This window comes from Thalia democratica, chromosome 5 (assembly GCF_965202585.1).
Source record: "Thalia democratica chromosome 5, ktThaDemo2.hap1.1, whole genome shotgun sequence".
NCBI classification, from domain to species: Eukaryota; Metazoa; Chordata; class Thaliacea; order Salpida; family Salpidae; genus Thalia; species Thalia democratica.
In genome coordinates this window covers 59,741,366-59,813,454 of record NC_139169.1, presented here as the reverse complement: position 1 = coordinate 59,813,454, position 72,089 = coordinate 59,741,366, and the positions used below count along the sequence as shown (strand labels likewise).

Here is a 72,089-nt window from a genome sequence, read left to right as displayed (position 1 = left end):
ATTAATCCTGACATGTTGAAATTTAATGTTTAAATTGCCATAACACTTATCGTTGGATAGCGTGTTAAATTGGAAATTTTTGAGAAGATAGTTTTCACTTATGCTCTTAATGGTAATGTTTTATTTTAATTTTCACTGTGAACGGTATTTTATTAAGATAGTTTATAGTAAAAATTGTTTTTTTATTGAAAGTGTAAAACAATCAGTCGTTTTTTAGTCTCAAGTTTGAATATTTAAAAACATATTTTTTAAGATTCAAAAATTTATATTTGATTCAAAAACTTTAAGATAAACAATCTTTATAACCCAGAACCTAAACGATTTTATAGCGCTAGTTTATAATTCTAACATTATTTACTGATTCGTTACCAAAATATAACAATGTTATAGCAGTAGATACTATCAAGTAAAAAAAGGTTGCAGTAAACTTAACTTACAATGAAGAAACGCATCAGGCTTGCGAACGGCGTTCAAGTGGATCCTTCGGATTTCAGTCACCCGCTCAAAGTGAACAGGTGCTGCCTGGACCCCTGCCAGACGGAACCCTACATCGAGAACGGCTACATGATACCAAAGATGCCGGTCAGGTTGGTCTGTTTGTTGTTGATATTATTAAATGTAAGAAAACATTACGCTTCAACAAATATTAATAATTAATGTTTTTCATACATATAATAAATTATAAAAACAAAAAATATTACAAAGAATGGTTGACAAATTTAAAGGACGGTTTAAGAAACTTGAGTTTAATATTCTTGTTTTTAATGTGTTTTGCTGTACTTGTTTATATTAGCAACTTGAAAACTATTGATTATATTTAGAATTTGATTATCGTCAGTTATTGTTGCCGAAAATGGGTAATACCAGTCTAAAAACATCCTTGTCTAAAGCATAACAGCCTTATGAGTTCTAAGTACTAATTTATATATTTTAGCAAGAAGTACCTTATATTGACTGATTTATTCTGAAAACTGAGTTTTAGATTCCTAGCATATATAATAAGAAAAAAACTGCCTCATAATATGTGTGTGTATTATTTTTTATAGCATTTCAAAACCAAAAGTAAAAAAAGTTTATTTACATCTCAATGGTTTGTGTAATTAGTTTAGTTTCTTTCATTGACTATTTAAAAGCTTTATTTCAAAATGTTGTTATAAAAACTAGTTGGGTAATAAACGAATTTAATATTTCAGCTACTACTGGAAAACTTTTTACACATTAAACTACAACCTGTGTAATGTTTGGACTCACACACTGCCGGCTATACTTGTAATATACAAAATTTTCGCTTTCCACAGTGTAAGTTATTTATTATCAATTCTCTTGTAAACAAATCGTTCTCAAAAATTTAGTATTGTTTTAACAATATTTTACTAGTCAGAAAAGTAAATGAGTTTGTATGTTTATTTCAAATTTGCTCTAAAATGTTGAAAACTTTTCAGATTTGAACCAAAAATATTCATAGATTTATCTTATAGTGTTCAATTTTAATAATACTTAGTGAAATCAATTGTCATTATGAAGCTAAAAATAAATATGATATAAAAAAAGATTTATAAAGGTTTTGTCCTTAAAAAGTACTCAAAATTATCTAAAATTATTTCTATTGTATTATTATTTTTCTATTATTAATTATAGTTATTTGTTTATTAGATTGATTTTTTTAATACGTTTGATAAAAAGGTTAAAGTTGCTTTTTCAGTATCTTATATTTTAAATTTATAACCTTGAAGTTAAAACTCCAAGTGCTTCTGTTTAGTTATACTAATTAAACCAATATCGTTATCAATATGATATAAGTTTGATACTTGTTTCTGGTAACAAATTTTAACAAATAATGCAACAATACTTTTAATTTTAGGAAGTGAACGTGATTGAAAACTGGCCGCTTCTTCTTGTTTCAGTCGGTGGATTAGTTACTTTCACACTCAGCACAATTGCACACACATTTCATTGCAGGTATTTTTAATTACTCTACACATGAAAATTAAATTTTATGTTGTTTTATAATTCTAATTGATTTTTAACGTTACGCTTTGAAAAAAATTTCGGTAAAAATAAAAAATAGTTTTTAGTATATACAATCGGTCACCGATAGTTTTATCTACTTTATCGTTCTAAACGTCTAGTTTTATTTTTAGTAACAACAATAAAAGTTCCTTAGGGACAATTAACATTGATAATTTATACTAAAGAAGACATACACCATTAGTTCAACGTATATAGGAGTTTGGTTGTAATTTTAACTTGTTGTGGAATCAAAAATATTCAATTTTATGTTTGTAAAAGCAGTAGATATATTTTTATTTTTAGATCCGGTGGATTTCATCGTTCTATTTTTACATGCGACTACTGTGGAATATCTTCTTTTATTCTCGGATCATTTTTTAGCCATTTTTATACGTACACTGATTTAGATTTTTTCGTCAGGTTTGTTTGATTTGATTTAAATGATCTCATAAAAAATATTAGTTTAATTAGTAATAATACAACTAGACTATACTAACACTTTCAAAAACTATCGGTTTGAAGATAAGTTTAAAAATTTAAATGAAAAGCTCATTATTATAAAAGCTGAATTGTTTTAGATGATTGATTTAAAAACAACAATTTAAACATTGAATAAATTTTTACTAATAAAACCCTTAGCTTTTGAAGTATTTAAGAAAATGCAGTAAGCGGAAATGTGATGTAAATTGAAAACCAATTAGTTCTAAGTCCCTGGATAATAATTGTGAACGTTTTCAAACTTCATTAAAACTTCATCAAAGCTGCATAAAAACTTAATTAAATAATACTTTACATTGCACAATAAATAATCAACTTTTAATCTGTTTAAATTGTAATATTTTTAATATCAAGTACAAGTTCCAAATTTCTGCTTAGTAAATATTTAAACAACTGTAAATTCAAATCATTCCATCGATCATTACAGTTATTGTTATATTTTCCAGATAGTCAATCACTAGCGTTTATTGTTGTTTATGAAAGTTATAAACAGCTTATAACGTTTTACTTTATAGTCATATTTCATTCTTTGGTTAACCAATAAACTAACCATCATTCATATTTTTTTATTTATTTATACTTTTTTTTTCTTATTTAAAGATAAAAAACTTTATGTTTAAACGTATTAATTTGAGCGCAAGTTGCTATTCAATGTTTAATTACAACAAATATCTCACACAGATACCAAACACTCGCACCTTGCTTTATAACCACCATAAGCTGCACGACCCTGTACTCGTCAGCCTTCTACCAGATGAACAGAAACAAACCTCGCCTGATGCTTGTCTACCTCACCATGCGGTACTTGTGCTTGATTGGCGCGTTTCTCTCCCAGTGCTTCATATTCTTTCACCGGTTCGTTTCATAGATATGAAAAAGTTGTTAAGTATAAAAATGTTGTTGATTATACTACATACATTGAAAAAAAAAAAAAAATTTAAGATTTATGTAAATGAGTTTTTATTGATTTGAAGTAGCTTTAAAAACATTTGAATAAATTTTACAAACTATAAAATTTGTTTTGTAATTTATTTACGTTTAAATGAATGTTTTAACTTTTAGTTCTAGATTTAATAACTTTGTAAAAGTCTTTATTGATATCCTTTTACTTATTTCCCTATTTTTAAATTTTTAATAAACTTATTAACAAATGTTAAGTTTTTAATAAGTTAGTTGTTAGATGGTTTTTAGCAAAACAAATGATGTTTTTTAAATCCTAGTAATATTATTTTGTAACTATATTATGTAAGTACTGAAACAATCTTTATTTTAACTCAACATGTTTATCGTACTAGTTCGTTTTTATTTTATGTGATTAAGTCGGTTTTATTTTTTGGAAAATTTCAATTCATCTAAAATAAAAGCTGTAAGTGTTTAGTAAAATATAACCTAAAAACTTGACATATTAAATTTTAGTTATTTTGTTTAAAAACTTCATTCGCGTTATAATACTGACACATGTTTATATGTAAATTAAAAATAAAATTTCGAATGATACACATTATTATAAGTGCTTATTATTAATCACTATCAGGTTCATCTACTTGTCGGAAAATTGCTTGAATTCCCACCTGCATTTAATACGGCAAGCTTTGTTAGTAGTGAGTTTTATATTGCTAGCTTTACCTTACCCTGAAAAACTATCACCCGGCTCCTTTGATGTGTTTGGTGAGTTTATTAAAGTTGAAATTAATAAAACATTTGTGTTTTTAATTTTACCAGACTATTAAAAACAATATAATATTTTACTTTTATAGCCTAGCTATAAAAAATCTTCAATTAACTCTGTAAAAAAAGTTTAAACAAATAACTTAAAGGTGTTGTAAATTAAAATTGGTAATAAAAGAAAAAGTAAAACAAAAATATACTAAATTCAAAAGAATATATATATCTGCAAAAATGAAATACCATTCGTCTCCTTATACGCAAATAAGCTGAGAAGTTTTCATTGTTTAATTTGAAGTAAACTACAATGTCATTAATAAAATGTGGCTATTTTTTGATATTTACAAATACATTGCAGGCCACTCGCACATGATCTTTCACACCCTGATAGCTGCTTCAGTGTTACTCGACATGGAAACCATATACTTTGAAATAACAAGCCCCCGTGGAAACTGGATCAAACTTAAAAGCCTGGTGAGTTTACGAAAGTTTAAAATTAAATTGAGTTAGCATTATGCACAACTTTACTTAAATTCACTTTTTTGTATTACAAAAGGCAATTCTATAAGCTCAAAGGTAACGGACAATCATTTTTATTAAAACTAGCATAGAAAATTACTGTAATATTGTTGCGCTAATATTTGCATAGCTATACAATTGTGCTTTTGTTTTTTTTTTAAATAAACATGTTGTTCAGAAGTTTTTATAACTGTCATTGTTGGTTTTAAATAAATTGATTAAATAATGTTTTCAAAACTTTGTTTCTAAAAACATTTATACAATTTATTTATTTATTTGAATTTAACTAGATTAATTCATTATTATTTTTCTTAATAGTAAAAAAAAACTTACATTTAAAGATAGTAAGCTTTTTCAGCAGTTTTATTGACCATCAAATTTAAACTGATAAATTGTTTAACTTTTCAGGAGTCCTACCCTGAAATCTCAAGTTTTTACGCAATTTTTATTTTTTACTCTGTCTTCAGTGTTTTTATCTTAGTATACACAGCATTTCAAGTTCAAATTGACGAAAGAAGACAGAAACTTTTGAAAAAAGATAAATAAATTTAGTTAGTTTAAGTTATTTTTAAAGTTTTGATATGCAATTTTTAAATCTTTGTAATGATATTTGAAAAGTTTGCTTATTTGAGAGATGTGTAATAACTTTTAATTTTAGCTCTTGAAATTAATAAATAGAATCTTCAATCTAAGTGAAACAATTTTCCACCTCTCTTTATTGTACTGTGAGTCAAAAATCAAAAATAAATCCAAATATTTTGTTTTTGAAGTCAAACATAAATAAGCTATTTATTTTTTCAACCGCCCGCCTGATTGTTTTATATTTTACCTTTGAAAGTCGCATACAAAACCATTTACTTTTTGTTCAACCATGACAAAGTCTAGCTTAATAAAAAATGTCAAAAATTTACCAGTATTCTGTACGTAAAGGAGTATAAAATTTATAAGTACTAAAAATATCTTCAGTTTTTGTTTCGTTTTTTCAATCATCAAAAGTAAAAAAATTGTACTGCTGCTTCATTTCATCAACTATATATTATTTTTTAAAGCATAGAAGTTTTAGTTTGACTAAATTATATTTGAACTACTATTGCTTTATAGACCAAGTTTGTCATACTTTATTGTATTTTTTACTAGCTTACCATTTAATATTATAGTTGTGAATAAAAAATATCCAGATATTGCTATGTAAACTTTTTTATGTAATGTCATAATTGCATTAATTTCTAAGTCGTATATATTCTCAGTGCAATAAATAAAAATGAACAGTTTTGATAAGAACTTATACTTAACTTTTGTATCAAAGTTTTATATTGGTTTACATTTTATAAAAAATCTAGTATTTTTCAAACTAAATGTATAGAAGTTGCGAACCTGTTAAACTTCCTTGTGAAGTTAAAATTGACCAGTTTAGTTATACGCATCTAAGGAAGTATTAAAAGTTTAAAACATCTTAATTTAGTTAACTGAAGAAATAAACAATACAAGTTTTATCAAAACATACGTTCAAATTTTTATACACATTAACTCTTCTAAACTAAACAAATGCTTTTTTACACCTAACTAGTTTATTTTTGATTTTTTTTCTTTAATTTTTTGCGAGCACTTACTTTAAACGTTTATTTTAAGTTTTATATCCTTCTTTAGTTTCTAAATGCTATTTATTTGCTGAAATCGGTGTTATTTTTTATTATTCTAATTGTACATTGTTTTTATTTATTTATATATGTATTCATCTTATGTTTTATAACTTGCAACCACATATATTAAAATCCATATGTTTATGTTTAATTTCGTTATATTTTTCAAAAGTTATTATCTCAAATATTTACTAATTGATGAATAGAAACTTTTTTTATTGGTTGCTTCTTGTAAAAGTTGTGAACAAATGATATTAACCGAAATAAAAACACGTTTTGCTATTTTTATTTATTAAAAAAATGTTTCATTAACTAAACACTTAGGTTGGTATTTTTGTTCCAAATGTATTAATAAACCTGTCGGTTTTGTTTGAAAGTTTGTAAATTAAGTTTATGTTAGTTTGAAAACGAATAATTTTCATATATAAGCTATAAACAATGAGTCGTGCATTTACAACTATTTCCTTTACAATTAATTGTGGTATACTAACTTTTAAGTTTTGCTGATGATTTATTCTAGTGAGGCTTTGTAACTAGTGCTTAAAGTTTCAAACAAAAGAACAAAAAATTTTATAAAAATGATGTTTGTTTTAAAATAAAAAAAAAGTTTAAACTGGTACTAGCGTTTTCAAATAAAAACTGTTTTTTTAATGTTTTTAGTATTTAAATATAAAAGTTTAGTGTCGTATTTATTTATGATTTTTGTGAAATAAAATAAAAACATTTTTGGGAAGTATTAAACAATTATTAAACAGAGGTGCAATATTAAAAAAATAAATATATTTTATGATTTAAACCGAATATTTCTGACCATATTAGTAAACATAAAAACTTGACCCGCCCCTACATCAAAATAATTGATAAAGTTTAGAATTACTTAATGACTCGAAGCTAAAAACTAAACACATAGAGTATTTTGAGAAATTTTTAAGAACAAAAACATAAAACCAGTAAACAAATTGTTAAACACTTAAACTAGTTTCAATAAGATTGACTTGACAAGCCAGTAGTTGGTAGTGGGCCGCATTAAAACACTAAATTGACAAAAATGAGGCCAGCTGATCTTATGTTGCAGATCCCTATACAACTTCTTATGAACTAATGTGGATTTATAATAGTTACAAAATCAAGTTGTTTTTAAAGTTAGAAAATTCATTGAAAAAAAAGAAAGTTATGATTATTTTAAGTATAATGATTATTAAACACAGTGTTCTTTCTATAAAACTGATACTAGATTATTATTAAAGAGAATATTCTAAGAACAAAAAATTATTTTAGAAATATACTAAAAGTAAAGTTTTAGTTTTTTAAATGATAGAAAAATACTAAAAATAAAAGCTATAACATTAAGTCAAATTATATAACACAGTACTGCGAACCTTTGATATCTGTTATGCTGTTAAACACAGATATCAAACTTACATCAAAATTTTTGATTAAAAATTCTCTTCTTACATTTATTTGTTTAAAGGTTTAGTACAATTGAAAATAAACAAAATACAAAAATTACTTGAAAGTAGTTACATAGCTAATACAATCTAATAGGATTACAAACTTCATTGATTTGAAATATCATTAATCTTTATCGTTTATACTTCTACCTTAGGTCGTAAAAACTCTACTATACTTCTACTGAAGAAATAACAAGTCAGTAAATAGCCCTAAATTATATTTTATTTTACTGGTTCTATGCATCAAAAATAACTAATTATCATCATTTCAAACATTGCCGAAAGGTTTTTTCGTACACTAGGTCCTAGGACTAAATACTTTAAGCGCTTTTTTTGTGTTCAATTTGGTTTTAACTACCTGATAATGTTGAAAAATCATTACTCTCATGAATGGAATACTTTTTCTTAACCTAAAATAATCCTAAGATAATTACTAAGTCTTGTTTAAGTCACAAAAAAAAAAAGAAATTTAGTTACAGTTTACATAAAGAAAATAACTATAAAAAGTATAGCTGAAACCTAGAACTGTCTTTAATGTAACACAAACAAAGTTATAAGAGTTTATGAAAAGTTTTATTGATATTCATTTTTTGTTGATTAGTAAGTTATTGTTTTTATTTTTGAGCTAATGAATTAGAGTATTATCAAATAACAAACTAATTTTTATAATACTAATTAATAAAAACATCACAAGCGTAACCTAATTATTATTTGAAATAGTTAAAAGAAATCAGTCTGTAAATATGTATAAAAAAACATGTAACTTTTTTTTTAAATCTTAGTTTTTTTTGTTAGCTGAAAGAAATATTTTATTTAACAAATTTTATGTTATGTTGTTTATTTGGTGTTTAGAACAAGTAGTACGTATTTTTGTACTGCAGTTTTTAAAAAATAATTATTTTGTTTCAACAGCTTTTTTAATACCTTAATGTTTATTAACATCTACATACTTAAAAGTTTTCAAATTCAACCAAAGTCTAAACACTTTTTTGCAAAACTAAATAATGTTCAAAAAGACCTTAATTTATTTGAACATTATTTAGTTTGAAACATACTCAAGTTAAAACTTTAATCGATATGTTTGGATTTTAACTACTTTAAAGTTCTTAGCTTACTTCTATACGAATTAGTTAATGCTACCAAAAATTAAAATCCTACAAGTTTTTTGAATTCTTTTAAAATTTTAATCTTATAAACTATTATTAAAAGGTTACTTGTTGATGTTTTAGTAAAACTAAATTAATAAAAACCGGTAATGATGTTAATTTAACAACTTCGTAAAATAGCAAATACTAAAAAAGTAATACTTCTTTCTTATAAGAAAAATAAAATACAGAACTTTGTTGACAGTGAATGCATGCCTAAAAACAGGGTTGCCACACACTCAGGGAAACTCAAGGAATTTTCAAGTTATAGAAAATCTCAGGGAAACTCAGGGAAATTTTTTTTTAAGCTCAGGGGAACTGAGGGCAGTTTTTTTTTTTCTAAAAATCTCAGGCAAAATTTAAGATTTTTTAAAAGGTCTAATGAATTTTTTTTTCTAGATCTAGAATGAGATTTACTTAATTCAGTTTCAAAATTTTGTTCAAAACAGTCAATTCTATTTATTTTCAAGTGGTTATTTAGAAATTTTTAAGCCTTGCGGCTAGTTCTTCGATATTCTTATAGTTGATATTGTAATTTTTTAATAATTTTTAAGGATTTGAAAAAGTTCAGGGAAACTCTGGGAGGTTTAAGGTTACTCAGGGAAGTTTTTAGTCACTCAGGAAAGATTTTTTGACTCAAAGAGGGGCAACTCTGTAAAAAGGTAAAAAGCTAGATACAAATCTATTGCAAGTTGAATTTTTTGTATAAAAAAGCTCGGCACGACAAAGTAAACCACGAAAGTGTTTCTGGCAAGACGATTAGGTATGTGGCTTGCAAAGATGTTAAAGCTTCAAAAAAGGACTGATGAAATTCACATTGTGAGTTTTCTGATGATTTCATTTCTATTGTTTCCCGTAGAATATTCAACTTTTATCAATAGTCAGAATTTTAAAATTACTATTTGTAGTACAAGTTACTTTTTGCGTAAAATATCGCTGTCTAAAAATTTTTTATGAAAAAGTTATAATGTTTGTGTTTTATATAAGGTTTGATCATACCTATTCAACCATCAGAACATAAGACTTCATTAGACTGACACCGGTTTCGTCCTTACTAGGACTCATCAGTCAGTCGAAACCAAAGAGCCTAAAGTCACTAATTTACAAACGGCTTTTCATAATAAAATATGAAGCAGACAGAATTATTAGGATAAAACAGAGTTGTGTTTTATATAATAAACTATTTCTCTAATTTATATACATATATATTGTTTTTCTCGATTGTTTAGAAATTAAATGTGACGTAACAACTAACTTGCAGTAACTGAAAGCAGTTTTACTAAATCTGTAAATATTGAAAATTTAGCATACTATTATTATAAAGCTATCGTAAAGTCACGTTTTTAACTGACAATAAAAAGTAAATTATTAAAATTTAGTTTATAGTGACTCAACTTCTTGTTGCAAAAATAATTACTTCTTAACTCTAATTTTAAATGATTAGACCGTAACTTAAGGTCAAGGGACGTCCTGCGGGCCGGATGCGGTCTGTGGAGAGAAAATACCGGCACATCAACGTTTTTAAAATTTGAGTGGAATCCGGCCCGCGAAAGGTAAAACTACGGCCCGTTAAACCAAATTTTTATAACCACACTATTTATTTTGGAGTTTGAGATGAAGAGCAAAAAATGTGCTATGTACAATTAACGACAAATTTAAACTTGTATTAAAAATAGTTAAGAAAGTTACACAGAATTAGTAATTTTTCGAAATAAGGTAGATTTTGAGTAATTTCCGTAAACTTGATTGCTCCGGCATTCTAGTACTAAATTTATCCACGTCTGGCCCGCAGACTAGAAATGTTGTCCAGTAGAGCAACAGCTTGTTTACATTTAAACCTACACCAATTTGTACTTTTTTTTATTTATTTTAGTTGCTATATACGTGGTTTAAAAACAAAAATCAGGACATATTAATTTGTTAAACAAGCCAGATTAGTCGCGATTTGTGTATTGCCAGGCTCTGACTCAAAAGTTAAAAGGGTTAAAATAATTGTAGTGATATACCAGATCCACTAAATAAGATTCGGTCAGACCAAAATCCGAATCTTTTATTAGTTTGGATCTAGCTACAAAGAAACTTGTTCTAGCTTCAAGATGTGATGAAGAAATAAAAGTTTTTGCCAATATTTGGAAATAGTCGATTTTGCTTTTGCTCGTACAAGTTACCAGCTTCAGAAAATAAACTTTTAGAATAAACAGAAAGATACTTAATTGAAAACCTAGCGTGATAAGGGTGTCTTTTCTTCTTTGACTTCAACCAAGATAATACTTCAGCTTCTTTAATTTTTAAAGTAAATTTTTTTCAGCAAAAAAAAAACCTTAATTTCAGTCTCAATATCTTCATTAATTGAATCTTGTTACTTGCTTTCGTGAGTGGCTGTACTTGTTTCTGTTTCAAACAAGAAGTGAACGATAAAAGTCATTAGGAACATCATTTTTAGGGGTAGGTGACACTTTTGCACGAAGGGGCCTTTTTTGCTTGAAGACACTTTTTAATAGGTTGAATTTTTTTTTACTTTTAGTGTTACCCAAAATCCTTACCCTCGGTCGGTAACTTTTTTTCTTCTTTTTTGTGTTTTATTAACACTTTTTTTAGTTGTTTTTTAATATTTTTTTCTACTCTAATGCAAAAATGACCCTTGGGCCAAAGTGTCTTCGTACAAAAAATTCCCTTTCTGCAAAAGTGTATTCGTGCATGTTTGACCCTTCGTGCAAAAATGACTTCGTGCATATTTGACCCATCCTTCTTTTTAGGTGCAGGTGTCAGAAAAGCACAGCGTCACTTTAGCACGAGTCATAACTTTAGCTCGGGCAGATACTGGTGTGCAGAGAGTCACACCAGCACGGCATCAATTTAGCACGGAGTGTAACTTTTGCAAGTAGCTTCACTTTAGCGCGATTGATGCTTTTGAGAAAATAAATTAAATACGAATTAAAAATGTGTTTAATAAAAAATTGAACTTTATTTATTTAGCATCAGTATAGGCATTTCAAAGTATGAACTAAAGGGGAAGAATACCTACAAAAGTTACTTTTATATAAAGTTATAATTAAGTAAGAAAGAAATTGTAAGACAAAGCTTAGCAGCTTAATTAAGTAAATTAAATTTACACAAATAGAAATTACTCGCAGGCAGCAATAAGTCAGAAAACATCTATGTAAGCTCTATTTTTAGAGAATAACTATACTTAATAAGAAAAATAAGTACTACAAAGCAAAAAGTGGTGAGATAAATGGTAATTTAACTTCTAAATACTTAATTAAGTATTTTCTAAGTTCTTTTGAAATGTCTGTCGGTATTTAGTGATATTAAATTTTTTAGAATGTAGATTAAAATTGTGTTCAGTTTTTAAATATTTTTATGCTATTACTAACACATGCAAAAACTGGTCTTAAAACTTTTAAAAGTATCGTCTTAAAATGATAAAAATAAAGTTTTACTAGTACGACTTTGAATTAAGATGTATCTTAAAATTTTCAACGAGTTAAAAAAGCTAAACATATTTATGATTAAGTTTATTTACGTTTGTTATAGTCGATATATATTTTTTATAAAAAACATACATACGTATTAAAAAAAATGGCGAGACACGTAAGAAATAAGAGGAACTTAACATCCTTTTGTATTAAGATAATTAGACTTATGATAATAACAAATTTAAACAGTACTCTTTCTTTATAAAAATAACCAGTATTTATTTCGGCCATCGTCAACAAGTTGAGATGTTTTATGCCATCGAATATAAACAATGAACTTCACTGCACGATCAACAACAACAGCATCCGAGACAATCCTACGACCGGTTTCGTCCTTAGTAGGACTCATCAGGCAGGAATAGTCGCGAGAAACAATTCAAAGAAAATTAACACAATTCAACGCAGCTCAGCAAAAAAAAATACTGTGAGGAAATAATAGAAGTTAAAGTAAGTGTATTTATATGTTTGTCCAAAATAAGAACAAATATTATAGATTATTATAGTTTAATGGTTAATGATAGTTACAATATATAATGTTAAATCCGACTGTTATAAAACTGTATGTTATTTGTAATTTTCAAACCTAAACTATGATACAGTAACAAATTAAAATATAAAGCACTCACATGAAATTTGAAGAAATACTAATTCATAAGACTAAACTGTTGTTAAGTGTTCGAAAAAAGATTTAACATTTACGTCACGATAGTGTTTTCCAATACATTAACATTAAAAAAAGCCATTTACCTTGCATTGCAAAATAGATAATTTATTTTTATGTCTAAAAGAATGAATAGGCACTTTAATATTAAAAACATTACAACTTAGGAATATATTATAAATATATTTTAAAACCAAATATTAATTACTGAAATAATAAATTAATTAACAAATTTTATTGTTTTGTTAAAATAGATTAATAAAATTTGTAAATTTAGTTTTATATTGTTATTAATTTTAAGTTAAGGTCTGTTTTTAAACAACTAGTAGTACAATTCAAACACGAAGTTTCAGTTAAAGTTTTAAGTTGTAACACATTTAAAGCTTCTCATCTTTTAGTTTACATGTTGCATAGTTTATTTTAGACTTTAGACATATTAGTAAAAACATTATGTAAGCATAAAAAATTGTGGTAAAAAGTCAATCCGTGCTAAAGTGTCACTCTGTGCCAAAATGACGCCGTGCTTTTTTGACCCGTTTTTTATTCTTATATAATTGAATTTTAGCATTATTAGGCGGTACTAGAGGAAAATGACTATTTTGATCAGTCTCTAGACAACTAAGCTTTTTTAACTATAAATACAACATCCTTTTAACTTTCTGATTAAGATTAGGAGAGAAAAAGGTAAGTCGATACCGTTAATCAACAGCTGTTGTGACTAAAAACAAGGTGACATCATGAAAGGTAAGTGTTAGCTGTTATTTGTAGTTTAAAATCTTCTTTCAAAAGCTTTTTTTTTATAACTTCTGCCAAAGTTGCTAAAGTTGTAGAAATGTCATGGTGTAATATTCACTTTAAAATAATACAGTACTTCTGCATAGAGAAATACACTTAACAGCAATGCGTTGTTTTTACTACACTGTTGCTTTACTATGTAAAAAAGTTAAATCAGTACAACAATGTGGCTAACAAGTTGCAAATTTTCAGCTGTACCAATTTATGTAGTAGAAATTAAATTTTTTGCAAACCACTTAGCACTGGACACTAAGGGCGTGTCTAGACTTTTTTCAGTTGGGTTCTTAAGTTTTGTTCAATAGTATAGTAGTTTTTGTTGTAGCTTTTAATTATACATTTTAGAAAATCACAAATTTCACTACTACATAAATTTTTTATATAATATTCTTTTAAAAGTTTAAATGATTTAAAAATATTATTAAAACAGAATGCAAAATCTTATTCTTTAACTTTTAGTAAAAAAAAATATAAAGCAAAGTCCTGTTATTATTGACAATGTAAAATTTTTGCCTAACATTGTGAAGCTAACATGAACAACAAAATATTCTATACAGAAGAAAATAAAACTGTCTTAATAAAAGAAAAGCATATTCATCGATATGTAATCTATTTTTTAGTCAATCAGTTTCAGTTAAAAAATTTTATTTAAAAATCAATCTTAAATCAAAAACTAACCATATTTTTGAAAACAAGCAAATAGCCGAAGTGAAATGAAAACTATTTTACAACTTGATGAAAAACATAAACTGCAAAAACTACGATTTTTCTTATAGTGTCTAAATAAATACAATATGAGATTTGTTCAAAAGTTTCCAAAGTTAAAACCGAAACCATCGTGTTGTAAAATCATTTAAACATAGCTTTTAGAAAAAAATTGATCGGCTGATTTTGAATGAAATATTTCCTTTTTTTAATTGTTAAATTTTTTAATTTTGAAGTTTTAAGATAATTTATACATTTTTTTATACAAAAAAAAACTTTTACTTTTTTTGACGTTTTTCTGTTAATGTTATGAAATAAATGTGACTTAATGTCCAAAAAACTAAGATATTCATATGAATATTTAGTGTAACTTTTTAAAACAGTACCTATCTCTTTTTTTTTATAGTTTTCAGGGGTCGCACAGAAAACAGGAAACCAGTAAAAACACGCTCCTGCTGGGTAATTTTTTTCTAGTCTTTTTTAAGCCAAAGTTTTCAGGCCAAAATAAATTTTAAAACTATAGATTTAAATGTTAAAATATTTCTTGTTGTTTTGTAAATAATAAAATCAGTGCTTAAAATATTAAAAAAAAATTCCCTTATTTGAAAACATTTATGTTTTGTTTAAAACACTTAAGTGCTGCAGAGCTTGTTGCAGCATGGATTTTCTTTAAAAAAATTATCAAACACAATGTAATTTTAAACATTTTTTTACATTTGTTTTTTACTATTTGCGTTAGATATATTAACAGCCAAATTTTTTATTAAGAGATAATTTTTATTTATTTGGTCATTAAAAAAAGAAAATAAGCAAATTCATATTTGTTCAACTGGTCCTGCAGGAATAAAGACCATTTGGTATCAAGCTCAAAACATAAAATTATCAAAAATTAAGATTTTATAATGCCTATGTGAATTTTTAATAGTAGAGAAATAATAGTCTCACTTTCCCTCTACAATAATAAATGTTAGATGAAAATGAAAATTCACATATGTAGTATTGAAGATTTTAAAAAATCACTTTCTAGTAATAAAATAATTTAGTAATTCCAAGTGTACAACAAATATTTGATTTTGTCTGAGAACTTTATTGTGTAGAGTTTTTCACACATACAGTTTAAAAAACTTTTTTGGCACTACTCAAGACTTTTTTTAAAGCTACTATATGATTTTAAACTGATCTTTTTAGTAAGTATGACCTGACAACAAAAACTAATTTTCAGTTTTATTTTTTGTTCTTAAAAAGATGAAATGGTCTTTAATAGTAAATATAAATTTTCTTAACTATGTGTTCAGTAATTTTGTCATAAATAACTTCTTAGCTGTAAACAAGTTTTTGCTGTAATTTATAAGTACTTAATGACTAAAATTTAGAAAGTGGCATACAAAGTTTTTTTAAATTCATAATTATATCTGCAATAAGTTAAACAAAACAAAATTCATATTCAAAACTGAACTCTACTGTACTTTAACTGTTCTCCAAAAGTAAAAGTATCAAGTTTTTGCCTTTGTTATTGCATCTATAGCTATGAAAGTTTGTGTACATATGGTTGATGACATTTTAAGAGATTTTTTTATTTCAAATCAATATATTTGTTAATTATGAAGGAGAACCAAAAAAAGTTAAAAAAACAACCAACCGATCATATTGACATGTTTACAGAACTTACTGCATAATTGTTCATGAAATTTTTTACACATGTTTTTAACAAACTTTATAAGAGAAATTTTAAACTAATCCTATCAGTGATTATGATTTCACATTAAAAAAGTTTAAAATGTAAAAATCTGCAGAATTTTAAAAATACTCTAATTTTAACTATTACCCTAACTCTTACACAACACTGCAAACTCCCTGGACAAATGCGCTCCGCATTTTTATACAAATTGAATGTGGCCCATGAAAGGTAAAACTGTGGCAAAAAAACTTTTAAATTAAGTCTGCAAAAAGTTCTAAAGTTACATTACATGTCCTGGGGTTTAAAATGGATGGTAAAAACTGCAACAATTGTGGCCCACAAATATTTTTGCTTTTAAAACTTGGCCCAGGATCACCAAATGCCTGGGGACCCCTGTCTTACCTTATCATTTTCACTAACCTATTGTTTAAAAAAATATTTAAGTTGATGAGTTTTTTTAAATTGTACTGTTATTGCAGCATGGAAAAAGCTTATAATAGCTTGTCTTATAGTTTAATTTTTTTGTTTGTTTTTAAAAAGTTATAGTAGGCGCTGTACATTTTTTTTCTAAAATAAATTTTCTTAGTTTAAAAAAAAATTTAAAGCCACTCATAAAAGCAGAGTAAGTATCCTGATAATAGATATAAGCGCTATTAATCTACAAGAAAAATAAAAGAGTATACACATAAAGGGTAGGAGGAGAAAAATTTAAAAGTCAAATGCAATGAGCTAAATAAAGCTAAAATAAACAATTAAGTCTAATAACAAAACAAGTTTTTATGTTTAGATAGTTAAAATTGGTCGTTATTGCTTGAGCTAAACAAATTTTTCCTGACTTAAAAAAGTCAAGCAAGTATTTAATTAAGTAGCCAACTAAATCAGAATTTACTGAAAAATAGAACAGAAGCATTGAAAATAAATAAATTATATATGCCTTGTACCCCAATTTTTAAAGGATAATTTTATTTTATCTTTTAAATATATTTCTTGTTGTTTTTCAATAACATAGCCTCTACTAAAAAAAGCTTATGCTAGAAGTGCTTGCATGCAAGTTTTTTGATTACAAAATTTTTATAAGTCTATAAAAGTCAAAATTATATTAAGGTTACTATATAGATAGCTCTTTTTTACATTAACATTTTTTGTGCTTATGATAGTTTGGTTGTTTACTTTTAATTAAATACTTCAAATTACAAATAATATATAAAGGAACTTAATGTTGTCAAAATTTTAATTACAAATAACAAGCAAGACATTATAGTTGTTACTATCAAAATTGCATATATTTGAATTTCTTTTTACACTCACTTGATAGTCAAACAAGTATTTTACATTGGTAGTACATTACAACAACTAATCTTAAACTAGAACAAACGATCTAGGTATGAGAAAACAGTTTAACATAACAAAGTTTAGTTAAATAAAATAAACTAGCTCAGCTTGATTTATAAAATTCATCGTCTTATTATTATATTTTTGCTAGTAGTAACAATAAAAGTTAGAAAAATATGAATGTTTTATTTAAACTTATATTTGAAATAAGTGTTTACAAAGTACTTAGACTAACTTTTAATGAAACAGTTTGTGCTTATTATTGCTTTATTTATAATTTCTGAATAGTATTTAGAAAGTATTTTGATTGTTAGATTTTTAAACTTTTCCTGAAACCTAGGATGATAGCTTAGTTAGGTGCTATAAAGGGTTTTTGAATATCATTAAAGAAAATTTTAATGTCAAATAACATCTGAATAAAAATGTCTGAAACAGCTAAATTTACAAGCAGCAAACTGCAGGTTTATTTGTATTATGAACAACACTACTTCAGTGGCATCACCAATAGATTCAGTGTGCCCCTCAGCTTACCATTGCTCCGACCAAGGGACTCTCTTGCCTCTCATAAATGAGTCAGAGTGGAGCGATGGGTTTCGGGCAACTATTTATTTTATTGGTCTTTTGTGGAGCTTCATGGCAGTCGCGCTGATTGCTGACATTTTCATGTGTGCCATTGAAGTGATAACCAGTCAGACTACAGAAGTAAGTTTTTAGCTCATACAGTTGTTTTTGTAAAAATTCAAGTATGTGTTTTTGTTATCTTTGTTTTTCTAAGTAAAACTTAATCTTTTGAAAAACAAATAGACTTTAATTAAAAAAATTTAATATTTGATATTTCTTTATCTTGGACACTTTAAATTATATTTTTCTTTTTTTAGAAACAAATTTCAGTGTAAATTTTAAAATTTGTTTTTATCAAAACTTAACTTAATTTTTTATAGAGAAAGTTTAATAAAAATTAGATAGATCATATAAACGTACTATATAGCTTTAGTTTTAAAGATTCATTTACTTTTGTAAAAGTCTACTAGTTGAAATATGTAAATAGTTTCTATACTTCAATCAGTACTTTATGCTACAATCATCCTACTAACTAGGTCAAAATAGCCAAGCCAGGAACAGAACAAGGATATGAAGTCGTGCATGTGAGAATATGGAATGACACTGTTGCTAATCTTACTTTGATGGCTCTTGGTTCATCTACCCCAGAAATATTGCTTTCTATCATTGAAGTTCTGGCAAATGATTTCAAAGCAGGAGAACTTGGTCCAGGTTAACTTAAATAGCAAGAAGCTTTGTACTTCATATTTTAATATTAATAGGCTTTTATGAAACTATATTTTTTATAAGTTCCACGTTTTAGCTAAAAAAGTCATAATAAAAATTGACAAAAATTATTTTAGTCATTATAAAAACTCTATAGAAAATTGTATAGATTTTATAAATGGATTTAGCATTTGTAGAAATATAAACCAGCTTAAATATGTATTGAGCAATGCAGCCTAAAATATTTTTTTAAATAGAAAGTTGTTCATAATGTTAAGTAATTTACAGAAAGTTTGATTTAAAATTTTTATTGATTCAAAAAAACTTTTTTAATCTTCTTCTAGGTTTTAGATTTTCAGATAAGAACAATAATCAAAATTTGACTTATAAATAAAACCATTTTGTTCTGAAAGTCTTGTTAACTTTTTTGCAGATAAATGATTGTTTTAAACAAACGTTTAACATTAGTTTTTGAAGATTATCTTCAAGATTAAAACTAATATAAAAATATTAGTTTATAGTTTTTAAAAAATTTGGTGTCTTTAAAATGTCTCTCAAAAACGGTTTTACTTTACACATGTCATTTTTCAGTACATATTTCGATTTCTTTATATTTTTAAAATCAGGTACTATTGTTGGATCTGCGGCATTCAATTTATTAGTGATTATAGCAGTGTGTGTGGTTGGTATCCCAGATGGGGAGACGAAGAAAATAAACAGCAGGAGAGTATTTGCAACCACTGCTGTTTTCTCACTGCTCGCTTACCTGTGGATAGTTGTAGTATTGAAGCTCGTTTCACCTAACGAAGTAAGATTTTTAACCTAAAGCAGTTATTAATGTATATATTTAAAAAAAAAAATTAAAAATATAGAGGTATATAAATTAAAAATAAAGGTAGTTGTTAAGTATAAAAACTTTTTGTAAAGTTTTTTTTCAATACACTTTCTTAAGAATTTGTTTATAAATCTGTTTTTACTAACTCGATAAGCTTTTAATTTATATGAAATTTCTGTCAGTTTTTTGAAACAACTTTAGAAGTTGTTGTAATTTTTAAATTTCGTTTCAGTATCATCCTGTTTTAAAAGACTAAGCTCACAAAAGTCTTAATATAAACAGTAATTCTGACTAATAAATTAAAATATTTATAAGCTAAGTGCTCTTATAAAAGTTAGCTACTTAAATATTAAGTAACGTTCTCACTTTTGGCCAGGATTGTTTTTGTACAATAAATTTATAAAACTTCTTTTTCAAAGCTCAAGCTTCATTCCAAATTTGACATTTTAGTTTATGAATATTTTAAACAAACATGTTTGTTTTTTAAATTTACTTATAAAATTATCAATATAGTTCTGGATAATTAATACATACTTTGTTCGATTTGCTTGTCTGTTTTTCAAAGTGTGAAATACTTTTAATTTAAAAATTAAGTTAACCCGCTAACTGTAGGTAAAAAAAAGTAGTTTTCAATGAAAAAAGTTTAAAAGTTTTTTTATTGAACCTTAACACTACTACTAAAAAGGTTATGTAATTACAAAGTATTAGATAGCTCTAATCAATTTTATTCTTAGTAAATGATAATTACTTTATAAGTACTGATTTTATATGAGTAAATGCATTGGTCTAGTCAGTGTAGTAGTTTATAAGCGCACCATTTATATGTGTTTTAAATTTACAAAATAAACAACTAGCCTAATGATAAAGAAAACTTTTGAAGTGTTTAAATATTTTATTTTAGTTAAAGTTAATAATATTTTAAGCTTCTAAACTTAATTCTTATTAATGTGTTAAAAACTCATTGTATGTTTAAATTAAAGTAATGATTTTTGTACTTTAGAATATTTATTAATATATCTAGTAAAAGAAACTATATACCTTACATACATATCAATATGAACATAATTTTAAGCAATATACTTTTATTGAATTTTATTTGTTACTTGTTGTCGTTGCAAAACAGCAAGTCATACAGAAAGCTTTAATAAACGTAATTTACAGTTATTAAAGCTTTTTGTACTGCATAATATATTGAAATGAACCAAGGCTACTAAAAAAGTTCGTTAAAGTTTTTATTCTTAAATTATTTTATCTTAACTAAGTAAATTTAGATTTGAATAAAATATTTGAAAAAAAAAGTGACTTTTTGAACTTGATTTTTTTATTATGTAATAAAAAATAATTTGCCAATCGAAAACTACGCTGAAGTTTTGTTTAGTCACAACAAGCAACTTTCGTCCCACAGGCTGAAAAGTTTCATCATTTTTTTCAGTATGTGGTGGCTTTAGCGGCTTTTCTTTAGTTTAATTCGCTTGTCAAGCCTCTACAACCAGGTGTATTGATTTGTGCGAAACTTCTTATTTGTTGGCTTCAGCGTTTTTAAGAGTTGTAAGTTTATTATTTTTATCGTTTTTTTTGCCACGCACAAGGCCAAAAAAACAACTTTGTTTTGAAATTTATTTGCAAAAAATGAAATAAACTGTTTTTTCAAAGCAATTTTCGGCTTCTTTTTTTATTCCCCATAGGTGTGACGGAGGTTTCATTTTGGTTTATTTCTCTCCGAAGATTTCGTTTGTAGTTATTTCATCTGTATTAACTTTAAATAAAGTAATTGTGACCTTACGACATATTGATTATAATTGTTCTTTGCTGTTTTTTATTAGCAAGTTAGGGCGTTTATCTGAATTATTGTGCGTTACCCTTCTCTGTTTTTTATCTAATTCTTAGAAATATTATTTTATAATATAATAACTTTAATTTACCTCGACAACTATCTTACATATATTTCTATCTTAAACAACGCCAAGTATGATATATATTTTTAATGTTTTTCTATACAATTAGTTTGTTTTTTTGTTACACTAGTTTGATCTATAAAACTTAAATTAAACTGTGTTATCATTGAAAAATAGTATGTGAATGGTGGGAAAATAGTTTCGAATAACTCTTTGAAAAATTCTGTGAGTAATTTCTAACAAAATAAATGTATATCTGAAAGTTTGTTAAAGATCATTTTATTATGTATTAGATATTTTATTTACATTTTGGTGGTATATTCTGACTATCCATTAAAATTTTCAACAACAATCAAAAGAAATGATATACTACTTGAACAATGTTTCAACTTAAGTTATAAGTTTATCTAAAAAACGAATGTAAAAAACTTCTAAACTAACAATGATCAAAAAAAAAAAGTATTTTTTATACAAATAAGATTGTTATTCATCGTTTTTAAAACTATAATTCCACGGCTTTAGACATACTATAATTTGACGAAATCTTAAAGTTGTAAGAGCTAATAACTTTTTTATTTTCGTAAAAACTACGATTTAATGCTAGTACTTTGAAAACAAAGGCGTTTTTGATAAGAGTTCATTGTTTGTCTGCTTTTATTTATTTGTACAAAGTTAAAGGTTTTCTAAAAATAACTAGAACACGACATAAATGCGATTTCCTTTTAAATGTTAAGCTTATTTTTGGTTATGGTATAAAAGTTTATTTAAGCTTGGTATCGTTTTTTTCACAACTTTTGTACATTTGATGCGTATACAATACTTATGCGAATTATTTTATAAAAAAATAAGTTAAATAATAAATGTATAAATAAAAGTTGTATATATTTGATAATATTGTAGTCTTTTTTTCTTTATTTCTAAGTTTTATACTGAATTCATAAAAGAAACTAAAAAAAAGGATTTAAGTAAATAATTGATAGTTTTATTGTTTTTTATCTACTAATCTTAATCTAACTGTTCACTTTTCTATTTTTAACATAATTTGACTAAAACAAACTGGTTTTTCTGTTTTCGTTTTGCTTAATTCTACATTATTTAGTTAGATTTTGCTGCCATATTTTAATTCATATAACTTTTTTCAACTTGCAAAGTCTAGATTTTAAGGACATAAGAGGAAGAGTCCTTAGTTTTTATGAGTTGGTATCTTTTTAGAGAATTTTATCTCAGCTTTCAGATAGTTTTTAAATCTTAACAAAGCTCAAAGTACTTTTAAAGTTATGAAGCTTTTAATGTGGTGAGTTCTATAAATTTCTAATAAGAGGTGCAAACTAAAAAAGTGATAAATAACTGTTTTATTTAAATTTATCATTTCGATCATTTTTAATCAGTTTTCTTCAAGTTTTAATACTCTTGAATAAACATTTTCTGAAATTTAAAGTCTCTAGCTCATAAAGCAGAAAAGTTGGTAGGCTTTTAGTAAGTTTATTTTATTTCCAAGGAAACTAACCATGAAAAGTTTGCGGTACAAACGTTATCCTGATTTATTTTTACAAAACTGGCTTTTTCTCAATAAATTTTTAGTTTCTTAATTATCTGTAAAAAATTACTTCTAGTTAATACTTCAAGCTTTCTTATAAGCGCCAATGCTCATTTTAGTAAAGATATGGCCTTAACCCTGTCTAAAAAAAGCGTAATTTTTGTTTATTTGTCAATAAAATACTTCGCCAGTTTGTAAGCTAATTATAAAATAATTATTTACATAGTTAGTCCGAATCTATAAAAAATAATTTTCAGCTGTTGAGTGCTTTTGTATTTCATTGATTAGTATTTTCATTGTTTTGTTTGTTTTTTGGTTTTTATTGTACTACACTTAACCTTTGGATTTTAATAAACTTGTTTTAAAATAAACTTATGAACGCCCAGTATACAAACATTTAAAAAAATGTTCAAAATAGCAATGGTTGTTAAGACTACATGGCCGTCCATTATTTATTTTACAAAAATTAACATTAATCTTTATTTGAAAGCTTGTTTATATCTTATAATATGTTTTTCTTAGAATATAAAAAAAAAGTCATTTTACGAGATATAGAAGGTTTGTAAAAAGTTACTAATGCAAATGTGTAGAACAGGATTTTTTATCTGACTATTGAGAACTTTAAAAAGCTACGAGAAATCTATCACCCCCTATATATTCAAATAACTATATTTCAAATTTCCAGGAGTTTTTCCTTGCAACATTTAAAAACATTTTTGGATTGATTTTTTTGATAATAATTTATTAAAGTTTTGAAAAGTATATTTTTTAAATGGTATAGCTTAAAAAGAAGACTTTTTTTTATTAGTAAGTGTAAAAATTTAATTTTTTTTAAAGTATTTAACTAACAAGCTTTCATACAAAGTATTAGTTATATATATTTTATGTGTCTTAATTTATTACATATGTAAAAAATAATAAAGACAGTTTTTTTTAATATAAAGTCTTTAAATATGTGAAACGAATTCTTGTGCATTAAATTAAAAAGTCAAACATTTTTAGTAGTGTTTTTGGTATGGTTTTCAAATATGAGGTTTCTTGTTTCTTAGGTTGACTGTAACGGAAATATTTAAAAGTAAGTAAATGTTTGCATAGCTTGTTTTTGACGTTATACTCAAGTATGTTGTAAAAGTTAAAATTTATCAAATATATCAAACTTTCTCAAAAGTATAAATGTTTGGCTAAGTCTAAAATTTATATTAAAATTGTTATTTAATAAATAAAATAAAATTTATTTTTATTTATATTCCAGTGAAGTTACTTTACTAGGATCTTTTGTTAGCAAACGATTAAAACTATATTTTGAACAGTTATTTAATAAATATAAATTTTTATGTAAACAATCTACAAGCTATAGTAAAATATTAAGTTTTATAATAAGTTTTCTCATGAAAACGTTATACTTTAAAAAGTATATTGTTTATTAAACAACTTATCACAGTTATATAGCGATAACCACAAAATAAATGATTTTTTTTAACAAAACATCCTTTTGTGTATATATGTTTGCCAGCATTTTCTTCTTTATCTTTTATAATTAATTTGCAGTATTTTTTATTAATAAGGTTTTAAAATTTCAAAAACTGTGAATTGAAAACCATTAGTTTTAATGCAACTTACTGTTAGTAATTAAATAATATCTTGGAAAACAAATTATAACAAGTTTTTTATTACAGTGATTTTTTATGATGATGTTGTCACAATTTTCTATTCTCTCATAATATAGCTTTATTGTTTTTATTTTCTTTTAGCAAATTTTTTCTCATGCAAAACTTCATCAAAGCTTGTTGTAACTTGAAGTTGACTTTGTAGTTTTGTGAGCAATTTCGCATCGAATATGCTGGGTTTATCGCGCAAAACAGGCAGGATATGCGGCGAAAGGTATAAATTTTTCAACAAGTTTCAACGCCGTGCTGTCATGAATGTTTCCATTAGCAATGTGTGATTGTGAACTTGATTGTAGTTGTTCCTTTCTAATGCTTAAGTTTTCATTTAGTTAAATTTTTGGTGAAAAAATACACACTTAAGGTAAAGCCAACTTAAAAATGAGAATATTGTTTTTGTAAAATTTGTTTCAATTATGTTAAAACTTTTAACACATAATTGAAAGGTTTTTAGAACTTTTGTGATTTAATAAAGTAGTTAAAGTACATTTAGTAGTTTTGTTGTCATTAAAATAATTTTATTGTTTGATTAATTTTCAAATAAGTTGTTTTATCAGTATATATTTTTAGGCAGTTAAAAATTAAAGTTGACAATTAAACAATTACTTACATTCTAATGAAACATTAAAAAATACATACTTGCTAAAAAGTATTTTTCTGAAATACAACAAAAATAAGTGTTTATTTTTTATTCACTTACAATTGATAGCTTGTTGTTTAGATTTAGACTATCAAGTTATTTTCTACTAGTGAAACGAAACTGTAATGATTACCTGTTAACAAGTGTAAGTTAAAATATGATGGTAGCAAGAGATAACACAGATATTGTTTCCGCCCAACCCTTAATAAAAAATATAATAGCTTTGCAAGAAATTCCTGGCGTTCTCTGAAAGTTTAAAGGGCACACCTCAACGTAGTATAACATTTCCACAACGTTTTGTAACAATGTTCTTAAATTTTTTTATTATGCAAGTGTAAAAAAAAAAACCTTAACTCTGTAAAATTAGAAAATATAACTCAAAACACTGAAAAATATTGATGTTAAGGAAAATTGTATTATCCCAACTTACAAAATTTTACAGAGTATTCTGTAAATCAAGTTAACTGATACACTTTTGTTAATCAATAACAATTTTCTCAGTTTAATAAATGAACAGTAGGAAATAAAAAGCGTTTATTGTTTTTATAAAGACAAAATGTTCTCCCTCAAAAACTTAAGTAAAATAACAAACAAAAGCTCCCTCAAGATTTAAATAAAAGTAACAACTTTATAGTATGAATTTAATTATTTTAGTTGAATTTACTTTCAAATAAATTATACACTTAACGTAGTTTGTTGTAAGAAAATTTGGTAGGAAAGTATGCTACTAATTATACAAAAGTTTTTGGATTGAGTTCAATAACTAAAATATTTTAATTAGATTATATGCTTTGTGTATTCAGAAAAACATTTTATGATATTAGTTGAATATTTAAAGTATAACTTTAGTTACTTAAAGAGTATTTATATGATTAACAAAATCTTGTGCATTTTAGATAAAAAGTTCATCACCTAATTTTCAGCACATTGACAAAAACACGACTTTATAATTTTACTTTTCATTAAGAATTACTAGACTAAATTAGCTGCTTAGTAATTTAATGTTTAAAATTTGTATAAAATTTAGCTTCATAAATTCCTATAAAATTTAACTTGCAAATTGATTTCCTTCGTAAATGATATTGTTCAAAAACTTAAGTCGAGATTGTAAATTTCTAACCACAATTATATTTTTTAGACAACCAGAATTTTTTATTAACTTATTTAATTTTATTGAAACAATTTCAATTCTTATTTGTTCACTACAGTGCCATCAGAAACAGTGCAAATTATTTTTGTTATATGATTATTTTATACTCAACTAAATTAATGTTCAGGTCGAATTGTGGGAGGCAGTGGTCACTTTCCTCTTTCTTCCAGTTCTCATCATGCTCGCATTCGTCGCTGACAAAAACTACTGCATGGGCCGGTCTGTTAAAAGCAACCAAATGGAAATCGGTTGGTCTTGTTTTTTGTTTTAAAAAATATTTTGTTTACCATTTAAAGCTGGTAAAAGTGTTGACAGTGAAAAAATATATTTGTTACTCATCGGTTATTTGGATACTTTTTTTCTTGGCATTTTGCTAATTGTACTTCTGTAAAATTTAACTGTCTGTTAAAGATTGACTGTATATTTTGTTTAAGTTTCCTTTAAACAAAAAACCATCAAAATAATTTCAAAAGTTATTATATACATTTATTTATTCAACGCAGCCTAGCTTTATAATTTTATAGACTTCAAAAAAAAGTGCTACCCTAGTAAAAGTAAAAGCAAGTTTAGCATTGGTCAATGCAAAGGCGTAAAAAAGTGAATGGGTAAATAATTATCTAGTAAGGGGGAAATTATTATTTCAATTTCTACAAAAAATGACGATTGCGTAGATGAGTTTAGGAAATTCTGTGGTGAACGATCTTCAGGAACCTAGCAAGACAAAAATGATGTGAATATTATTTTACAAACTAATAACATTCTATACAACATTATTGTTTGTTTTTTTCATTTTTCACAACTTCTTAGTTCAAAAACCATCACATAAGTTCCAACTCAGTTAAGGCTAACTTGGAACTTTTCATTGAAAATTAGTTTACGGTTCATTTCTTTTTGATCATGACAGAGTTGGGTGCAATGAACGAGAACAGTGCTCTGATGAAGCTGCCACCATCCGAGGAGACGAGGATGGCTGAGGTGGTGACGAAGTTCATGAAGTCGGTGGACCACCCGGAGAACATCAGTGAGGAGGAAGTTTCCGCAATCGCCGCCACCAAACTAGAGGTTTGATGGAAATTGTATAAATGTATGAGTAAACTAACACATTTAAAACAATATTTTGTTAACTCGAGGTTTGTTCGAGGTTGTAAAAAATGTATACGTGTATATCTTAAAAAAAAAACTTTTTTTTATAGTTTTTGTGTTGAGTGATTTAGATTATAGTGTGTCGTATATGTGTTCAAATCATTTGTTAAGTTATCGGAGTTTGAAATAATACTTTCTTTTAAATGCAGCCATCACAGCCACCAAACTCGAAGTTTGACCTTTGTCAGATATTTCTGCATTTTTTTTATAGTGTAACAAATTGCACAATAAACATAATAATACAAAAAAATTAATTAAAAAAAATTCCAAAATTTCTTCCGAGGACAATTGTGTTTGAAACCGGTTTGATAACTCACACGTTGCGTACGCTAGCTCATTGAATGTCAGTTGTGTTTTTTGATAATTTTTAAAGTTATTTGAGTACGAAGACAGCATATTTCAGTTTGAATGGTAGGATTGTCATTTATATAAATATTTTGTTCCCGAAATTCTGCCGAAGAACAAAATGTTGCTGAATTTCATACAATAATAATAACAATAATAATAATAAATTCGGTTTGATAACTTGTCGTATATTTTAAATAATAATTTTATAAATTTTCTCAAACTTAAATATAATATTTTATAGTTTCACAAGTATAGGTAGTTTTAAAATAGATAAATATCATGTTTTTAAACTTTAGTTGTCTATTAATTTTTTTTACTTTATGTGCATCATTAACAAGGTTTTATATATTAAGGAAAGATAAAAAAAAGTCTATGCGTAAATGTTAATTTCATATTAGTGTTAACTATTATGTTTTACATATAACTAAAAGTAATAATATTAATTCGTTTCATTCTAATAAAATGTTACATATAAATTAGTTATGATTTACATTTTATTATATTGCATAATAAAAAGTAATTTTTTTTTCAATTTCTGATAATGTTTTACACATCTTACTTCAGTATTTTTAATAATTAATTAGTCTATTAGAGTAACTTCTTCGAAAATTTTATAGCTAAAGTTCACAATAAAAAAATTTAATAGCCTGAGAAAATAAGTAGAAGTAAAAAGATAATAGCACAATTAAAAATTTACAATTTTTTATATTTTAAAAAGTCATATACTATAAAATTTTGTTTTTAAAAAAATTATCTCGAGCTGTTACTGTTAAATACTCAAAGTTTATTAAAAAGTGTTCTTAAAACCTCGTAAAACTAATTTTATTTAATTTATGCAAACCTCTCATATAAAGATTTAAGTATTTTCAAATACATTTATAATTTCAAGAAACTTTATAATGAGTATTTTAAAAGTGGGTGTTTAATAATTAAGTTTATAGTTAATTAAGTTCAAAGTTATACTTTGTAAACATATCAACCATTTCTATATAGTATTACATTAAACTTTTTCTTTATAGTTGTGTACCCCAATTGCTTTTTAATAGCATCTTAACCAAGTACAAGAAACAGATTTCAAAGAGATGGAAATTATAAACTGCCTAAGACTACTTTCAAACGTTGAGCAGTCAATAATTTGCCTAGCAAATTTAAACGGCTTATTAAAATTTTACGTAATGAAACGAAAATCGATGTTTGCCTTAATTTATTTTTCCTATTATATTTTTCCAATTTGCAATCGATTGTGTTCTGAAAATTTCAAACTAATGAGAGTATATTCTCAGCGAATGAGCGTAGCAACAACCTTGCCCTTTAATTAATACATTTGCAGTTACAAACCAAATCACTGTTCAGAACACAAAAGATTACTATGATAAGTTTATAAGCCTATTATTTTGATTTCTAATCGATTTTCCCGCCTTCCGTTAAATTGCCCCTCTCGGTATAAATTTGCGAAACTTTTAATTGGCAAACTTTACTATGAATCAATAAACTTCAGCCCGTCGATCTAACACAGTTCGTCTAATGGTGTGGAGAAACGACGGTGAAGGAAAAAATAAACTTTTATATAAGGTATTATTGCGACAATTAATTGATTGCCAAAATTTAATAAAACAAACAACAGAGCAGTGGCTCAGTGAACTTTAAAGTAAGCAAAGCATTGTTTTATAGTTTCGAGATAAGTTTTTTATTTGTGCCGAGTGTTTTGTAAACTGAGATTACACGGTGTAACACTTAAATGGACGTAAAAAGAAAACGAAAGTACACATTTGTGTTCGTTGTATTTTCCAATGTGCATTTGCGCTGTCTGCTAGACTTTGGTGCACTTTAAACTGCAAACAAAAATTATTTTAACGAAGTTTTTCAACATATGTCGTCTCAACCGTTCTAGCACTTTCTTCTTTCATGACTGCAGTCAGTGTAGTAAAAAGTAAATTTAAATTGATTTAAAAGATTTTAGTCTATGGTTTGTTTTTTTTGAAACTTCTGCTAGAATCCAAAAATAAATGTAAGAATTATTTTTATTTTAAAATGTATATTTAGTGTTAAAATATAAACTAGTTTGTGTAAAAGGATGCTGTTATCACCCTAAACAAGCTTTATGGTCTAAGCGGGCTGGGTAATTTTAACCATTTTAAATTTCATACTTAATATAATTTTATACGATTATCGTCAGCCTTGGTTTAGCTTAAATTTTATTTGAAAACCATATTTTGAACATAACATTTTAGTTTTCATAACTTCACACTATCAATAACAGGACCAGAAACACCACAGTAGGGCGTGGTACAGAGTTCAGGCTTCAAGGAGTTTGCTGGCCGGCAAGAAGGTCACGCCCCAGCTCAATGACGATCTGCTCAAGGTATGTTATAAATTTGAATATTTCAAATAACCTCAAAGTTTTAACTGCTTTATTTTTATGTTTTCAAGTTGTTAGAAGTTTTAGTAAAGTACAAAATCAGTGAAAATGTAAATTAGAACAGTTATAAAATAAAAGTATGCAAAAAAAATTGGAATACGTAGTTGAGTAAACTGTATTGAGTTTTTTTATTTTTTACATTTAACATTGAAACACTTCAAAGTTTTTTTACATTACTTCAAAGTTGTATGCAAAAGTTTACTACAACTTTAATCCCAAGAGCTTTGCTTATGATGAAATATTACTTTTTTTTCTAAACTTTCAAGTTTAAATCCAATCAGTAATGTGACTATCTGCCTAGTATAATTTCAAGTTCAGTGCCGTTTGCAATTGACAAATAAAATAGACCTATTTATAACCTTTAAGCATTTTATTTAAAAAAATTGAATGATAAAAAAAAGGCTAAGAAAAGAAAACCGTTAAACTTGGTTAAATTGTTTTGTTTATTGAAGGCCGTGGACGGGTGAACTATTTACCATCTATTATCTGACCATTACTCAGTGCTAAAATTTAAAAAGTTTTAAATCTGATATGAATGCCCTTCCAAAACTTTCTATATCTAAAAGATTATCTTTTTTAAAGTTTACTTTCAAAGTCTAAACTTCAAAAAAATAGTTGCTTAATTTGAAAATAACTTTTTAAGATTAAGTGAGTTGAATAATCTAAAATGCATTCAAATAAAAATATTTTAGGGGTCGTATACTTTTGAATACTTTTATCGGCTGAAAAAAGTTTTAATAATTGGTTTTATACTATACATTTATATCAAAAATAAAAGTTGTTATATAAATCAAGTATTACATAAAATTATTTTAAAGTTTTTTTTTTAAACTTAAGATTTTTAAAAATATTTTTTTCAAATAACTAATAAATGATATTAAGTAAGTTATTACCAGTATGAAATATTTGTCTAGAAATTTTTAAGTATGATCGTTTTGCCCTAAAAGTTTACAACATATTTAGTTTAATCTAAATATTTATGTACTGAAGCTAAACTTTAAACCTTTTAGTAAGAATTTGGTTGGTTACTCTACAAAGCACAATCTTTATGTTTTGCAGTTAATTATTTCAGTTAAAAGCAAAAAATATTTTTAATTTTCAAGAGTGAAACCGCTTTACATGCTAATAAGCTTGCGTCTAAACGCTCCATCTTCATTATATTCTAAAAGCTCAAACAAAACACAAATAACACAAATGCCCTCGAGACGATCTAGCAAAAGCAAATGACAAAGTATTCCACTTTTTTTTGTTCTTCGGGCAGTTTTGGGCATTGTTGTCTTTTAGTTTAATTTTTCATAGCAGTAATAAAACATTCTGCAGTAGCCTAATGAATTGTCATTTGAAAAACAGCGAAAACCTTTCAGCAAACAAAGAGCTCCTTCCGATGGCTGTAATTTAATTTTAATTTGCCGTTTAAAAGATTATAAAAAGCAATCTATCTCTAGTGTGATCAAATCTGTTTAGAAAAACGGTGTGAATAATTACGCGTGTAGGAAAATTCTTTTTTTTCACAGCAAAATACTATTACGAGCGGAATGCCTTGAACTACGTGCTTGTGCGAAGTTAAAAGCTTTTTTATCCATTACTGTTTATGCGTCAGCCTCTCAACAACTACCATTGTAAATGCATCATCTCATGATTTATTTAATAGATTCTCACCTTCCCATCCCAAACCAGCAGCAGCTTTGCATATTTGATTGTGAAGTTTAAAGGCAATTTTCACTTTATTTTGTTTGCAATTTAATTTTTGCGGGAAAACAAAGCTGGCAGTGAACTTTTTGGTGTTGTGTCGCAAAAGCAGCTACAAACAGAAACTTTTATTGAAACTATGCGTTGCTACTTGAGTAAAGTACAAAAGTCTGAAGTTTATTTTCCTAGTATATTTGTGTAAAGTGGTTTTCATTTTTTTAAATTCTTAAGTTAGCTGCTTATGAATAAGCTTTGTAAAACTAAAATAATAAGCCAGCGGTAAATCATTTCATTTTATTTCACACTTCGCCTTTAAACAATATTTAGATTTTAGTTCTGCATACATTGTACCAGTTATAGGAAACGAACTGGATAACTTAATTCTTGAAATTTTTAAGTTCAAACAAAACGTTTTACACCAAAAATAAATGTTTGCTTGTTTAAAAATGTTTATTTTTTGCGTAGTTTTAACACCATTGATAAACAGTCAAGAGTTTATTTTATAGGTTTATGTATTAAAGGCGTTGAGGTTTTTAAAAATAAAAAAAACAACCAATTAGTTTTGTAATGCCAAAGTACCATAAAATCGATCTGTTGTATTAGGAGTGTAGGTAAGTTTTTTTATTGTTATCCATTCATAAAATTGGAATTACAATTATGTGATAAATTATAAGGGTCAAATGCATAAAAAAAGTAAAATAGTTTGATGATTGTAAATTGTCCTATAAAACAGATAATTTCGCGTTATATGTATTGTTTAAATCTAAATACATGTCTAGACTTTTTCAAAGGTTATATATATATATTTTTGATAAGTAATCTATGTTTTAGAGTCTGTAAAAATATGGTAATTAAAAGCTAAAGTATATAAAAAGTTAGCTAAAACTTAGTACAAAAATGTTAAGCTTTTTTAACTTAGGCTTTTCTAAATCAAAAGACTTAAATTTTCTTAAATAATTTTTAATTAAAATTTTAAATTTACATTACTTAAAAATGTAATTACTATTTATTTCTCTGTAATCCAACTACATTTTGTGATAGTATAGTAAAGTATTTTTTATATCATTAACAAAAACCAATAATTGATTACACTACAATTTTAATAAATTTTGGTGTTGTTTGTATAAAACTATTATTAACAAAAGCTAATTAATTATTAATGTCTTGATCTTCATAAAAAAAAAAACTCTATGTGAAAAATATATTTATGCGACACTCTTAAACCTTGTGTCTCACACAGTTGCCAGTTAATTAGGTATTAAATAACACACACGTTTTTATGGTTAAGTTTACTGCTAGTATAAAATTTTTGAAGTTTTTTTAACATTATTTTACTAACTTTCAATGTAGTGTAATCACAAGTACGACTTATTTTTAACAAACATTATGACAAGAAATTTAAGCAACTACTAACAGTTTTGATATTACATTTTTACAATGTTATTTGAATGGAACCCACTGGTGTCAATCAAAAAATGCTGAACAACTTTATGGTAGTATTGGTTGGTGAATAATTACGTTAAAATTTAATACCTACTTATAATTTATGCCAAGAATCAATTTGACTCCTTCATTAAGACAAGCTTTGGAGGGTTTTGAAGTAGTAATTGTGTGGTTATCATTATGGTGTTAAATACATTAACTGAATATTTAAATTGCATGATGAAAGACTTGTTAAAATTTTTGAAAGAGGTTATTTGCAAATTAATCTGACATTTCACAGCTAAACTTTTGACTTGAAACTGACAAATCGAAGTAATTAAATTTGTATTTAAGGAACATAGATAATATTAAGCCGATGTTTTTTTAATTCTAACACAATTTGGTGGTTTTACCTTCAGGTTTAGTATGAAATAAATATTTATGTTCTGTTCCTTAAGAACTTAAAATACTTATAAAATAAATAATAAACTTAACAAAGCTTTATCGTTAATACTAAAAGTAAAGTAGAAAAATTAATACAAATTTATTACAAAAAATTGACAACAACAAGCATGAATTTAAAAATATACAACATTAATCTAGACCAGTCGTATCTAAATTTTTTTGAGTCACATAATTACGTTGCAATGATTTAAGATATTATGAAAAAAGAAAATAACATAATAAATGAAGTTTAGAATTCCTATGGTTGGTTTTATTTGTTAGTATTAGTTTATTGGAACTTTAAAACTAAGACAGAATAAAATAAAATATTAGATGAAGTTTTGCCTAAAAATAGTTTCATTTTAGTCCAGATTTTCAGTGCACACTGCCCAGTTTTCATATTCATGACAATAATTGAAACATGTTTCCCAGTTTGATTACTTAAACTTATTTAAATATAGTTGCTCTATAAGTAAATATTTTGTGACTAATAACTTTAAGCAAGCAATTTCGTAGGGTTACTATAATTTCTATCAAAACTTACCTTGTCTGTTTTTGAAATATTTGATAATAAGCTTATTATTTTATAGACTGATGTTACTAGTTTGACTCTTTTTTACAATTTTGAAAAACTTAATAAGTTATTAACTTGATGTAAACAAAAAATAAGTTGGCAAAAAAATTGTAATCAATATTTCATTAAAAGATTTACATCTACACTCTACAGTTGTAAAACCAAATATTGCTAAAAAGTTGCAGTATATTTTAATGTAAATAAAAGTTTTATTACGTCTAATTATTAGCTAACTTAAACACTTTATTTATTTAAAAGTTTTCAAAGTTTCCAAAAAGTTTTAATATTTTTAAGGAAAACAGTAAAACAAATAAATCTTATAAGTATTAGTCATGAATTCTAACAAAATCATTTACTATGTTTTACAAAAAATTAAAGTTTTTAGTATTACGAAGTGTAGTAACGAATGGAAATGTTAAAATAGTATGAATCAAATAAATGAATTAAAAGGTGTTGCTAAAATATTTTTTTTTATACAAAATCTACCTTATAAGTCTATTTGTTTCTTATGTTTTGTTTTGAATAACATTAAGTATGTTAGTTTTTTTTTTAACATAGTAATTTTTGCTTACCGACTTCGATTTCAGACACTGAGAAATACGGACGATTATGCCCAGGTTAGCTATTGTGACGTCATCATATTAACACTTCATAGAAAGTTGCGAATTTCGCACTTTAGATGAGTAGCTTGATTAACTATAACTTTTAGCATGACTAATCATTTGTTCTTTTACTTTTTGTGAGAGTTTTTATTTCCGGTTATTTTTGAAAAACCTTAGTTGATAGATCATTTTTAGTCCTGATTTTTCTTTTTTTTTACTTTTTTTTATTCATTCATGAATAAGCATGCTCGATAAGTATAAAAATATTAAACAATTCTAACATATATTGTTTAAAGTATCTAGTTTAAAACACGCATTTGATTAAAGTTTGCTACTTTTTAATATAAATGCGAAACATCTTGTATTTACTTAATCAATTGTTATGCTTTTTAGAAACATAGTACTAGTATCCACTAAAACCATGTTAACTTACATGCTTAATTCACATTGTTTATTTAAAGCCCACAGTACAAGAACTTTAAAAAATTTATTATAATTTCACCAAAGCATCCAACCTGGTAAGAAAACCAAAAACTGCATTTCAATATTTATCAGCATAAAAAAGCATATTTTATCAACCCTAACTGCTGACGTGTTTTTAATGATTTATTTTGAAATATATTCTACATTATAACTCAAGAGAATCAATTTATTTTCTATCGAACAAAAGTATACGCTTTGTTCTAATAGTGTATGTTATTTTACCAGATGAAATAAATAAACTTTATTTAATCTTTCATTAGGTAATTTTTAATATTAGATAAATAGTCTGCAAATGCTTATTTTTTAAATGGTTGCTTTTGTCCTAACTTGTCCAAACTTTTTTTTGGTTTCTATCTGCTGTATAACTGCCTCAATATTCTTATAAAGCCTAACGTATGTGGAAACAACATAAAGTAAAATTGTTAATAAGTTCGTTAGTTGTTTATGAGTCTTAACACTAATATAGCTGTATAAATGTTTTTTTTTAATTTTGATAGTTTATGTTAACTATAAATCATATAATTCAAAGAAAATAGCGGTTTTAAAACTAAAAAAATTTTAGTTTTATTTAAAACAAAAAAATCATTTACTTACTTTTTGAAAACAACTCAATCCACTCCAAATCTATTTCACGTAACACACAGTTTTAGTTTATTATATTTAGTTATCAACATGGTTTTGTTAATTGTTATGTAACATATAGCGTGAAAAATATGTATAAAAGTTTTACAATAAAAACTAAAAAGTCTATATATTTAGCATATTTTAGATAATAATCTCTTAAAAGAAATGTTTCAGCAATAACTGCTATATTTGTGATGTGAAAAATATATACAATTTAAACTATAGAATACATTTATTTTTGTAACAAAGTTTTTTGTTTATCAGTTTTAGTTTAAAAATTTTTAAACACTCTTAAAACTCTTAAATATTTTTTAAAAGTTGTCAAAAAGATTATAAACCTTTGAAACTCATAATACAAATCTGTAGATTTCTTTGTGTATTTGCAATTGATTTGTTTATTTGTTGTATACTAAAGAACTATAATGACTGCATGATGTTTGAAACAAAATTATTTGTGTTTAGATTTCTGTGTTGTGATAGTCGTTTTTAAGTGTGATTGGAAATATTTTTTAATGTTAACTGTTACAGTACATGAAAACCTGGATAAGAAAGCATTTTTATTATTGTTGGATGAAACTTAGTTAAATTAAACTAATTTATATAATTAGCTTCAGTTTATTTAAAACTTTAGTTTAAGACTGTTTTAAAGATTATATTTTTCGTTCCTTCTGCCAAGGGACCCAAATATTTTCTCAGATTTGCAAATCTGGGAATATATTTTCACCCATCAGCAGAGGGCAAAGAGTCTTGTCAAGCAATTTTCTTACAACAAATTTGAGCTAAACTTCAGCTAGTTTCACTAAAGTATTCAACACAAAAAAAATCACGAACTTTTTTAATATATTAGCTCAAGCTGAGTAAAACTTTTAGTACGACACAAAGTTGGAATTTTTTAAAGTGAAATATTAAACAAACAAAAGATCATGCAAGCGTCTGGATCGAGGACCGGACTGAAGGAGGTGTTGGACGAGAGGGACGGGATGAACAAGAAGACGGAGATAGAGTTCGACGCCGTCAGCTGCAGCGTCATGGAGAACTGCGGCACGGTGAGGGTGAACGTGGTGAGGAGGGGAGACCTTTCGAAACCCGCCACAGTCAGGTGCGTTTTGTTCATTTGTGATAACAAACGCTGGGTGTTTTGACGAGATCGTTTCTTCTGACGACGTCTAAAACACGTATTGCAATCAAAACTTAGTTGAATTTAAAGAAAGAGCAGAAGTTTGCTTGAAACCTCTTTTAAATGTCGTTTGTGTTTTTGATTGGAAGTTTTTGTTGAAGGTACGAAACCATCGATGGTACAGCCAACGGGGGTGAAGATTACGTTGAAGTCAAAGGAGAACTCGTTTTTAACGCTAAAGTTTGTTTTCATTAAAAAATAAGTCTTTTAACTTATTTACAGTAGTTTGTAATCTAAAACTTAACCAAATTCTTCTATTGAGTAGCTTCCTTATAGGATTATTACTTAGCAAATTTAAAAGAGTCGTAGAAAACGATTGAGTTTTATATTTTTAAAACATTTTCTATTATGCTTCCAATATTTTGAACTATATTTTGCCATTTAAAATTTATAAATAAGTGCATTCATAGACTAGCTTCCTTTTCAAAATACCTTTTAACAAACTCGCAGGAGTCGAAGAAGGCGATTGAGGTGGAGGTAATAGACGACGACGTTTGGGAGCCGGATGAGACGTTCTTCATCAAATTGTCTCTTCCCGATCAGGTGAAGACGGAAGATTACGTGAGACTCGGGAAGAAAACAATCAACCAGATCACTATCATCAATGACGACGGTTATTTTTTGCGTTTAATGTTTAGATATTTTTATAATTATAATTAGATATAACCCCTATTTTATTGACTATGATAGAACGATTTTTTATTAACTTTAATCAAGTAATTTTTTCGACCACAATGACTGGGAGTTATTTAAAATGAAAATATAGATAGGTTGGTTTTATAATGTTTGATTTTAACGTCTGGAAAAAGTTATTTATTAATTTTTCAATCTTCTTTTAGTAGTTGACATTTTTCGTGTTTGTTATTGACAATTTAAATTTATTATGTTATGAATTTTTTATTGTATTTTAATTCGCTTTATTTTAAAGTTGAGAATGAATATTTAATTTCCAAATTCTTCAACACAGTTGTATTAAATTATTTATATGCTCATAGATTAATATTTTAAGACAACTTTCAAATATTTCAGCTTTTAAATATGCTTGAAAACCTATAAAATATAAATGAGTGTCTGAATAATTTTTGAATGGAAATTGTCTTTAAAACTTGATTACTCAAAAACTACTTGGTTTTTTAGTAATTTAGTTGTTGCTTTTCAGTTTATACCTATTATAACTTATTTTTAACTGAAAAAATATACATACTTACTACATTTTTCACGTCAATTAGAATTTTTTATAGTGATGATATAATTTTCACAAAACATGAGTTTGTGCAAGTTTTTTATGTTATTAATTTTATGAAACAGATTATATATTTTCTTACTGTTTTAATTAAAAAGTTAAAATATTGAAGCTCTAATTAAAGTGTTTACTCTTTCAACTGCACTTAAAACAACGACTTTGAAAAAACTGAATTTTCATCACGTTGATCGAACATTAAAAGCTTGAATTAAGTAAGACTGCAAAAGTTGAAACTTGTTAACTTAACATGAAACTTAACACTGTTTTCGTGCAGAACCCGGAACAGTTGAGTTCACGAAACCCTCGTACCTGGTGAAAGAGAGCGTCGGAACTTCGCAGATCCCGCTTCAGAGGTTCAGCGGCGCAGACGGAATCGTAGAAGTTGTTTGGCAGTTAGTTGATCATTAAAGTATTTTGTATTTCTGTGCAGATAGTTTGTTACAGTATTTTTAGGTGACAATAGCTTTAATATGATATTTTTTGAAGTCATTTGGCAATGGGTGGCATATAAATAAGACAAAAGAATTCTATTCAACAATTGTGATACTTGAATCAGCTATACAGAGACTTTTCAAACTATTGTTAATGACAACAACTGCATTGAAAATATTTATTTTGTTTTCCGTTGAAACATCTAAATTAGTAAATATTCTACTTTTTTTTTTTGATTTTATAAAAAATTCATTGTTATTTGAGACTAATATCTATTCATTCAACATAAATTGTTAATTTACTAGATATTTTTCAAACATCATAATACTTATATTTAAAACAAAAAAAGAAAAAAAAAGGTTTATTTATTATGTAAGAACATAAAATTAAACATCTTTATACTAAAGATTGAATGACTTCTTTCAATCTTTCAAAAAATTTGTTACAAATATATTAAAGGACGGCTGATTTGAGCGGAAAGGAAGGTCAACACTACATTGGTAAGGAGGGCACCATAGTGTTTGCACATGGGGAATGCGAGAAAAATATTGAAATTCCCATCATCAACGACCATGCTACTATAAAGGAAGAAAATTTCCAGGTAGTTCTTTGAATTAAGTTTATCTTTTTGTTTTTGTTTGCTTGGAGTCACTTAGTTATAGTTGTGAAATAATTATTACAAATAAAAGTTTCTTTGTTTTGATTATCGACCATGCAACTAAACAGGCAGTTAGTTGATTTATTTAACTTTATGACTTAAAAGTTATTGCTTTGATCATTTTGTTGTAGTGTTGTGGAAAAAAAAACAATTAGTTAAGTCATAGCTTTGTGTAAACTTTTGATTAATTCCGCGGTAAAGTTAATTGGATGAGCACAAAATTTGTTGCAATTTTTACATTTTTTGAGTAATTATATTTCAGAATTATTCCGCAAAACCAGAATTTGTAAAACATCAAAGAAATTTTGCTATGAGTAGTTCAGAAAAGTTATTAGAAATTCCATAAAAACTCTTATATTTTTTAAGAACAAGTTTTTAAAGCGGTTATAGTAAAAAACTAAAATCTAATTATTTTTTATTAATTTACAAAGTATTACTTGAATTTGATTTTTTTCTTAGTAGTTAAAATCTTTTTAGAAAAAAAAAGGATTTTTTTTTTAGATATTTAGATTTTTATAAGTAAAGTTAAAATCGCACAGTAAGTATAAAAGATAGTTCAAAAGTTTATTTATAAAAATCTAAATATCTAAATAAAAAAATCCTTTTTTTTTCTAAAAAGATTTATCGTTAGAAATCGGTTTACAAAAAAAAAGTTTATGTTTAATACTGATACGGTCTAGTAAAATATATCTTTAATTATATTTGAAGTATTTTTAAGTGTTTCTAAAAGCGTTGTACTAACAGTTTTTAGCAAAAAAAACTTATAAAGTTTGTAAACCTACAAAAAAAACTTTAATAACATTTAATTTCTTTCAAAATTTTAGTAAAATAATGCTTTTTTTGAATTTTAAAAACAAGATTATATTAAGGAAAATGCTCTATATATATTAAAAAAGCTGCTGAAATTTGTACTTTTTAAGAATTGAAATTATAGTACAAATTCTCCATGCTTTCAAGCTGCATCTCAAATGTGGGTATTTATGCGCGCGTTTGAGCAAAAAGGGAAAAGCACTTTAATAATTAATAGGGCTCCTTTGTTAACTCGGCTGATGACAGCAAAGAAAGCTTTTAATTGTAATAATTTCAATTCTGTTAAACTGTGACGAGCGTAGTTCTGTATGCAGATGCACTATATATGCATTTTTGCCATTGAAAATTTTTAGTTTCATTAGTATCGATCTCCTTTCGCCACTCTAAAAAGCTCCACGCGTATTTTCCACTATGATTGAATTCATTTCGCTTTCTTGCGAGGCCTCTAAATAAACTTGCAGTTGACTTGGTAAACTTTAAAGCTGCCTCTTTGGCCTGGGATGATTGCTTGTTGTTAGATACTTAGTTGTTTTTAAGTATTTGTTTTATTTTACAAAAACTAAAAAAAAAAACTTTTCTTGTGTAAGTTTTCATTAATATTTTGTCAACTTGAACCGTAAAATAAACCTCATTTATTTTATTTTATTTTAAATTTTAATAAAATTGTCTTAGTTTTTTACATGTACAAACTATATTTTTGTCTTTCTAACAGATCAATCTGGTGTCAATCAGCGAGGGGGCGAAATTGGGAAAAACCCAAAAAACAATCGTGACTGTTGTTGGCGACGACGGTTAGTTCTTGTTACGTCACAATTGATCATTGATCTATGTCTGATTATTCTAAAACTTTATAAAGTTGGTAGAAAACTTATGCTATTTTAAATAATCCTCTTTAAAAGTGGTTTAAGTTGTTTTGTTAGTTTTTTGTCATTAAAACATATATAAGTTGGCTATGTGAAAACTTGTTCCTACTTTTCCCTACAAATTTGCGTTACTTACAGAAGTAAACACAAGATAAAGTTTTGCAATAAGATTTTACACTGCTATTTTCGTCTTTTCACTATTGATTTTTGTTGCCTTGTTTCAGTTTTATTTCGTACGAGTTCAATACACTTTTGTTTGCTTTGAAACTTGAAGCAAGTTGTTGCGTTATAGTTGTGTTAGAGAATATAAATTAAATTGGAGGAATTAATATTTTTCAATTCAGTTTTAACAACTATCAAAGTTGCTGTCTAGGTAGTTTTCTTTCATACATATTTTTTGTTTCAGTTTAGTACTTGTTTATGTTTTAAGTGTACACTAATCATACTTTTAAAAGTTGTTTAGTTCAAGTATTCCCATACAATTTCTTCATCTCTAAAAACAGCAAAAACAGCAGTGATTTTTTGTCATAAGAATTTTCAAACTAGTTTAACCTTGAAATGGAATTACAGCCAAAAAGAGATTTTCACTCTGAATTAACTTTAACAATTAAATTGATCACAGTTGTAAACTAAACACAATCAATACAAACGATTTTTGTTTAGCTATGCCCTTACTTTAAACGGAAGCTGGTAAGCTAATTATCTGTGTTAATTTTATAAACGCTGCTCTAAACGAATTTTTGCACTTTGAATAAGTTTTTTATTAAATCACAAGCTTAATTTTAGCAGTGTAATGTTTTAGTTTTTTTTAATTTTTTATAGCAACTTTGTAAAAGCTTTTATCTTGTAAAACAAGAAATAATTGATTGTAACACAATAGGGATTTCATTAAGGTACGCTTTTTAAACCAAGCAAAATTGCTTACCTTACGATAAATGCGTGCCTAACAGTTTTGAAAAAAAAAAATAATTTTACACCGAGTTACAACTAATATCTACTTATTTTCAATAAAATTAGGTTAAATTTTAGTTTACTTCTAAAAATAACTAAACTGTTAAACTTTTTCAGTTATTTTAGTTTCTCTGGTCATTTGTAACTTTATCATTTTAGGCAGTAATTTAATCAAGTAGTGATATTATATGTTTTTACTCTTTTGTAAAGTAAAAAGTTTATAACTTTTCATAAGAGGTAGATGAAAAATAAGTTAAGTATTGAATTAAAGTATCCAGAAATCAAAATAAGTTTAGTTTTTGTTTTATATTTTTAAGCATTAGTTGTATATGCAGTAAAGTTTTAGTAAAGACTCTACAATAAGAGTTAGTGAGTTGATATTTTTTTATTTTCAGAAAGATTAGTTGAATTTCAAGGATACAGAAAGTAATAGAGAATGTTGCAGACACCTTAGAACAGTTGAACTCTACATGAGCAATTGAAAGTGATTCTTGGGTGTTCTGGTTAATACAAGAAAGCACATGACCTTTTCAGCGCTAGTTAAAATATAGAAAAAAATAAGTGTGTTAAATTTGCATTAATTATGTTAAGATGTTGTTTTTGTTTGTTTAACTTTATAGATTTTATAATATATATTAAGGATTTTTACTAAATATAAACCTCTATTGTTTTCAAGATTTTTCAAAGTCACCACTGAATATAAACTTGTAATCTATATAATTTTTTTTTCCAAAAATTATTTCTATGACTTGTTTGTGTCAAAACAAAGTTTAGATTGAAAATCTTGACATGTCAATATAATAAGATATATGTCAAATACTAAACCATGCTAACCACAATTTCGTCGAACTAAAACAAATTTTTATTTCTAATTTATCTAGGTTAAGGTGTTTTAAGAAGTTTTTTCATTTAATTTATTACTTACTTGTACACATCGATATAAATTTAAAATAAATAGTTTATAAAAGATAATTTGTGCATACATATAATACACTAAAAACGACTTTTTTAAATAGTTTAGAAAAAAAGCAACAAAACTTGTAGAATTCGACGGTCTTGTGAAGCGGGTGATCGCGAAGACCCATTTGAAGCTGCAGGGCCTGAAACTGGGCAGCCAGTCGTGGGCGGACCAGTTCAAAAACGCCATGTGCGTCAACGGTGGCGACATTGAGAACGCCAAGTGGATCGACTACGTCATGCATTTTCTCACGTTCGGCTTCAAAGTACGTTGATTTGTTAGATCTTGTGTACAAAACATAATTTAGTAGCTTTCTATATGTACTTGAATTTTTGCTGGGCGTTTTTAATTAATATATAAAACCTTTTTTTTAGTTTTGTATAGTTTTTTTAATCATATTAATTACTTGTTAATTATTACGTCATGATTTTCCTCACCTTCGGATTCAAAGTCGATTGATTTGTTAGATCTGTTAGGCTGCTCAGTAGAAAAGATAACTTAGTATTTTTTAATACTATTTATGATTTTGTTTAGGCGTAACTAATAAATACTTAAAACTAGTTTTTATATCGCACTGTGTTAATTTTTAAATCATGAGTTGTTGATATATTTTATTAAATTTATTTTGTTGAAAATTATTACAATTGCTTCAAATCTTACGTTTGAGTTTATCACAAATAATATATTATGTTTTCCAAACTCGTTTTCAAAATCGCCCACTTGGCAGAAATTTGAAAACTCTCTGTCCCTTTTGTTATATATATATATATATCATCTTTACTAGTAAGTCACTCAATTGATTTTTTGTTAAGTAACAATTTTTTGCCCCCTTTGTAGCCTAAGGAATAAACTTATTTTTGGTAAACTCTGCTCCAAATACACAACATCTGAAAAATATCTAGTCTTAGTTTTAATCTCCTAGTTACTAACAAATTTTCCAGGTGATATTCGCGATAGTGCCCCCGCCGTCCATCTGGGGCGGGTGGGCGTGCTTCTGCTGCGCCCTGGGATTCATCACCATACTGACCGTCCTCATCAAGGACCTGGCCGGAATATTCGGCTGTCTCATCGGTCTCAGAGTTTGTTTGTTTTTATTTGCCGTTTTAGTTTGAAAATTACGAAGCAGGTTTTTGGAGCGGTCCTTGCGCTTTGTTTGTTGCGTTTGAGCTAGTGAGTATGTATTTTAGAATTTCTACGTATAAAAAACAAGCTCTAAAGTTAATATAAAATGGTTTTGTATAAAAACTTGTGTTTAAGTCAAGTCATAGAATAAGTTTTCATAAACACAATTTTATAGTTTAATGTTTTAAGTAAACCACTAATAAAGTTCAACATCTTTGTGACTTAAGAATATGACTTTTTAGAGTAATTTAAAAAAAAATTGTTATTGAGTTCATCAAAGATAATGTTTGAAAACAACAAATTATGGTTAAAACGTGAGTTTTGTTAAAACATAAATTTTCAAAATAAAATTTTATATGAAAAATAATACAGCTCATAAGTTACACATATTTAGTCATATAATATAGTAATCTATTTATAAACAACAAAAGTAATTTTTAAGCTTGAATACTGCCCGTATAAACTTGTTATACTTCAGACTTAAATTTTTTAAAAGTTATGTTTATGAGTTAAAAGAAAACTTATTTTTATTATTGTTTTATCAAATCTTAATAATTTAATAGCTAACAGTCTTACTATTAAACTATCACAAAGAGTTATTGTACAAAAACTATGCTGTTTAGTTCTTTGTTTTTTTCCTAGATATTTTTCAAAGTAATGATAAACAAAAACAAAACTGCAACTTTCTTCTTTGTTTTTTTTTTTTAATGAATTTGAACTATCTTGCAAACAAAGCATAAATAATTAAGTACAAAAAAGTAGTTTCCAAAAATTTTTGTCTACTAACTTTCTTATAACAAATTAAGAAACGTTTTAGTCGTTTTTTTAAACAGACTATATCTGTATTTATGTATGTTTAAGTTATGACAAAAATATTCTTTTCTAAATAAGTAGCTGATTAAACGACTTTTTGTGATGATTTAGTAACACTAATCTATGCAGTCATAAATTGGTCAATATTTAACTAAATTAGTAATATATATTTTAAATATTATTTTACTGCTAAACACTTGTTTGGTAAAAGACTACATAAAAGTCTATGTTAAACAGTAAGAATTTTGTAATAAGAAAACAATTTTAGAAATTTGCCATGAATTTAAATATCCTTATAAACAAATTTGGATTGTTTTCTTTAACTTCAAAGTATAATCAAATGAAAAATGATACTGAAAACTTTCCAGCTGACAAAATTAAATCAACCAAATTAAAAGCTTTTCATTGTGCCATTTTGCTAACACAATTCTACAGAGTCGTAAATTGGTCATCATTGAACTCTTTCTGTAAAATGTGTTCTTTATTTACGGCAATTTTCAAAAAATGTTTTTAAAATAATGACGCTATTACAAATTTGTTAAAAAGAAAAAATAATGATTTTTTTTTAATTTTAAATTTATCAAATAAATTATTTTATTAAAAACTTCCCAGGCGACAGTGGACACGATCACATTAGTTTTTAAATTAGTTTTTATTTAAACTATATATAACAAAAATTCAGAAGTTTTTTTATTTATTTTTCAAAAAAATTGTTACTTGAATAGTTCTATCTCACAAACTTTTCCCAACACCTGACTTTAAAAAAAAGTGGCGCGAACTTAAACTTCCCATAACCAGTGAAGCAAAAAAATTTTTTTAAGTTTTAAAACCAAATTAAGCAGTTTTGTATAAAACTGTGCAGCCGACGGTGAACGCGATCACGCTGGTGGCGCTCGGCACCTCCCTGCCCGACCTCTTCGCCAGCCGCACCGCCGCAGTGCAGGAGAAGTACGCGGACAACTGCATCGGCAACGTGACGGGAAGCAACTCGGTCAACGTGTTTCTGGGGCTGGGCCTGCCGTGGATGATTGCCGCCATCTACTGGAAAGTCATGGTTCGACCCTTTGTACATGTGTTTTTGTGATGAAAAAAAGTAAAATATGTGTAATAGAAAGTTTGATAAACTGAAAACAACTTTGTTACATTAGTTGAAAAAACTTCAGTAGAAAATTAAAATTGTTTAAACAAACAGCATGTTTTTATAATCCTTTAATTTAATACAGAAAAACGAAACGTTCAAAGTGGAGGCAGACTCTCTCGCCTTCAGCGTCACATTGTACTCGATAGCAGCCGTCATCTGTCTCTCCTTCCTGGTGGCCAGGAGGTGTTTCAAGGTGTTCGGCAATGCAGAGTTGGGCGGACCGAAGGCGGCGAAATGGGGCACGGGGGTTTTTTTCGTGGCCCTGTGGTTCTTCTACGTTGCGTTGTCGTCACTGCAAGCTTACGAGTTCATCGAAGGTTTCTAATTTTTTCTGTCGTGGCGTTGAATTTATCCTGTTTTTTTTATTTGTTATTTCGAAACTGCTCGCAAAGGCTGTAATACTTTTTACAAGAAACTATTCGAATATGCTGTCATCAAAAAATCAGAACACTTTACATTCTCTTTCAACGGAAATTATTTATAAGAAACAAACCTACCTCGTTTGTTAAAACAAATTCTAATAATTGTGTTCTCAGCCTTAAAATCATAAGTTTATCAGGATTAGAGGTTTTTTATAATTTTCTATTATCTGTAGCACTAAAGTTATGTAATTACTTAATTTGGATTACACAGTAAATTACTAACTATAACAATAATTTGTTTTACTTTTCTGCAATTTTTAATTCTATTATATTTTTGGTTATTTTTTAGCAATTTCCTTAAAATTAGAAGAAGCTTTTATAGCATTACAAATATTAAAAACCTGCTTTACTAAGTCCATCAGAAAGCCAGTGTATTAAGTTGTGTAAGCTAATAATTGCATTTTTTATCAAAAACAATTATGCATCTCAATGTAAAGGAAAAACTAGAAAAAGTTGAGAAATTTATGTGTGATGCGGTGTTTGTAAGTAAAAATCTAAAATTTTATTGAACAATTAAAATATAAAACAATTTCTAACAAACTTCTCACTTATAAATTATTTATTTTTAAATAGAAATTTTTTTGTGCGTTTTTAGTTGTAGCTAAAATAACTTTTTTAACTAGAATGTTTTTACACAAACACACGTTATACATAACCTTCTGTAGATTTTTTACGTTGTTGGTTTTTGTTTAGTTTTCTTTGTAAAACTATTTAAAAACTATATGTAGCAAAGTATGACATTTTGATTAGCTTTGCACTTTTTTTTGACATTGAACTCAAGTTCCTAATTTTCTTTACAATTATATTTTAGAATTTTTTAAATAGCTTGATTTTGAATTGTATCAATAAATTTATAATATTAGTTTCTTTGGTATTGTTTACACTTTTTATAAAGTTATATACAAAATTAATACCTCTAATACATCAGCTAATTTGTATTTTTATGTTAAAAAGTTACATTTTTAAATAACTTTGTTAAAACTCAATTTGTTTTAATGGTTTATTTAAGTGTCAGATACGAGTTATGACCAAAAGTAAATGCTGTAAGACCCATGAAGCTCAATGTTGTTTATTTAATGTGCATCACCTTGTTTTACAGTACAATCATGTAGAAGTTTATTAGCTATTCAGCGTGTTTACTGATAAATAAAGGTTTCTCTAAATTTTGAATTAAATATGTTAAATATAAGTGTTTTTCAAAGAACATTTTTATAATATAAACAAACAGCAAATTTCGATTACATCTTTCCTAAGCTTAGAATGAATTTATCAGTATGCACTTTCTGCTTATGCTCTCTTTAATTTGATCGAAGATAATTAAATGCAAACGTGTTTTTTGAAAAAACTGATCAACTAAATTTGTTAGTAACTTTTTTTTGTACTAATTCTTTTTACAGCTGTTGTTTATAATAACTTTTTGTCGCCTTAATTCCATTGTAGAGTGTTTTTTTGGTGCTGATAAATTTTTATGATGTGTTTCTAATTAAAACTATGAGTGTTTTTATTTTCTAACATGATTTTTTTACGCTTTAATTATTATTCTTCACTAATTAAATATTTCCAATAACTGAAGTAAAGAAAATAAATAATTGAAAAAAATAAAGTTCTTAAAACATTAATTGTAAAAAATTCATAAGTTTTTGAAAAAAAAAATTTATCTATAAAAAATGTGGTGCAAAAATTGTACTATATGGTATAAAATTTATTTCTTTATAAGTTACATAAATACGAAAAGTTTACATCTTTAATAATTTAACTTATGTTTTTTACTAAATACAACACAAGTAATTTCTAAAAGAACGCATTAACATTCAGTTTTACGTTAATTATTTCAAGTAGTTTCGTAAACTATAATATGTATGCATCTAACTATATTTTTGGAAAAAATAAGAAACATTTTCATTAGTGAAGTACATATTATAGTAGGGGGAGGTAATTTTTGCAGTCGGCGGACCTGATATACAACAAAAGGACCTTTTAGTGCCCCTTATAAGAAGTACTTTCTAATTATATTCTAATATAATGATCGTTTAATAAGCACTACAGTATACTTGAAATTCAAATTGGGAGCACATTGCTTAGTTTTAAAAAGTAAAGATTCATGATTAATGTAACATAATTTTATACTCAATTACGCTTGCTATGATAAAAAAAAAAGTATATTAATTTATAACAAAAATTTATCTAAATGACATTACTAGACTTATTATTAATATAATTTTGTAGCACAAAAACTTACACCTAATTAAAAATGTATTACACAAAATAATAAAGTACATATGCACATATTTGATACATAATGATTTTTTGTGTTTTAAGATCCATGTTTCATAAGTAAAAAATGCTTGATTGATTATTTTTTAGAAAATATACTAATCGTAATTTTAAAAATTTAGTCCCTTTAACATAGATTTTTTTTTGACGATAAATTTTACATTTGTTAAGTCTATGAATATTATTTTATGATTGTAAAATGGTTTTTAAATACTGTAAAGATGTTTAACTATTTTGATTTTATAAAAAGGTTTTAGAATTAAAAACAATTAAATTATCTTTAAAAGTGAGTTTAAATCGTTTTGAAAATAGTAAGGCTTCGTGATCAAATCGCATTTTTCCACCTAGCAAAATGTTTATCTTGCTTCTTTTTTGTAGCTAAATACCAAAAAAAAGGCGTATGATTATTAAAGTGTGAAAACTTTAACATACACAAGTACTCAACTATACATAACAGTTTCTATGCTTTTTTTTCTAATCAAATATTATAAAGTAAGCTCCGGTTTTAACTGATGAAACTTGTATGTTATGGATGAGTCGACAATCTTTATAATTGAATGTTATCAAAATGAAAAAAGCACACAAAATGCTAGGTTTAGGACCTGGTGTATGAGAAAACCTTTCGGGTATCGAGTCCCACACCACTGATACAGTTTAATGTCTTGTCCAGGACAATTTGGTTTTATGTACAGACTTTCAAGATACCCATTTTATATTTTGTTATTTACGAAGCTGTTCGAGATAATAAAATTCAGGTTGCAGTTCGATTTTTTAAATAAAATAATAAAAAAATCAATCTATGTTTAAATTTAAACGCATATTACAAATGGCTATTTAAAACCATTAAAATGCCTTGTTGTGGTTTGTAATTAAATATAAGCTCAGAAAGTGTTTTGCAAAGTTAAATGTATGTCTTTAGTTAATTTAAATGTAATTTCAGTATTTTGGATAACGTTTCGTATATAGTTGAACTAAAAGTTTAGAAACATAAGCATTTTAAACAAACATATTATCACTTAAATCAAGTGAACTTTCAGAAGTTGTCATAAAAGTTTACATCTAATTAAAAAAAAAATATTTACAAAGTTTGTAATATATTTTTTGAAATAGAAGTCAAAACTTATAACAGTTATTTTGATCTTACAAGAAGATTTTAACACACGATGTCTTATCAATTCTGGTCTAAGTTCATTTATGTAAATTTAAAAATAAGAAAGAGTTCTAAGGTACAACACTAATTATTTTAAACTTATACTAGATATAGTATAAAAAAAGTCACAAAGAAATAGCATTTTGTCGAAATGAATTGGATGATAATTGAGTTATTTTTGTTAATTAAATGAAATTAAAATGCTTCGGCATACCAAGGACTAAAATTTTTCTTATGTGGTTCGCCGACTGAAAACGATTCACATCTCTAAGTTAAGGTTACATAAATTTATCAATTTACGACAAATGTTTTCACACATACATGTTTTTCTATTTGAATTTATATTTCATTTACTATAGTCATAATAATATAAGTAACAATTTATTTGATTTAAAGTTAAACTGTTGTGTATATAGTTTATCAATAAGTTTCCGATAATTTTATCTTATTAGCAATAGTTCCAAAACTACTTATCTAAACTAATGCAACATACTTTCGTAACATATGTAGTTATTAATAATAAAGAAACGAACAACAAAGCAAATAAATTATTGCAAAAACTGAAGCTAGGATATTTAACTAAATAAAATACTAACAGTTTTTGAATGAGATATTTTACGCAAACATCTTAAAAAGTGTATAAAGCACATACGAAAGCTTTTTTAATTTTGTCTGCTGTTGAAAGTAAAATTTTCTCCGGGATGCAGCGCAGTCGGAGTCATTATAATTCAAAAATTGCACTGAAGCTGTGGATTTGCAAAGCTTCAGCATCTATGCAAGCTACATACCTAACACACTTGCTAGTATCATTTTCATGGTTTACTTTGTTGGACTTCTTTACTAAACATTTTTCGACTTTCAACAGAAGTTTATCTAATGGTATTTTGCTCTTCAACATGCATTCACGTTCAAAAAGTTTCCGTTTTTCATTAATTTTTTGCCAGGACATTGAAAGTAATGTTTCTTATTGTCTTTAATAGCATGATTTTTTTTCTGTTGTAACAGGTTCTGATTGAACTGGCAAAGAATCTTTGATAAAAGTGCTCTCTGGCTAATAAAATTTATAACTCAATTTTTTTATCCTTTTTACTGCACTATTTTTGTTATTATCTGTTGGATTATTAAGGGTTGAGTGAAGTTTAACTGACATTTTGTAATTTAAGAAAAATATGCTTTGATTTAAGATCATTGTAGACCTGACTAATTTCACAACAACACTCCTAACTTTCATTTGAGGACACAGAACTGTTAGAATTTTCAGATGCTTCAATAGCTGCAATGTAACTATCGTTTTGTTAGTCTGAACATTTTTCATGAGCTGTTAACTTTGTTAACCCTTTACTATCATCTTCATTATTTATCAAACTTGATTTATCTACACTACAGAATGTTTAACTTTAAAAGCTCAGAAACGCATTTTCGCTTTTTTTTCCAGCATTTTACACTTACTGTCAATTTTATTTTCATCAAGCTTTACATTTTGACATACCGATTCATTTGACTTATGTTCTACCACATTACATCCTACTGTACTGTTGTACTAGGTATTAGCTTTACAGATTCCGTTACAAAAGTGTTGTGTACAGTACTCTCTTGTTCTTCAACTTTAGAATTTTAGTTTTAAGTTTTCTACATTTTTTATGGCTGGCAGCTACTTTAGAATATCAACATATGCTTTGTAACACTTTTTTTTTTATTCAGTAGTTGCATGTACTTCATTGTTATCGGACAGTGTATCAGTTTTCACATTTATTTTAAGTAAAATCAATATTTTAAAGCTTTTGTTTTAAACATATAATGATATATTATATAGTAGGGGCGGGCAACGTTTAGCTATCGCGAGCCGTAGTTTGCTTGCAGTTTTTAAGTTTAGTTTACAGAATGAGCAAACTTATTATTATTTTACAAATATTTTCTAAAATAGTTTTTAATAATAAGCCTTGTCAATACTAATAAAATGCATTTTACTTTTTTTATTTCCATAATCAGGTAAATGCAATTTTAAAACATTTGAAATAAATTTAAACTAAAAATAAGAATAGTTTTGTCATGTTAGTATGTTTTTAGTATTTTACATATTTTTAAGCAACTGAAACTAATTTAAGTTTTAGAATAATTGAAGAAGATTTAATATCATTATTAGAAACAGCGGCCTTTTTAAAACGTGATAAAAGCAAAGAAACTAAATTATCAATACACGTATAATAGTTTGATTTTGAAAAATTGTTTCATTACCAAATTTTAAACCAAAAAAGCGAACCAAATTTTATCACTTGAAAAGTTTGTTAATTTTTTTTGCACCAACATATTTTAAGTGAGAATGTTTCAATACTAAAAAAATAAGAAGATTTATATTTAATATTTTATTGCAATGAACTGCAAAAAAGTTGGAACTTTTCAATGCACCAGTCGATTGGATAAATCATAATAAGACTGAACGAAGTAAGCACATGGAGTAGTTTCTATAATTAATAAGACTTCCTTTGTTGACAAATGAAACGCTAACTAAAATTACAAAAAAAAATTAAATCTACAAAGACTATATGACGTGTTAAGATATAGTTATATAAGCTATTAAAATGAAAACCAAGTATAATAAAAAAGTCTAACTTACAATTTTAAAATTTCTTTCACAGTTGAGAATTTGATAATAATAGATTTATGTTTGTAGCTGAGAATGATTAAAAGAGTTTTTTTTCAAACTGCTAATGAATTTGAATTTGTTAAAACTTATTTCCAAGAAAGTTGGTACAGTTAGTAAGATGATAGAACGGAAATCATTATAAAACTGCTGTTATTAGTTTAAAAGTTTAGTGATTTAGTGGTTATGACTCTGACAATGAACCATTGAGATCTTATGAATAATAATGTATGAAATCAGACAAATAATTGTCAATAGATTCACTACCAATCATGTTTACTTCTGGTATTTGTCTATGTTGTTTAATGAACTGAATTTACTTTTCAAGGTATTCATTTCAACAGCTGGGTTTATGATATATCGTTAAATAGTTTGGAGAAAATATCAAAAATGAATCTGAAAAGAGATTATCTATATTTTAAGTTTTCCAAGGTCAATGCGTGTTTTAGGAGGTTAACATTTTGAAACATTAAAGTTTTTAAAACTGTTGAGTCTTATGACCATAACCTCAACAAATGTTTATTTCTCTCGAACGTGCAACTTGTAAGGCCATGTCTTGGAATTGTTACAAAATAAAACAAGATACTTGTTATTTCTGGATAAAATAGCTGATACACGTCAATAAAGCCTTACGCAGTCTATCTATGCTTCAATATCATTAAATAATCACTTTCATTTCTTGTAATCGAAGACTGTATTGGTCACTTAAAAGTTTTTATTCTCATTAAAGTGTATAGATCCTTTCTAGTATTGATAAATACGAATACTGTATTTTTGATATAAAGAGCAACGAATGGTCAGAAGTTTTCAATACAAGTACACAGGTTTAAAAGATTGTTCAAGTGTGAAATTAAATAAGTTTGTTTGCTAAATAAAGCTAATTTGTATTAGATTTTTTTTTGGTCAACAAAAATCCATTGATTTTCGGAATTTTAAATAATACGAAAACTTTTGTTTTTAAACCTTTTTCTGTTTTTTATTTTAAAAAGTAAATTGAATATTATTTTTTTATAATGACGATGTTGTAAGTTATTAAGATAGTTTAACATTATTTGTAAACACTAACTAATAAATATCAAGTTTTCTCTTAATTATATAATTTTCTTAAATTGTTTGTTTCGTTATAAACTTAATTGATACCCAATATTAAAATTTCTGATTTTACTGGATTAAGTATATCTAAAACAAGTTGTTTAATTTCATTGGTAAACTTTAGATATTATATTTTTTGCACGTTCAAAAATTTAATAAAAGTAAAAACAGAATTAGTATATAAAAAGTTGACCTTTAAACTACACTTACGTTAATATTTGATATAGAAACATAACTGTTTAGACTTGTTTTTAATTCATTAATGTACAATTATGTAAAATTTTAAGCTTAGATGGAAATTTTAAATCAAGTTAACACTTAGTAGGCATTACAGTGTACAAAATCTAAATAAACTTTGTAAGAAAGCAGAGATTAAGTTCAACTCTCAATTAAAACAAGTTATTTACATTACCTATATAAACCTTATTTTTTTTATTAATAGTTGAAAGCCAACTTGAGACTAAAGAATTTTTTTTAAATCTTTGTAAAAATTCATTAATTACTACATAACTTACTATAATATTATGCATCCATATACAAAAGCTTGATTAAGCTTTCAACTTTAAATAATCAACAGTGGTACAATAGATCTCTAATTAATTTTGGCCCAAAAACTGTAAATTGTTTAAATTTATTATCGATTTTGTTATCTCCTAATAGATTTTATATAAAATTTACATGGTTCTTACAATTATATTTTAAAACAACTTGATCTAATACTCATTGAAATTATTTAACAAAAAAAAGTGTCAACTAACAGTTTAAGTTTTAGTTATTTTAAAGACTGCAAGTCTTTTTTTTAATCCACAGCAATCCTAAGGTCAAGTCGTAGTTTAATTCTTACGTAAATAAATAAGGTTTCTTATTTATAAAAAAATGTTGTACCTAAAAAGAATAAAGTTCAATTGAAAAGAACAATAGTTTTCTTCAGAAACTTAACAAATTAAGCCAGCGAGACGGACCTTTCTGAGTTGTTTTTTAAATTAGATGGTGCAAGAACTAGCTTAATTTGAATATAATTAAAATAATTCTTACATAACTAAAGCTTTAAAAGTCCTCTATATAAATATTCAATTTATCCACTAGAGATTTGAGAATAGATGGTTTTGTTTAAATTATTTAACTTTTGAAAAATTTTATAAGTCTTAAAACTTTTGTATTTAATCGCTCTAGTCCAACGGGTTATAGCCTTTTTTTGCATATTTTAATGAAGGTATTTGATAAATAGTAGTCTAAGACAAACATTTTTTATATCTGCAACATTTTTTCCATTTTACAGTATTGTTGTATAACTACCACCACTTTTGTTTATTTATTTTGGTCCTCAAATTCTGAATTTCTTACTATGAGTTATCTACCGTACCACTGATAACTGGATCTTATAATTTAAAATGACGCAAGCAGTCTCCAATATAAAAAAGAGTATACTTCAAGCTATTAAGTGACTAGAGTCCTGGACAAGATATTAAAAGGTATCCGTGGTGTGCGACTCTAAAATCGAAAGGTTCTTTGTGCACCAGGTCCTAAGACCAAATATTTTTAGCGTCTTTCATGTGGTTCAATAAACTATAACATTTTATTTGGTGATATAATGTTAGAGTTAATTTAAACATATATTTTTCATATACGGGAATAAAAATACAAAAGTATGTTTTTTAGCCAACGCTTGATTTTATTAATTGCTGATTTAGATATTTTCTTATTAAGAGTTCTTCTAAATATAATATTTTTTTTCATAAAAATAATAAAATTGTTTTGCAGTACTTAATTTCAGTAAATTTAAAAAATAATGTGTTTGGTGCCAAACTGTATAATTTTAGTCAATAATTACTAGTCGTTGCAAAAAATTACTTTTATTTAACATAAAATAAGGACTTCAACATTTCAAATGTTGTGAAAAGGCTCAACAAAATTTTAGAACTTTATAAAATGTGGATTTTGTATGAACTTTTTGGAAATGTTCTACTACAAACTTATAAGACTATCTATATGAACACTTTTTAGTTTCTTAAAACTACATAGATTTTGAAGATCTGACCCATTTAATCAATTTCAAACTTTAACAGAACAAACGAATGTCATGTGTCCAAATTTTTCAAAGCTCGCGAGACAATTCTAGTATATCTTTTTAACCAACTTAATATGTAAACCGTTGTAAAGAAACTAACAATTCATTTTAAAGCTCGTGAATAAATATGTAATTTTTTGTAACAATAAAAGCTTTTCCAAAACATTTTTCATTATTCTCAAAAAAAACTTTTCCAAATTTATTTAAAAGCGGATGTTGTATACTGTTTTACGCAGATTTCGTGACGTGCTTCCAGTATTAAAAACAAAAATTTTTATTATTTCAAGGAGTTAATTTCAATGCGTATATATTTGCGTTTGTCTTTCAAATACGCGTTAGTTGCTTAGTTATTCCGCGTTACGATCAAGTTCAACGTTTTATTCACAAATTTCGAGAATCAAGAAAACGTCTACATCGCGGAGTTGATGTTAGTATTTATTATTTTACGATTGTTGATACTTTTTATAGATTTTATTTGTGTCGTGATTTAATAGTTTCTTTCTTCAGAACTAAGAATTATTATTGAAAATAAAGTAAATTGCATTCATTCAAAGTGTGTTTTATTCATAACTTAGGAAATAGTTGTGTAACTTATACTGTTAGCATACTATTTACTACTCGTAAGTATAGCAGTCAGTAAGTTAATGGAGACCACGTAGTTAAGACATAAACATAACCAACAGTAATATAACCTAATTGGTTAAACCGTTATTTGAAAAAGAAATTTAGTTTAGTTTCACCTTTTCGTACCAGATTAAAAAACTTGGCCGGGTCTTGATTTAATGATTTTGTAGATGTCTATTTATAACGTGTCTTAATTTGTGCTGGAACTTAAAACCTCGCTGTAAGAATATCTGTAATTTACAAACCCGTACTAAAGCTTTTCACTATTTAAACAACATAGTTATTAAAATATTTAGGAAAGTTATGCATATTCATAAGATTGTGAAGTACATATAAATAAACTAATTTATTATTGAAGATTTTGTGATTTGTATTTTAAAATTACTCTCTATCGTGTGTATAGTTTGCATTTAGTAGAATATTTTTCCAATCTAAATTTTCATATACACCTTAATTATACTTACAAAAAGCTCAATTAAACAAATATGAGTAACCTTTATTAATACCCAAAATTAATATCAACAAATTTACCTAATCTAACTCTGGGCTTTCTTTCAAGATAACATTTGAGCTACATACCCTCAGAACTAATAAAATCGCAACGTTATTTTAAATAAAAAGACGTAAGATTTCATCGCAGGACTTCTTAAAACTTATATATTTTGTAAATGGCCCACTCATTAAAACAACTGCTAAATCGTAAGATAAATTAACTGACATAATATTTAATTTTTAGCAGATAAGTTTCAAAACTATTAACTTACCCTAAACCACACAAACTAACAAGTATAATTATAAACGAAAAAAATAAAAGCAAAAACACACCAAGTCGAAATAGAAAACAAATAATGATTGAATGTTTACAGCAAGAAACTTTTTGTATAATGTTCATCAACAAAGTACCATTTAAACATTTTTACTTATCATTTATAAGTTTTTTTATTTATTAGTTTGGCCTTTTTTTAAGAAAACAATTTTAAAAGTTGCAAATTAGATTGCCACAACTTACACCTCAAGTAATACTTGAGATATAAAATCAATACTCAGAATATTGTGGCAAGTTTTAACAAAACTATTACTACTTTTGTAATAAATTCACTTTAAAATTTAGTCGCTTAACATGTTTGTTAAAATATTTAAATGGTTTCTGAATTTGATACCAAATGATGATCACCTCAAAATAAAAACAAACTTACCTAATATTTACAAAACGAGTGTTTAATTATTATCAGATACAGAACATTTAATTTATCATCAATCTTATAAGTAATTGGGTCAGAAAGTAAACTTTTTAACTTTGTGTTAAAAATAGTGGTAGTATTGTGAAAGATAATAATTATAAATTTAAAGTACATGAATCGTTCTTATATATAATCAAGAAGTCCTTAATTAGAATCACAAATAATTAATTACAAAATAGAAAAAAAACCAATAAATTTCAATCATTTTAAAGAAAGTTTGTTAGGACATTTATGTCTAACTTATTGCAAGCTAGTTCAAACAACAACTCTGCTTATAAAAAAACTTGAGTACAACTTAAACTGCAATAGTCAGTGAAAAAATTAATTTGATGCCAAGTTATCTTTGTAAAATTTTCAAGTAAACTTTACAGTTTCAGGAGATTTTGTTCCATTGCATTACTAAAAGTTTAATTATTTGTAAATATCTGACTCAATTTGCAAAAAAAAAGGTACAGTAACCAATTTTTGAATGATAATTTAAATTATTAAAGCTTAAATAAGTTACATTATAACTGACAAAGATATATGTACACAGTAAAAAAATATTTGGTCAGTTTACTTCATAAACAAAATCGGCGAAAGTCTGCAGAACAAGTCCGGACTTTCGTTTGCCGTGAGACAAGCTCAAATTTAACAAAAGGGTTGATCATGCCAATTCGATCATCAGACCACAAGTTTCGGTAGACTGAGACCATGCGAAAGCATGATATACCGTTTGTAGATTGACGACTACAAGTTTTTCGGTTGTGACTGACTGATGAGTCCTAATAAGGACGAAACCGGTCTCAGTCTACCGAAACTTGTGGTCTGATGATCGAATTGGCATGATCAACCCTTTTGTTAAATTTGAGCTTGTCTCACGGCAAACGAAAGTCCGGACTTGTTCTGCAGACTTTCGCCGATTTTGTTGATTGTACTTAAACGAGCGTACCAGATGTCTTGCCTAGTGGACAATGTTTTAAACGTTGCACGGCAAAGACAATGCTGACGTCACTAATCATTGCCAGCAAATGGTTGCTTCATGCGAAAGCATGATATACCGTTTGTAGATTGACGACTACAAGTTTTTCGGTTGTGACTGACTGATGAGTCCTAATAAGGACGAAACCGGTCTCAGTCTACCGAAACTTGTGGTCTGATGATCGAATTGGCATGATCAACCCTTTTTTTACTTCATAAAATCAAATTTCTTAGCTTTCTGACTCAGCAATAATGAAGACTAATTTGTAGGTGACGATTAATAAAAAAACATCAAGATTAAATGACTTGTAATAATAGCATTGCAACAGATGATTAATAAAAATAATTATTATAAGAAATGTTAGTGAAAATGATTATACTAAAACTTAATCGATCGTTATGTAAGCTTCTTGAAGAAACAAACTTTTGTTTTATCTATTTACTTAAAAGACTGATATTTATACTGTTTAAACTATTAAGCCATCTTATATGTGTAGTTATTTAGATGTAGCATGTATAATAACTAAGTTGTCAAAAAATATCTACAATATTTTAATAACTTTTAGTGTTTCTCAAAGTTTCCAAAGTAGTTTACATAATTAGTTTTTATGTACAGTAATACTAGTAGTAGGAAAATTACTTTCAAAATAGTCTTTTATATACTTTATAATTTGTTTTTAAAAGCTAATTTCTAGTAGTTAGTGTGTTATAAACATAACTAAACTATATTAAGCTGGATGTTAATTATATATATTTTATTTTCTTGAATGGACAAACATTCTTTTTAAATAACTTAATGTGTTGTATTTAGAAAATTGAGAACCACTAAAGATATTTTTAGACAATATTGTACTAAAAACTTGTTGCTACGGATATAAGTAAAATTAAAAAGTAATAATTTTGAAGTGATAATACTTGTTAGCAGTGGCGTCGCGTGGTATATTTTTTAGGTGGTGCAGAATTTAAAAAAAAATCCCCTACTTTAAATCTTTTTTTTATCTTAAATAAAGACTTTTTTCTATAACAATTACATTAAATTGCTATAAATTTAAAAGACTCAAAAAATGTTAACTTACTTATGAGTATTAATTTTTAAGAAGGCTTTAAAGTTTTAACTAACAGTAGAAAAAATTTAGACAAAACAAATTTTTATTATATTGAAAAATACAGCAACTTTATTAGTTCTTTTTTTGCCTCAACTTTATTTAAAAAATATTTGATTAAACATCATACTAAGAATGGTTATGTTACTAATGTTTGATTTAACAAAATAATAAATGTCTTATTAGACTTGGCAAGAAAATTAAAAAGTCTACAAACAAAACAAAAAAAGGTTTTGTACAAACTGCAAATTTATTTTAAGTAAAATTTATTTTACTAAGTAGAAAATAATTGCTTATTTATTGCTAAATATTGAAAAAAATAAACGAGTATCAACTTATAACTAATTAAAACTGTTGATGTTTGAAAAAAAAACAGCTTGACTACTAAGTTAAAAACACAAAAGTAAAATAAGCAAGCTCATAAATATCAAATTTTACGAAGTCTCTAACTTACAAGTCAGAATTTAGATTAAACAGACTAATATTATAATAAGAAAATACAGCAAATGCAATAATATTTCTCTTAGCCTCAACTTTAGTTAAAAAAATTTGGATTAATTAAATATCAAACTATTTATATTTATTTTACTAATATTTAATTAAAAAAAACCTATTTATACTTGGCAAGTAAATTAAAAAGTCTACAAACAAATAAAACGTTGTGTACAAATTGAAATTTTTTTAAAGAATAACTTACATTACTTAGTAAAGAAATTTTAAAGAATTTAAAAATACAATTAAGATAAAAAAAAAAGTTTGACTAAGTAAAAAACTCAGAAGTAAAACAAGCAAACTAAATAATATTAAGTTTTACAAAGGCTCTAAAGTTAAAACTTAAAGAAGCTTACAGTTTAGATATAACAAACTTATATTTTAATAGAAAACACAGCAAGTATAATAATATTTCATTTTAGCTTCAACTTTACTTGAAAAATATTGGATTAAATACCAAACTAAAAATAATATTTTTACCTATTTTTAACTAAACAAAAAAGGAATGCATAATGAAGCTTGGCAAGTAAATTAAAAAGTCTACAAACAAAGAAAATCTTATGTAGAAATTATAACTTTTTAAAGAAAAACTAAACTTGCTTAGTACAGAAAATGGTTACTACTGAATAAAAACCTAAAAAATAAATCTGAAGTTCTAACTTTGTAAACATAAATACTTAAACTCTTACTTTTCACCTTTGTAACTATATTTCATTCTTCTTTCCTTTTGGTTGATAAACTTCTCCATCACCTCTTCCTTGAAACTAGTACAGTTTTTAAGAAGTCCCTACCAATTGAAATTACACTTAAAGAATTTAACCTTGACTGACCCATGGTGTTTCTCAAAAATGTTTTGATCCTTTTCAAAGATGAAAATGTTCTTTCAGCTTCTACACTAGTCATGGGAATAGTTATCAAAATTCTAAGAAGCTTTGCAGTCTAGTTAAATATTTTAGTCAGGTTATGTTCTTCAAGATATAACAATATTTTCACTAAAACATCCTGATGCGTTTCTGTACGTGAATAAATATTTTCAGTTCTCGTTCTAACTGTTTACATTCAACTACAGGATAACACTTCTTCACTGTTTCTATAAACTTTAAAGGAAAACAAGATTTATAAACAGTAAAATATTTTGCCAAAAATAACTGCGAAATTCTTAAATGGCCTGAAAACTTGAACCTTTCAGTGATGTTGAAGCTGACACTATCACAGACTTCTTTTGCTGAAGAAGAAAGGCTTTTTTTTAACATTCTCTGTACTACTTGAATTTCTTATACTATTGACTGCAGCTTGAAATGTTTCCAAATTTTGTTTAACTTTTTGAACAGTTAAGTCTGTGCATTGCATGATGTTATACAAAATTTCAACTGCAGGCATAATTTCCTCTGTTAACTCTGACAATTGGCATGATTTAAGCTTAGAAACTGTCCAATTTACTTGACTAGTATTTTTCTGCATTTTCCTAGTTATAAAATCTATAAAAATAGCATTTACCTTGTTCAACAAAAATTCGTTTTAGCTATACAGAGTAAACTAATAAACAGTTTAAATATTAAAAAAAAAAAGCAAGGTTGTCACTCTAAAAACAAGGTTGCCACTCTTTGAGTCAAAAAACTGTCCTGAGTGACCTTGAGTTGGGATGAAACACTTTTTTCACAACTTGATCTTATTTTATGTAGTTTTTACTAAGCTACAAGATGTTTTTTACAGATTTAAAAAATTTAAAATATTTTTTTAGATGGTCAAAGTCGAAGGCAACAAAAGGTTCCTTATGGGAGGCACAAATTAAAACAGGGTTAAAAATGCTTCTTTTATAAAACAAAACAATTTGCTAAAATAGAAATCCAAAACACTACAAAAAAAAAGTTATAATAAAAGTAATTTTTTTTTTGTATATATAAAAATATATATTGATACTTTAAAATTTAAAACTTCTCTTCAACAAAAGTATAAAATTTTATAAAAAGTAGGATGAAAAAGTTTGATAAAAATTGCTTTAAAAATTATGGAGAATATAGGTTTTCAGTAAAACTGTATTTTTTTGCTGTTTTGGTTTGCTCCTTGTATAATAAATCATTGTACTCTCTGGCTTTGACCGGTTGTATCTAAAAGTTTAATTGGAAATTTCAAGTTTATTAAAGAGTAACTATTAGCTTTCTGAAAAAGTTAAAATAAGAACAACATAAAAAAAAAGAGCCTTTACACCCCCCCCCCCCCCCTTACCCCTTACTATTTTGCACAATTTTTTTTTACAAACATTAAGATTTTTATTTATCTTTTTTCTAAATTTAATATTTTTTTGTTGGAGGTTAAAAATTCAATAGTTCTTTAAGGGTATGTTTTCTTTATTTAAATTTAACTTGTTTTTCATTTTGATGACAGTATTTTTATCAGGAGCTCAACTTTTTTAAGTTTGGTTGGTGAGGCTGTTGACTTTTCAATAAATTTAAAGATAAATTATAAATATGTAACCATTATAGCAGTAAAAAAAATGATTAGTTAGTTTTCATGTGGCCATAGGGTAAAACACTTATTTTTTAATTCTAAATAAGATTGTTATTTTCAGAGTAAAAAACTAAAACTGCTTTAGTCAGCCTGAATATTTTTCTAATTTGGCCTGTTTTAATTTATATTTGGTCATCTTGAGTTTTTTTTTAATTTCTAAGTAATTCTGATTATGAGGCAAGGCAACCATGTTTCAACAATTTTATCTAAAATTTTTGCTTTGTTTATGAAAAAATTAAACCAAAAGTCATATAAAGTAGACTAAATTTTCCTAAAATGTTAAACTACTCTAAGTAATCAAAGTTTCTAAGTTAGGTCTATTTACTTTATTTAAATATGTGACTGTTTCAATAATACTCATTTTTATTTAATATAAATCTATATTATTTTTCTGTATGAGTAAACTAGAAGTTTATAATAAACTTCTTAACATTTTTTTTCAGAACTCAAATTTTACATTTAAATATAATTTAATTAAATATTTTATTAACTTTATGATAACAATAATCAGTTATAGTTAAGGTTATGTATGCAGATTAAAATAAAAAATAAAATTTTAAAGACTTTGGTGATTTAGGTTTTTTATCTATTTTTTTCAAAATATGTAATTTATGACAAGTTTTGTTCTTTTATTGTTTCGTTTTAATAGAAGTGATCTCTTAAATTTAAAATATCATGTGGGTATATAAACTTAAGTTTAATCCTTTGCACTTTGCAGTAGCTTAGCTTTGTTTTTAATTTATGTTTACAATAGCTTGTAGAATGTAGATGATACTTAAGCAAGTTCTATTTTAGGGAATTTTCAACTTAACTTACTTACCGCAAGATATTGATTTTGCGGTAATTCTTGAAGAAATTTTGCTTTTTTGAGTTCATTTGCGGCAGTCAGCTAAGAGTTTGCGGCAGTGAAGTGGGCAAAATGGTCGTTTTCAAAATTGGAGTTTTAAAAGAGATTTCGTTCTAAAAAATAACGAAAACGTTATAGATACTTATTTTTTTTCTTACAAAATTTCAAGGTGGTGCAGTTGCGGCAGTGCAACACCCCACGCGACGCCCCTGCTTGTTAGTAATAAAAATTACAAGGTAAAAAGTTATATAAACCAATATCAGGGTTCGTGCGCGAAATTTTTTTAATTTAGCCTGACTGAGACCAATTTAGCCTGACATTTTTTTTAAGTAAGGAAAATTTCCTTTAGAAGTCAATTTAGGTATTGGGGGGTCTTGATTAGTACTATTATAGTTACTGACTTCAACCAGCTTTATCTCAAAATTATTTTAAGCTATAAAATCTGCAAAAAGCAACTCATAGCTTAGTTACAACTCAATAAAATAAGACTAAATTGTGAAAAAGGTAATTGACCCCCCTATGCCCTTAACATAAAAAATTCAGTGATAAGTTTTAAAATAATTTCTATATCTAATCTATTACCTGTGTAAAAATTTAATATTACTAAACACAATTGTTCAATTTAATTAAGTACTAAATAAAAACATTATAACCAGAAGATTTATAACAAAACGACGTGCATTGTCATGTTTTATTAAAATTTAAAATAAAACGCTTACATGAGTATTAAAATAAGTAAAAAATGTTCATTATAGTATTTTGACTCTTACTTGAAATTGATACATATTCATAAATCCTAAACTCTAAATAAATAAGTCATATCAGATTTAAAAAGCTTACACTTAAATAAAAAAAACCTTATATATTAGTTCTTGCAAAGAAATTTGAGTTGTACCTAAAATTTGTACTCCCACAAAACTTAGTACTTATATCTTAAAGCTAAGTTTTAGTGTTGTGAATATCTCTAATAACTTTAAACAAACAGTAAAATATATGAATAAACTGCTAAGAGTTTTAATTTAAAAAGTATTTGGTATAAAGCCTTTAAATTAGAAATTAAATCAGTTCAACCAACTAAGCTCTAAAAGCATAGCTGATGTAAACAAATTAAAACAAACAGCTAAGTAGTTGAACTAAACTGTAATGTTTAAACTGTATTTTTCTAATGAATTTTCAAAATTATGACGTATATAATTTACTCAAAACAAAATAATGAAGGTTCCTTAATTTTTTTTTAGAGATTCAACAAAAGGTTTTAAGCATATATTTTTACAAATACTGACCGATTTTGTCTATAATCACTAAATCTTTTTTTAGAAATAAATTCACATCTCAATTTGATCTTAAAAAGATTTCTCAATTTTTTTAATCAGAAATTTTCAATCGTTTGAACTAAGAAAAACTGAGATTCTCAAATTTTTAAATAAAAAAACTGATTTAGCCTGACGTTTTTCAACTTTTTTCAAAAAAACTGATTTAGCCTGAATTAGCCTGATTTAGCATGACGCGCACGAACCCTGAATACTGATCATTCCTATTTTAAAATGTATCGTTTTTACATACATTAAGAAAATTATCATGAACATTATATGAACGAGCAAATCAAAACCTACTCTTAATTCATTCTACTTACAAATTTTAACAACATGTAAAATTAGATAAAAGCTTGTTGCTGCAAACAATCAAAGTACACAAACAAAATTATGCTGCAACTTTGTCATCACTCCATTTGTCCTTCCTTGTCACTGCTGGAATTTTGTCATTTCAGTGATTGTAAGGCATGCTCCAAGATTGGCACATATCTCACATGTCCTATGGACGAACTCTTTATGGTGTACTCAGTTCTGAAAAAAAAATTTATTTACAATGTAGACACCAACGTTCAGGTTAAGTTTTAAACTGCATACATAATTTCAAATAAATTTAATACATAAATGTTTAAAATACATAATTTTAAACATAATTATCAAACTTGCTTTTTATTATAAATATGTTAAAATATGAGAGATATTTTTTTAATAAATCGTTTCTAACTACTAGTAAGTTTAATAATATTGCTTGTTGAATCTTATTACTTTGATTTTATTAAATTAATTTTATCAATTTTTAATTTTTTTCAAATTGATAGTAGAAATATTAATTTTATAAATTGAAAAACAAAGACAACATTATTTTATCGACTTTTATAGTCAATAAATAGTTTTTGTTGACCAGCTATGAAAAACTTTTTAACTACATCTATTTTTGTTTATTCTGTTGTTATCAAATCTAACTTACAAAATAAATCATAAATGTTTACTACCACCAATCTTATTATTTAAAAGTTACTAAATCAATTTAAATCTGGAAGTAGACAACGTAAGCATCTATTTTTTTAACCATGAATATCTAGCCTGAAGTCCTTTATTCACTTTTTAATTTTATAATGACAATATTTTAAAAACTTTATTTGCTTAATTTTTCATATAGTAAGAAGTTTTACACTCTCTATTTAAAAATATAGATTTAATTTGTATGTTTTTTTTACTCAACAGCTTATTGACAGTAAGCAAACAGTTTATATTTCCTGTTTAAAAATATTGTTTATTTAGCTTTTTCCTGGTTGCTTTTATAATTAAAAAGACAGTTTAATTTTAATGTAAAAGAGAACGGGATTGGAAATTCAAAATGTAACAAAAAAATGGTATCTACGTTAGTCTACAAATGGTTGATATTAGAAGTTGTGGAAAGAGAGTGCAGTGCTTACAACTTATTATTATATTACAACTTCAAAATTTTAAATACAGTTATAAACTTATATTTTATTTTATAACATTTAACAATACTTACAATGCTTTATATATTTTGTTCATTAGTTTTTGTTCCTTATCTTAAGCTTTTATTAGATGAAATTAGATGTGTGTCCCAATTGAACAATGATGTTTGAAATGTGGCGCAGCTAATAAAAATAGTTGGACACATCTGCATCAAACTTATTACGAATAGTAAATACTTTATAATGTGTTTTTTTATGTTTTAACTGGGTTCGTTTCAAATTTTCATAAGCAAACAAAATTGCACAAGAAGACAAAATTGCACGGAGATACTTATGCATGAAAACACTTGTTTTGTTTATTTTACTATCACTGTTACCCCTAACCTTTACCCTCGATCAGTAACTTTTTTTTTTTTTTCTTTTATTTATTTATCTTTTAGTCTTTTTTAATATTTTTTTTCTGTTTTTTTTTTCAACTCTCGTGCAAAAATGATCCTCCGTGCAAAATTGTAACTCGTGCAAAATTGACCCTTGGTGCAAAATAGTTTTCGTGCAATTTTGTCTTCTTGTGCAAATTTGTCTCGTGCATATTTGTACCCTCATGCAAATTTGTCTTTGTGCAATTTTGTGCCCTTGTACAAATTTGTCTTCGTGCAATTTTGACCCGTTCCCGTTTTAACTTTTTACAGATAAACATTTAAATTATTAACATTATTTTCTTTTAGTACAATAGCTAAATACTTAGTCAAAATTGTAAAAAAATTGAACAGTGTTTAAGATGATCAATTTATTTTTTAAAATTAAATAGTAAAGATTTATTTAAATCTGTAAATAATACAAGTCAGATTTGCACGGGGTAATTTTGCACCAAGGGTCAATTTTGCACGAGTTACAATTTTGCACGGAGGGTCATTTTTGCACAAGAATTGAAAAAACCGAAAAAAAATATTAAAAAAAAAATAAAATATAAATTAATAAGAGAGTAAAAGAAAAAATAAAGTTACTGATCGAGGGTAAAGGTTAGGGGTAACAGTGATAGTAAAATTAAAAAAACGAGTGTCTTCATGCATAAGTATCTTCGTGCAATTTAGTCTTCTTGTGCAATTTTGTTTGCTTATGAAAATTTGAAATGAACCCAGTTAAAACATGAAAAACCACATTATAAAGTATTTTGTCTTCGTTTTAAGTTTGATGCAGATGTGTCCAACTATTTTTATTAGCTGCGCCACATTTCAAACATCATTGTTCAATTGGGACACACAACCAGTAATTTCATTTAATTAAAGCTTAAGATAAGGAGTAGAAACTGATGAACAAAATATATATAAAGCATTGTAAGTTTTGCAATTTCAATTTTAAATTTTCACCCCAAACCCAGAGTTTGGCCAGTGGCGTATAAGTAAAACTTTAAACCAACTAACTCCAAAAACCTTTGTATACTTTATAAATACACTTACCTAAATAAACACCTTAAGCCAATAAATTTTTAAATTGAAACTTATTTACAGTAATTATTTAAACTATGTAATTCTATTAGTAAAAGCTGTTTAGTTACAAAAAAAAGTAAATTTTTCAATACATTTAATTAATCAAGTTTCAAACACTTAAAACTAGATTTAAATAAGTCCAGTAAACCAAGTAAAACTCGTATAAATTTACAGCTACAAAAACTTTCAAATTCTCGTTTTTTATTTTGTTGTAGACTTAATCTAAAATTCAAATTAAGTTAGTTTTTATTTTAAGGGAGACAAGAAGTTAACTAACTCATTAGTTATAATACTTATATATGTTTTCTGTTATATATGTTCTTGTTCTAGACTTAAAATATATGTTCTTTACCAAAAGCTATACCAAATATCTTTATTAAAGAGGCTCTAGGTTGTGAGATTGCTCTTTAACTTAGTAAATATCTTAGAATATACAAAATTTTCTTCAACATTTTTGAAAGAAACATGCTTTTTGGTCTATTTTTAGCTTAAAGTTAAGTTTAAGGTTAAGTACCATAACAATACTGAAATATATACTGTAAAGCAACTTTAAATGTGCTTTTAATAAATGAAAAATCTACATGCTAGAATTTTCGTGTCAAATCAAAACTTTACTAATTATAGTGTAAAAATTGTTTAAAATTTCAAGTTTATCAGGTTTTTCAGTGATTTTGTTCAAAATTCAAGTTTTTTTTTGAAAGTTTTCAAGTTCCAGGTCTTTCCAGGTTTTTTTAGACTAAATTCCAGGTTTTTCCAGGATTCAAGGTGTTGTGGCAGCCCTGTATATAAGTTTATAAGCAGCTTTTAAAAACTTATATAATAAAATTACAAGATATTTAATAATGTATTATTGAAATAGTTATTCTTTATAAAATTTATTAAAGGGTTCAGGGTTGCCACAAAGTCAGGAAAGTCAGGAAATTTGATATAAACATGCTCTTAATAAGAAAGTTTATCATTACTATAAACTGCATTTTGCTAATGTTATTTTCAAAAAAAAAGCTTTTGCAATTTACTTTTTTTCAGGGTCCAATTGAATTTTGGAAATAATTTAAACATTCTATGATCTAACGTGTGTATTTACTATATGGTAAAGATACAAGTATTGTCACTTATTGTGTATACATTGATTATACACAGACAGTGCAATGGAAGTTATATGATTTAATCAAGTAAAAAAAACTGTTGTTTTATCCTCTTAGATTAAAAACTTACATAGTTTTAAGTCCATTTTTAAAATCGGTTTTAGTTAAAAATTTGTTCAACAATTCAGGAAAAGTCAGAAATTTTTTTTCAGCTCGATCTGTAGCAACCCTCAGGGTTGCAGTAATTTAAGTAAAATAACTAGCAATAGCACTTTATCATTCAAACGATGAGTCTAAATTGTTAAAGTAAAGAAAAATATTGGATGTTGCATCCTATATTTTACTTCATAAATTGTTAACATATTATTACTCTATGAAATTAATTTGGATTTTAAGCTATGTTGGCCATATTTGAAAGTAAAAAATTACCCTCTTCTTTAATCAAAAACTAACTTGAGTAGCAATTAGCAGTAGTTTAATTTTAAAAGTTGAAATTTGAAAAGTTTTATAGCTTGCTTATATAAGGCACAAACTAAAAAAACCTTAAAAAAAGTGATTAATTAGAAGTTTTCTCATTCATTCTAAACCAATAATTCTCAAAAAAAATTAAGTTAGTAGTTTTATACATATTCAAATCTTTCAGTTTAAAACTGAATATAATTTTACGCATAAATGTTTTTTATTATTTTAAATACCTTAATTTAAAAAATTATCTGATCTAAATTTCATAGTTTTACATATACAATCTGTTTATAATTCTAGGTTTCTCCAAATGTTTAATGGTTTTTGATTCAAAAATCTAGGCTTTTATTTCAGCTAATTTATCAAATTCCAGGTTATTGCAAGTTTTTTCAGGGTATCAAGTTAAATCGCCACTCTGTAGTAAAGCTTTTAAATAAGGACCAATGTTACTTTTTGTATAAAAAAAGGTTGGGATTTTTTATGAAATTAATTTAGATGTTGTTTGCTTAGTGCAGGGTTGCCACTCTTTGAGCCAAAAAATCTTCCCTGAGTGACCAAAAATTTCCCTGAGTAACCTTAAATTTCCCTGAGTTTCCCTGAGTATTTTTAAATCTTAAAAAAAAAAATTTCTCTTCTAACACAAATTATTAATACCTCATTCTCATTTTTCTTCTTTAATAATAAAAGGAAGGTTGTATGTGTATGCTTCTGCATTAAATTTATGAAAAAAACTGTTTTCAAAAACTCAATCTTAAAAAGTTTAAACCAATTAAAAATTAAAAACTAAATTTTTGCACAACTTTGTGTAAACTTGTTAGTTAACTTTCTACATAAAAGAATTAAGTTTAATTTGTTTGACATTTTAATTGACAAAATTTAATTATACTATAATAATAATTTCACATGAAGAAGTCACTTAAATGCATACATAATAACTTCATTATGACTTGTATGTCTTTCCTAGCAACTGTTCTGAATGCAGTAAATAAAACTTAAAAGCTTAACATTATTGTAAAAAAACCTGCAAAAAGAAATATCTCATATCAAAATACAACTTAATACCTAACAACTGATACAAAATAATCTAAAATTAAAATTTTTTTATGTCTTTTAGATGTTCATACACAATCTATTTTAAATAACTGAAAACATAATTTTGATTTTAAAACAATTTCACATTACCTAATAAAAAAATCTTTATCTGTTTTTTTAAATATGCAATTTCTAAATCAATAGTTTTAATTTTATTTTCAAGTTTATTTGCGTTGTCCTTAGCAGCTATTCCTCTTGCTAATAATTCTGTCATTGCTTCTAAATCAGACTGTTTGTTGGCATCTGCAGTATATTTGTCATAGTCTTCATTCAAACATTTGATTTGCTTTGTAAGTTTACTTTTTTGTTCTCCTAACTTGCTCAAAGCATCACCTTTATTTGGAACATTTTTAGCAAAGCGCTGTTGCTCAAGATATGCCAAATATTGGGCCCTAGAAGATTTTACAAATTTTAACAATTCAGAACTTAGTTCAACTGTGATTGGTTCTAGACTGTTTGCATATAGATGATCTTTGATCATTCTTCGGGACCTTATTGTCATCTCTCCCATATTAGTTGATATTACTTCCTTATTTAAGCTTAAGCCCCGTTCAACACTTGCTTGGCCATTGTGAAGCACAAAAACAGCCTCAAGGACTCTTGTTAAATCTTTATATTTGCTTGGGATATCGAGTGTGTCAAAATAAAAGGTGTCTAAACTGTGACTTTTTTCAAGAAAATTTTCAAAAAGTATTTGAGTGTTAGAAGAACTTAACAAATTAATGTATTGATTAATGCTGTCATCACCCTCTTTTGCTTTTAGTATCTTCATGCTGACAAGTTGTTGGACCAACCTTGTAAAGTTTCTGACACAACGGTCTTTACCCATTCCAATTAGACATGCTGGATTTAAATTATTATTTATAAACAAAAATTTAACCTCTATTTTCTAACAAAAGTAATACAACACTAATCTGTATTCATTTTAATTTTTTTTTACTGAAAACAAGTAGTTGTAAACAAATAACAAATAACTTTATTATTTAAAAAATAAGAACTAATAGTACAACATAGTGTTTTTTAAACTACATAAGTAACTAAAAATAAAAAGTTTATTAGAACTTTTCAATGAATAGTTAACAACAACTTTCATTTCTCTAAACTGTTTGATTTTACTTAAGTAAATATAAATTTAAAACTTAAAAAAACTACAATGTTAATACTAAGAATATTGAAGAACTAGCCGCAAGGCTAAAAAAATTCTAAATAACCACTTAAATAATAAAAATTACTACTTTTGAACAAAATATTGAAACTGGATTAACTAAACCTCATTCAAGATCTAGAAAAAAATTTCCCTGAGATTTT

The 72,089-nt window shown here is 26.2% G+C and overlaps 2 protein-coding genes across 4 annotated transcripts in view; both read left to right on the top strand.

Annotated features, from left to right (window-relative positions):
• The window catches only part of LOC145836187 (membrane progestin receptor beta-like), a 5,730-nt gene extending 12 nt beyond the window's left edge, over positions 1-5,718 (top strand). The window contains exons 1-9 of one of the 2 annotated variants that reach the window (XM_082944003.1): positions 1-112; positions 445-587; positions 1,194-1,299; positions 1,862-1,959; positions 2,314-2,430; positions 3,190-3,363; positions 4,043-4,176; positions 4,532-4,647; positions 5,101-5,718. The exon at positions 1-112 is cut by the window's left edge and continues 12 nt beyond it. In XM_082944003.1, coding sequence (XP_082800129.1) covers positions 101-112; positions 445-587; positions 1,194-1,299; positions 1,862-1,959; positions 2,314-2,430; positions 3,190-3,363; positions 4,043-4,176; positions 4,532-4,647; positions 5,101-5,238 — 1,038 coding nt within the window. In that variant the 5' untranslated portion in view covers positions 1-100 and the 3' untranslated portion in view covers positions 5,239-5,718. Of the gene's footprint in view, positions 113-400; positions 588-1,193; positions 1,300-1,861; positions 1,960-2,313; positions 2,431-3,189; positions 3,364-4,042; positions 4,177-4,531; positions 4,648-5,100 lie in introns of those variants that run through there. The other variant, XM_082944004.1, reaches the window with a different exon arrangement.
• A 12,324-nt stretch (positions 5,719-18,042) lies between these two features.
• LOC145835357 (sodium/calcium exchanger 3-like) lies at positions 18,043-47,759 on the top strand. Of its 2 annotated transcripts, XM_082942916.1 has the most exons (17): positions 18,043-18,277; positions 18,673-18,847; positions 19,468-19,649; positions 26,690-26,810; positions 27,467-27,624; positions 30,314-30,415; positions 35,189-35,218; positions 37,231-37,409; positions 37,589-37,667; positions 37,938-38,100; positions 39,005-39,122; positions 39,622-39,763; positions 41,343-41,421; positions 43,489-43,667; positions 44,344-44,481; positions 46,200-46,391; positions 46,561-47,759. In XM_082942916.1, the coding sequence occupies exons 1-17, from the start codon at positions 18,050-18,052 to the stop codon at positions 46,801-46,803; spliced, it is 2,508 nt and encodes an 835-aa protein (XP_082799042.1). In that variant the 5' UTR covers positions 18,043-18,049; the 3' UTR covers positions 46,804-47,759. The 2 variants fall into 2 exon arrangements, with proteins under 2 accessions (XP_082799042.1, XP_082799043.1); XM_082942917.1 differs by lacking the exon at positions 35,189-35,218.
• The last annotated feature ends 24,330 nt before the right edge of the window (positions 47,760-72,089 follow it).

Coding starts and splice junctions, on each gene's coding strand:
- LOC145835357 (XM_082942916.1), top strand. CDS start 18,050: ATGAACAACACTACTTCAGTGGCATCACCAATAGATTCAGTGTGCCCC. Junction 18,848..19,467: donor AGCAGGAGAACTTGGTCCAG/GTTAACTTAAAT, acceptor TTTTAAAATCAG/GTACTATTGTTGGATCTGCG. Junction 26,811..27,466: donor AAGCAACCAAATGGAAATCG/GTTGGTCTTGTT, acceptor TGATCATGACAG/AGTTGGGTGCAATGAACGAG.